Source organism: Apodemus sylvaticus, chromosome 10 (assembly GCF_947179515.1).
Source record: "Apodemus sylvaticus chromosome 10, mApoSyl1.1, whole genome shotgun sequence".
Lineage (NCBI taxonomy): Eukaryota > Metazoa > Chordata > Mammalia > Rodentia > Muridae > Apodemus > Apodemus sylvaticus.
The window spans coordinates 54,038,164-54,107,777 of NC_067481.1; the positions used below are offsets into that span (position 1 = coordinate 54,038,164).

The 69,614-nt window shown below is 46.9% G+C and overlaps 3 protein-coding genes and 1 pseudogene across 4 annotated transcripts in view; 1 reads left to right on the forward strand and 3 right to left on the reverse strand.

Moving 5' to 3' along the window:
- Med11 (mediator complex subunit 11) overlaps window positions 1-592 on the reverse strand; it is a 1,812-nt gene extending 1,220 nt beyond the window's left edge. The window contains exons 1-2 of the mRNA XM_052195819.1: window positions 437-592; window positions 161-291 (exon numbers count right to left, since the gene is read on the reverse strand). Of these exons, the coding sequence (XP_052051779.1) occupies window positions 161-291; window positions 437-521 (216 nt within the window). The 5' untranslated portion in view covers window positions 522-592. The remainder of the gene's footprint in view (window positions 1-160; window positions 292-436) is intronic.
- A 15,424-nt stretch (window positions 593-16,016) lies between these two features.
- Window positions 16,017-24,541, reverse strand: Arrb2 (arrestin beta 2). 2 transcript variants are annotated; one of them, XM_052195752.1, is made up of 15 exons: window positions 24,390-24,541; window positions 21,158-21,188; window positions 20,500-20,560; window positions 20,351-20,395; window positions 19,965-20,161; window positions 19,795-19,854; window positions 19,341-19,408; window positions 19,016-19,154; window positions 18,707-18,791; window positions 18,351-18,423; window positions 17,946-18,083; window positions 17,153-17,236; window positions 16,969-17,048; window positions 16,805-16,892; window positions 16,017-16,526 (listed from the first exon to the last, which is right to left on the reverse strand). In XM_052195752.1, the coding sequence occupies exons 1-15, from the start codon at window positions 24,410-24,412 to the stop codon at window positions 16,433-16,435; spliced, it is 1,266 nt and encodes a 421-aa protein (XP_052051712.1). In that variant the 5' UTR covers window positions 24,413-24,541; the 3' UTR covers window positions 16,017-16,432. The 2 variants fall into 2 exon arrangements, with proteins under 2 accessions (XP_052051712.1, XP_052051713.1); XM_052195753.1 differs by having other exon boundaries at window positions 16,805-16,859; window positions 24,390-24,539.
- Window positions 24,542-29,500: 4,959 nt separating this feature from the next.
- LOC127694402 (39S ribosomal protein L42, mitochondrial-like) lies at window positions 29,501-31,611 on the reverse strand (annotated as a pseudogene).
- Window positions 31,612-45,374: 13,763 nt separating this feature from the next.
- On the forward strand, window positions 45,375-60,689 carry Pelp1 (proline, glutamate and leucine rich protein 1). Its single transcript, XM_052196020.1, has 17 exons — window positions 45,375-45,748; window positions 47,749-47,813; window positions 48,196-48,301; window positions 52,145-52,294; window positions 52,490-52,561; window positions 55,282-55,341; window positions 55,603-55,753; window positions 56,049-56,178; window positions 56,284-56,371; window positions 56,717-56,805; window positions 56,885-57,001; window positions 57,112-57,259; window positions 57,370-57,529; window positions 58,285-58,340; window positions 58,488-58,694; window positions 58,802-60,256; window positions 60,550-60,689. The coding sequence occupies exons 1-17, from the start codon at window positions 45,500-45,502 to the stop codon at window positions 60,640-60,642; spliced, it is 3,396 nt and encodes a 1,131-aa protein (XP_052051980.1). The 5' UTR covers window positions 45,375-45,499; the 3' UTR covers window positions 60,643-60,689.
- Window positions 60,690-69,614: the final 8,925 nt, after the last annotated feature.

A 69,614-nucleotide genomic window follows, 5' to 3' on the forward strand; every position in this document is an offset into this window, starting at 1 on the left:
TCCTTCGCTTTTAGAAGATTAAACCAGCCCTGAAATGAACGTGCCTACTGCTACTGCATAAGAGGCAGAGTCTTACCCAGCTAACATTCACGGAGTCCCTAAGGCTAGGGCGGTGGGGCAGAGCTAGGGTCCCCACCCAGCACCTCCTAAACACACCCACCTGGGTGAGGTAACGGATCTGAGCCGAAAGCTCCGCCTCCACGTGCTGCACAGAAGCGGTGAAGGCTGCCGCCTGCCGGTCTAGGAGCCGCTCGTTAGTTTTTTCCTTGGACAGTTCCAGGATCGCCGTTCCTGCCGGGGCGGGGAGAGGGCGGTGTTAGACCCAGGCTGCAGACTTAGCCCCGCCCTAAGCCTAGCCTTCAGGGTCCCGCCCCAACTGCGAGCAGAGTCGGGGGCTGGTGTTCTCCCCATGCCGTCCGCTCCTCGCTTCCCGAACCTGCGTTCTGGAGGATGGCGCCGATTTCGCGCTCGATGTCCTCCAGGGCGCGCAGCCGCTCGTTCGCCAGGCTGTAGGTAGCCATCGTTCCAGTGGAAAGCCCCGCAAGCCGTCTTTTGAGAGGTGCGGCGCCAAGGCCCGGAAATGCCTGTTAATGTGCGCCTGCGCAGAGGACACTACAGCTGCTAACACTACAATCCCCAGGATGCTCAGCGCGGCCTCGCCCTTCCGAGTCTACCTGGTCTAGTTGGCCAGGACTCTAATGCCGGGCCAGAATGATGGGGTGTATTGGGGGGTGTGTGTGTGTGTGTGTAAAGAGGCAGTTATTGACTTTTATTTTCTCACAGGATCTCAGTATAGACCAAAGTGGCCTGGAATTTATAGAGATCCTCTGGTGTAATAGTCTGTCAAAACTGAAGATAGTCTAAAGAGACACTTGTATCTTTTTAGTCTTGACTATCAGACTGTTTAAACACTGGCCGCCAAAGAAATTAGAAGTTCCCTAGGAATCTCATGCTGAGAGAAGGAAAGGGTATCCGCCAGAGGGGAAACTTGTCTTCCAGAAAGAGATTTTTACACAGTTCTAATAACTGTGGTTCACACCACTTTACAGGATGAGACTGAAGATAATGCCCACACACCTTGACGGTGGTTGTGGTGGGGCACTACTTAGATATACACAACCTTGCTCTATTTAAACTTTGATGTTACGTCAGCACCCTGAAGACTGACTTGAGGGGGCTTGCCGGATCTCTCTGTTGCTCTTGACAATGTGGCCACATTAAATAGGTCTCCTTTGTTGACTTTACACTTTTAATTGGCTTATTGAAGAAGGGTGGCCAGAAATGACTTGGACACTGGTCTTCCCCCGTCCCCTTCCCCCACAAGTCTAGTATCAACGCCTCTGCCTCCCTAAATGCTGGGATTAAAGGTATGAGTTACCACTGAAACAGCCCTGTGGTCCAGAGCCACTTGGACCTGTTGATTTACAGTCTGGTGAACTTACTGAATGTATAAGAATTTATTATTAAGCATTGGCCCTGGGCCAGGTGATGACGGTGGGAGTTCAAGTGGGCTCCTCCATACTGGGTAGTCATGGGCTCTTTGATGGCCAACCTCTCCCAAGGAAAAGTTGACTTGGCGTGTTAACCATTCTTCCTCAGGCTTCTTCCTGATCCTGAGTCCAGCCAATTCTCACATCCTGGCTCCTTCCTTCGGCCTTTCTGTCTCTGATTATCAATTAGGCATTCTAGGCTCTATGGCTAGAAAGATAAGTGAAATGTCCTCTAGCTCAATGGTGTTTGTTAGCTTTTTTATTTTTTTTTAAAGATTTACTTGTTTACTTTATGTATATGAGTACACTGTAGTTGTCTTCAGACACACCAGAAGAGGGAATTGGATCCTATTACCTCTGGAAGAGCAGCTAGTGCTCTTAACAACTGAGCCATTTCTACAGCCCCTTATTTTATTGTATTAATTTATTTATTTTTATTTTTATTTTTTGGTTTTTTCGAGACAGGGTTTCTTTGTATAGTCCTGGCTGTCCTGGAACTCACTCTGTAGACCAGGCTGGCCTTGAACTCAGAAATCCACCTGCCTTTGCCTCCCAAGTGCTGGGATTAAAGGCGTACACCACCACCACCACCACCACCACCACTGCTCCGCCCTTATTTTATTTTTTAAAAATTGATTTATACTTTTGATTTTTTGAGACAGGGTTTCTCTTTGAACAGGGTCCTCTGAGAGAGCAGTCACTGTTCTTAACCACTGAACTTTCCCTTCAGCCCCAAGAAAGGGATTCTTGAAGGAAGTGGTTCTTGAACTGAATTCTAAAGGGCTATTGCGATGGATGAGAGGTTGTAGTGGAAAAGGGAAATGGTATCCTCTAAGAGATGGGGCTGTGAAGGGGCCTGGTGCAGTTGAGGTCCAGTAAGGAGTTCTGTTTATGTGGAGTGAGTGGAATGTTGTTTATCAGTGCTTAGGGTGACAGGAAGATGGAATAGGGAGTCAGGAAGACTCATAGGCTAAGTGATTGAATTCAGTCTGGGATGCTAGAAAAGTGGCTTGAACTCCTAAGAGCACTGCCTGCACTTGCAGAAGACCTGAATTCAGTTCCCAGCACACATTGGGTGGCTCACAATTGCTTCTATCTCCAGCTCAAGGACACCAAATGTCCTCTTTTGGCTTACATGCAGATACCTGCACACATGTGACATAGACACATACACATACAAGTAAAAGAGTAGAGGGTGGATTAAGGAGAAGTAGGTGTGAATATGTTCAAAAAACATTGTACGACATTCTCAAAGAATTAATTAAGCTGGGCGGTGGTGGCGCACGCCTGTGATCCCAGCACTCTGGGAGGCAGAGGCAGGCAGATTTCTGAGTTCGAGGCCAGCCTGATCTACAGTGAGTTCCAGGACAGCCAGGGCTATACAGGGAAACCCTGTCTCACAAAAAACAAAACAAAACAACAACAAAAAAAAACCCACCCAAATCTAACCCCCCCCAAAAAGAAATAATTAAAAAATAGGGGGAGGGGGTAGAGGGAGACTGGAGAGATGGCTCAATGCTTAGTTAAGCGCACTGTCTGCTCTTCCAGAGGTCCTGAGTCCAATTCCCAGCAACCACATGGTGGCTCACAACCATCTGTAATGGGATCTGATGCCCTTTTCTGGTGTGTCTAAAGACAGCTACAGTGTACTCATGTATGCATAAAATAAATTTAAAAAAATTGGGGGGCAGGGAGCAGGGTTTCTCTGTGTAGCCCTATCTGCCCTGGAATTTTCTCTGCAGACTAGGCTAGTCTGGAACTCACAGAGACCCATCCACCTGCCTCTCAAGTGCTAGGATCAAAAGGTGTGCACCACCACTTCCTGGCTCAAATAATTAAAGTATTTTTTTTATTTTTTTATTTTTTTGTTTTGTTTTTGTTTTTTTGGATTTGTTTTTTTTTTTTTTTTTTTTTTTTTTTTTTTTTTTTTGAGACAGGGTTTCTCTGTATAGCCCTGGCTGTCCTGGAACTCACTCTGTAGACCAGGCTGGCCTCAGAAATCCACCTGCCTCTGCCTCCCAGAGTGCTGGGATTACAGGCGTGCACCACCAACGCCCGGCCAAAGTATTTTTTTTAAATGAAAGAAATTCTGAAGGGATTTTGAGACCTTTGAAGAAAGTGTGTCATGACCAGATTTACCTTTTCTTTCTTTTTTTTTTTCGAGTACTCTTGAGATTTACATCAAGAATAAAACTATTGCTGGTTGTGGTGGTGCACATCTTTGATCCTAGTGCTTTGGAGGCAGCAGCAGGTTGATCTCTGTGAATTTGAGGTCAGCCAGTTCTACATGTAAAGTTCTGGGACAGACAGGGCTACCTGGTGAGTCAGACTTCACAGCAAGCTCAAAACCAGCCTGAGTTGAGACCTTGTCTTAAAGGAAACAGTAAGACTGAGGAGTCAGTTGGTAAAGCGCTTGCTAGGCAAGCCAGTGGGGGATCTGAGTTTGGATCGCCAGCACCCAGGGAGACGCCAGATCCAATGGCTTTCATCTGCAATCCCAGTGCTTCGGGGCAGACATCAGTTTCATAGCCTGGCTGGCCAGTCAGTCTAGCCAAAATGGTAGTCTCCATATTCAGTAAGAGACTTGGACTTCTGGTCCTCTTGCCTCTGCCCAGGTGCTAGGGGCACAGTCATGGCCAGCTCAGAGATCATCCGTTTGACTCTACATCCAAAGTGCCGGGATTAAAGGTATGTACCACCATGCCTGGCCCTCTTGGTGATTTTTGCTCCCTCAACTGTACCCAGGTGCCCACCAAGGTAAAATCCCTGTTTCCCATTTCCCACAAAGAAGCCTTTAAGACCTTGGAAGAGACATTGGGGAACTCTTCTTGCAAGTAAAGTAAATGAACAGAGTAGTGATAGTCCATGCCTTTAATTCCAGCACTCAGGAGTTCAAAGCCAGCTTGGTCTACATAGTCAGTTCCAAGGCCAGCCAGGACTGTACAATGAAACAGTCTCAAGAAACAAAAATAACAGACTGACGAAGAGGAATGGGAACAGGACATATTGGCATAGGCCTATGACCCTAGAACTTGGCAGGTAGGGGCAGGAGGATCAGAAGTTCAAGGTCATTCTCAAGGTGAACAGCGAGTCCAAGGCTGCTTTGTGCTTCATGAGACCCTGTTTCTTAAAAAAAAAAAAAAAAAAAAGGAGCTGGGCGTGGTGGCGCACGCCTTTAATCCCAGCACTCGGGAGGCAGAGGCAGGCTGATTTCGGAGTTCGAGGCCAGCCTGGGCTACAGAGTGAGTTCAGGACTACACAGAGAAACCCTGTCTCAAAAAAAAAAAAAAGAAAAGAAAAAAAGAAAAACACAGCAGGGGTGAGGGGGTGGGGAGGGGGGGATGGCTCACACCTGTAATCCCAGCACTCTAGGAGGCAGAGGCAGGTGGATTTCTGAGTTCAAGGCCAGCCTGGTCTACAAAGTGAGTTCCAGGGCAGCCTGGGCTACACAGAGAAACCCTGTCTAGAAAAAAACAAAAAAATCCAAAAAAAATTTAAAAAGTAAAATTAAAAAAAAAGAAAAACACAAACAATTACACCAAAAAAGGTGAAGAAACAGGTAATGATGCATCCCTGTAACCTTAACACTAGGGGCCACATAGCAAATTCAAGACAAACCTAGAATACCAGTTCTCAAAATTCTAAATGCTGACACTGTAGCTTGGCTTTGTGTGAGACTTCTAGTTTTATCCTCAACACTGAAAGTAAAAAATGGGCAAAGAGAAAGGGGCAAGAATGACTATGGAAACATTAGATACAGGCTGGAGGACAGAGGCTGGTAACTGGTTTAGCAACTGAATGGTAACTAATGGTAACTAAAACAATGGTAAGCTTTGGGGAGCAGACTGCCCTGGAATTAGCAGTAGTGATATGACCTTGGATAAAGTTGGTACTATAGTTTAGAGGGTTGTTTGAAGGAATTAGACTGCCAGATCTCTTGACTTCATACATCTTAGCAAGTACCCCAGGAGAATACTGAAGTGGTTTTGTTTGTTCTGTCTTGTTTTTTGGGGTTTTTTTTTGTTTTTTTGTTTTTTGGATTTGGTTTTTTCGAGACAGGGTTTCTCTGTATAGCCCTGGCTGTCCTGGAACTCACTCTGTAGATCAGGCTGGCCTCGAACTCAGAAATCTGCCTGCCTTTGCCTCCCAGAGTGTTGTGATTACAGGCGTGCATGCGCCACCACCCAGCTGTCTTGTGTTTTTAAGATTAGCATCTTTTGGGGCTGGAGAGATGGCTCAGCAGTTAAGAGCATTGGCTGTTCTTCTAAAGGATCCAGGTTCAATTCCCAACACCTACGCTGTGACTCACAACCACCTGCAGCTCTAGTTTCAGGGGATCCATTCAATGCCCTCTTTTGGCCTCTGTGGACTCTCTCTCTCTCTCTCTCTCTCTCTCTCTCTCTCTCTCTCTCTCTCTCTCAGCAAATTTTAAAGAGAGAGATTAGGCTCTTGCTGTGTAGCTGGCTGGCCTGGAACCCACAATGCAGATCAGGCTGGCTTCAGGTTGTTTCTGTCCCATTCCTGCTTCCCAACTACCAGAAGTACAGGCATGTGCCTCAGCACCTGGCCTCAGACAGTTCTTTTTGGGGACAGAAAGCAGGGTTTTGGCTTGGGCATCTGGATACAGCTGACAAGAGCATGACATGACACTTATTAAACAAATTAAGTAACTGGGTTGTGATGTCTACAACTGACAGCCAGGTTCATAGTCTCCAGGTTCAAGACTCCAGGACATTCTTTGGGGTACTTGGTTACCCAGAGAGACCATCTAATTACCATCATGGTTCTAACAAAGTGCTTAGCTAGACCAGAGCATGCTGAAATTCATTGGTGGTAAGTCCCAGCTGTGTCAGTCACGTCTTTTCACTTCAGACTTCCCTGGAGTCAGACATCTTCCTGCCTCAGCCTCTTGCTTGAGTCCTGGGATTACACGACCACACCTAGCTACCACTTCACTTTTGGATTTGACCAGACAGAAAAGGATTTCTGGATACTTGAAGGACTTTCTAGCATAAAAGCAATAAACACAGAGGAAAAACCAATTCCATAGGTCTCAGAGAATTTTTTTGTTAATTAGTTGAGACTGTGGCATATTCCTGTGGTCACAGGTAACTTGAAAGACTGGGCAGGGTAGGAGGATCACTTGAGCCCAGGAGTTTGTGGGCAGCCTTGACAACATAGCAAGAATGTTCCAGTTTATTCTATTTTATTCATTTTCTGAGACAGGGTGTTGGTTGTCTATGCTCCTTGTCTCTTCTTACAAACAAACAGGACCGAATCCAGAAAAAAATGCTTTTGGAAAACCAAACCATGAGGGTAGATATGAAAAGTCCATTATGCGATGAGAGAAAAATGAGAAAGTCTTCCTGCAGCTAAAAGGGAAAAAGATGGTGTGTAGCCGTGGGCGTGCTGGGCGAATGCCGCTAATTCCAACACTTGCGAATTTGAGCACTAGCCTATTGCAGGCCAGCCAGAGCTTCATAGTGAGACCCTGTCTCAAAAAGAAACAAAACAAAAAGCAACACACACACAGTCACACACTCAGAGAGGGAGACACAGAGAAAAAGAGAGACAGAGAGACACAGGGCCATACACACACACTCCGAGAGAGAGAGAGAGAGAGAGAGAGAGAGAGAGAGAGAGACAGAGACAGAGACAGAGAGAGACAGAGACAGAGAGACAGAGAGAGACAGAGACAGAGAGAGACAGAGAGAGAGAAAGAGAGACAGAGAGACAGACACAGAGAGACAGACACACAGAGAGAGAGAGAGACAGAGAGAGAGAGAGAATGAATAAATGTAGCCAAGAAAAGGCCATTGAGAAGCAGCCCAGGAGGCTTAAATTCGAGATGAGACCACAGGAAATGAGAAGGAACTTTACCTCTGGGATGAAAGAGCCCATTAAAGGCCCCATAGAGCTGAGTAGGAAACGAGACCCAGGAATTAGAGAGCCAGGCTCAACCAAAAGGCACTTAGGGAAGCTTCCAGAAATAGGAAACTAGGTAGAGCCTGGGCAATTAGAATGGTGCAGAGCCTCTTAAAAGGCAAGAAAGAAAGGGGGGGGGGGAGGGAGAGAGGGAGGGAGGGAGAAAAGAAACAAGCAGAAATAACAAAACAAAAACTTAAGGAAAACAACCACCACCACCACCACTTCTTTCCCTACAGTAAGAATAAGCCTTTCACATTTGAAGAAGAATTGGTTGGAAATCCAGAATTCCATACCAGAGCTGCAGTGGGGTGAAGATTAAAATGCAAAAGTTCTGTTTTTCTCAGTGAACGTTTACATTTATTTTCTCACGGAACGGTTAGGTGCAGACCGTTGGTTCCGTGTACTCCACGGGTCACATGAGGGCCAAGGCTTGAGGTGTGGTTGCCCTTAAAGGTCTTGCCTGGGTAAGCCTGCGCAGTCCTGGAGGTCAGTCTTCCGTAGACTCACTAGAGACACAGTCTCAGCACTGACCCCACAGCAACTGAATCACAGGCTGTGCGTCTAGATCCCCAGGTGACTTGTAGGCATAATAAAGTGTGAGAAACCCTGCTCGGGGCACTGTGTGTGCACCCTGAGACCTGAGTTTCCCCTGCTCTGGCCTAGGACTGCAGGGAAAGAGGAAGAGGAAATGTAGAGGGCGGGGAACTCTGTGAGGGGTCTGGCTGGGAAGTGACTCATAGTTCATGGAAGGAAATTTAGCCATATGTTCTTCCCTTCCTCTGGAAAACTCGGGCCTTTCCTCAGTGGCCAGCTACCATGACACCTCAGAATAGACCTTAGGGGGTATCTAGGGATTCACAAAGCTAGGGATTCTCAATTAGGAAGACAGAATAAAGACACTTTGGTCTGTATAGACTGTCAGATTTCCCCAGTGAAGGGTCACAGTTACAGGTCATTCACGAGAGGTGACTGGGAGCCCCAGTGCAGTAGGAAGATTCTGAAATATATCTTCAAGGACATGAAAGGGATGGAGGCCGTTTGTTTAGAAGGAACTGAAATGTAGACTCACGGAAGAGAGGAGAGGGTAAGTTTGTGATAAATTGGAGAATAAGCATATTTTGAATGACCACTAAGCAGGGAGAACAAAGTTGTATAAAAAGGAATGATCGCGAAGAGCCGCAGATCTACTATAAACCTCAGCAGAGGCATAATTCAATACCCGACATTGATCTGACCCCAACCGATACAATCCTCAGGGGAATGGGCTGGGGGCAGGGCGAACAGCATCGAGTGAGGACCAGGAAGGAGGGAGTGGCTCAACCTTCACCCGCTGGCAGGCTCGACCAATCTGCAGCGTCCATCTTCAAATGTGGCCTACGAAGCCATAAGCTTGCTTAAACTATTATGAAATTTTAGAATAGTCTTGCCCTTCCATTCATCTTCCTCTCTTTTTTCCCCCCGACAATTTTTATTTTGCAACTCGATTTTGCAGTTGCAGTGCGGTCTGAGCATGAGCTTTGTAGGTGACGGCATGGTGTCATGGTGTCGGAGCCGGGCATCTGCTGGGTGACGCTGAAGGCAGAAGTCAGGAAGGACTCCCGAGAGAGGGAGGGTGAGAGGGGTGGTAAAGGCCTTTGGAAACAGCTGAAGGAGGTGGACAGAGTCCCCACTGAGGAGAAAGACACCAGGGGTCTGCCTTATTGTATTTACTTATTTTTGGTTGTTTTTGTTTAAGATGCTTACAGCTGCCAGGCATGCTGGTGTTACACCCTTAATCCCAGCCCTCAGAGGAAGCAGAAGCAGGTAGATTTATGTTGACTTTGAGGCTGGCTTAGTCAAAGTAGTGAGTTCCAGGACAGCCAGGGTTGTGTAATGAGACACTATCTCAAAATACCAAATAAAGCAAAACAAACAAAAAGCCACTAAGCAAGCAAATAAAAACCCAACAACAAAACCAAACCAAATCCAAATTTATGTCAGCACCAGACACAGAAAAGAATATTACAACATTGCACAACTCTTGTATGTCTGTGGATCTTATGTGTGTTAGGCAAACACTGTCCCTAAATTAGATCTCCAGTCCTTATCTACCACCTTAAAAGATCTGTATTTTTTGTTTATTTAAAAAAGATTTATTTATTTTATATATTCGAGTACACTGTAGCTGTCTTCAGACACACCACAACACTGTCCCTAAATTAGATCTCCAGTCCTTATCTACCACCTTAAAAGATCTGTATTTTTTGTTTACTTAAAAAAGATTTATTTATTTTATATATGCAAGTACACTGCAGCTGTATTCAGACCACAAGAGGGCATCCTATTACAGATGGTTCTGAGCCACCATGTGGTTACTGGGAATTGAACTCGGGACCTACTGCAGAGCAGTCAGTGCTCCTAACCGCTGAGCCATCTCTCCAGCCCAAGATCTGTATTTATTACTTTGAATAAAACGTAAAATGTAGGGGCTTCTGCTCTCCCAGAAGTTCTGAGTTCAATTCCCAGCAACCACATGGTGGCTTACAACCATCTGTAAGGGGATCTGATGCCTTCTTCTGTCTGAAGACAGTGACAGTGTACTCCCAAACAAAAAATAAATAAGCAAAACTTTTTTTTTTTTTTTTTGGTTTTTTCGAGACAGAGTTTCTTTGTGTAGTCCCGGCAGTCCTGGAACTCACTCTGTAGACCAGGCTGGCCTTGAACTCAAAAATCTGCCTGCCTCTGCCTCCCAAGCGCTGGGATTAAAGGTGTGTGCTACCACCGCCCGACAATAAGCAAATCTTAAAAAAAAAAAAAAAAAAGTAAGAAGAAAACTTTAAAAAATAGCAAAATCTTAAAAACAACTAAGCATTTGGAGGGCAGTGGATGGGGAGTTGGAGACCAGCCTCATCTACTTGTCTCAGAAAAACAAACCAAGGGGCTGGGATGGCTCAGCAGTTAAGAATAACAGGCTTGTCTTCCAGAAGACCCAGCCTTGATTCCCAGCATCCACACAGTGGCCCATAAGCAATGGTATCGCCTATCCTAGGGAATCCAGCACCTTCTTCTGGTCTCCATAGCACTGAGTGCATGTGGTACACAGACATACATGCAAACTACCCACCCCATACACAGAAAATAAAAATAAAGGTCACAAACAAAACAACAAAGAGTCAAGCCAAACTAAAGACAGAAAAGCAAGAGAGGAGATCAAGATATGCTTTCCTGGGAAAGAGACTTCATAGTGGAGGGGAGGTTTTGTTTTCCCCTTTGTTTTCTTTCCTCAGTCCTCTCTCTCCTTTCTTCTCTTCCCATTACCTTCAGTGGAAGGGACTACACACACACACACACACACACACACACACACACACACACACACACACGCGCGCGAGCGCGCGAGGAAGAGCCGGTAGAGACAGACAAGAGGCCTTGCCCTAGGGATGCACCTTAGCCTTCCTGTCTAGATCACCGTGTGGGAGCAGGAGGCAGGATGCTGAACTCACTCATCCCTTTTTGCTGAATCTTGGGAAAGGGGAAGATGTCATTCACCATGGTGCTGGTGTAAAAATGGTAATATGGGAGTAGGAGACAGGGTAACAGGAAGTTGCTAGGTGGGGAAGGCCCAGCCTAGGTTAGGGACCAGTACATTCTTAGTGGTCTTAGATCTCTACTCAGGGCTCAGCCCCAGGCCAGAACCCTCAATGTGTTCAAATATATTTGTTGAATGAGCAAAGAAGCAAGGTCATGTGATCTCTTCTTTGGTAGTGCACGGCGGCCAGCTGCTCTGCCTGGCCTTAGAGCAGAGGTGGGGTGGGTGATGTCCAGGGCTGAGGAGAAACAGTGCATTGATCAGACAGTGGTAATAAGTATATGTGTGTCGTGGAAGGAAAATGAAGTGACTGGTCACGGGCCAACAGAAGGCTGAAAGGCTTAGTGACAGAGCAAACTCCGACACTAGTTAGAAAAGGGTTGTAAAAGTCTACCTTTCAAGGAAAGTGTAGCATTATTAATAATCAGTAACAAAAAGTTTAGAACTAGATAAAGGTGAAAGCTGTCCAACAATGAGAAGATATCAAATAAGACCATACTGTGTGCTTTAAATAAAAAGGGAATGAGAGGGGCTGGAGAGATGGCTCAGCGGCTAGGAGCGCTGACTGCTCTTCCAGAGGTCCTGAGTTCAATTCCCAGGAACCACATGGTGGCTCATGACCATCTGTAATGGGATGGGATACCCTCTTCTGGTGTGTGAAGACAGAGCACCCATGTACACAAATGCGGATGTAACCAACTGGGAAAAATATCTTGCCAAGTAAATGCCAAGCAAAGGGTTAACTTCCTCCTCCTCTCCCTACCCCTCCTTCCTTTCCTGTGCTTTGGGCACCCTAGGTGAGCACTCTACCGGTGAGGTAACAAAGCCAGCCTTGAGCCCTGGCTGGGGCTGGGGACAGAACCCAGCATGCGCATGCACAGCCTGGGTGAGCCTTCCTCACTGAGCTATGCTCCACCCAGCCCTTGTTAATGTACTCATTTCAGTTTTTGTTTGTGTGTACTTTACTTATTTGAGACAGGATCTCCCATACAGCCCTAGCTGGCCTTGAACTCACAGAGATTTGCCTGCCTCTGTAGAGATCAAAGGCATGTACCGCCCATCATTTGTTTTGGGGATGGGGTCTCACTATGTATTTCTGGCTGGCCTGGAACTTTCAACAAAGACCCATCTAGCCTTAAACTTGAGGCAATTCTCCTGCCTTTGACTTCCAAGCACGGGGATTACAGGAGTGTATCTTTCTGCCCAGATTATCAGTGTATGTTTATTATATATACAATGGGTTTCATTATGCCATTCATGCACACATGATGCATTTTGACCATGCTCACTACCCATTACCCTCTCTGACCTCCTCTATCCCATGGGCCCCTCTTGCCTATCAGTCCTTTTTGCACACTGAGTTTCTTTTCTTTCCGACATTCTATATACATGAGAAAACATGCAGTGTTTTTTGAGGCTCGATTAATTTACATAACATGATGTTATGTTGTAGTATTCCTTAAAAATATGTAGTGTGTGTGTGTGTGTGTACATGAAATGGCTCAGCAGTTAAGAGCACTGACTGCTCTTCCTGAGGTCCTGAGTTCAAATCCCAGCAACCACATGGTGGTTCACAACCATCTGTAATGGGATCCTCTGATGTATCTGAAGACAGTGACAGTGTACTCACATAAAATAAATCTTTAAAAAAAAAGAGCAATATGTTCATTCTCTCTGACCTAGTAACCCTTTAAAAATGTTTAATTTTTAATTTTGTGTGTGTGTGTGTCTATGTGAAGGTTATGTGCACATGAATGTAAGTGCTCTGATCCTGGAAGAGAGCATCAGATCCTGGGAGTTGTAGTCCACTGTGAGCTGCCTGCCATGAGCGCTGAGAGCCAAGCTCGGATCTTCTGCCAGTGCAGTGCATGCTCTTAACTCCAGGCTGCAAGCCTCCTTACAGGAGTCTGTCCTACAGTAAACACCACACATTCAAAAGGATGGATCTTCAGTCGGGCGTGGTGGTGCACGCCTGTAATCCCAGCACTCTGGGAGGCAGAGGCAAGTGGATTTCTGAGTTCGAGGCCAGCCTGGTCTACAGAGTGAGCTCCAGTACAGCCAGGGCTACACAGAGGAAACCCTGTCTCAAAACAAAACAAAACAAAAAAGCGGAAATTCAGAATGTCCATTAGGGACCCAGTGAGCGGGAATGTTATCTAGTTAACTAGCAGCTGTTCCTTAAAAGCACAGGGTGGATGGGATGGGAGCAGGGCTTCAGGAAGGCTCTTCCAGGTAACACTGAGTCCCAAGAGGCACATGGTTTGTTGCTCTATACTTCAGATAAGACCGTGAGAACATAAGGCCTGCGTACCTGAGACTCAATATGAAGAACAGTCTTTGAATAAACAAGGCACTGGGTGGTGACGGTGGTGGCAGGGGTGGGGAAGAAGACAGAGAGAACTGGCTTCTCACTGTTATCTCACACCATTCAGGTTTGGTGTGTGTGTGTGTGTGTGTGTGTTTGTTTGGTTTTTTTCAAGACAGGGTTTGTCTGTGTAGCTCTGGTCGTCCTGGAACTCACTCTGTAGACCAGGCTGGCCTTGAACTCAGAAATCTGCCTGCCTCTGCCTCCCAAGTATTGGGATTAAAGGTGTGCACCACCACTGCCCAGCACCATTCAGGTTTTTTTTTAACCCACATGCCTGGATTACCTCCCTAAACAGCACAGAAAACATAAACTTTTTTTTTATTTTATTTTAAAGGCATTCTTCAACCCATAGTCATGGGTTTTTCCTCTAGTTCTTCTGATTCAGAACAAGAGACTGAAGGGCCTAACCCTGAATCTTATTTCTGAGTCTCCTGGTGAAGTTAGATCCATAGCCTTAGAGGTCAAGGAGCAGGGTCACAGGAGTCAAAGACTTAAAAGGGGTTAGTCCTTTGTGTGACAAGTCCAGGTAGGGGAGATGGCCTGTGACAGGCGGAGCACGGTTACTGACATTTGGGTTACACTGAAAGCCTGTGGATACATGATTTAATTACCATTTCATGAGCTTCAACAAAGGCCATGGCCCATGCAAGCTGCTCCCATCTGCTCCACAGAAACCTCCCTTCTCGTTGGCTATTCCAGTCCCTGGTCTGAGTCTATCCACGATACCTTCCAGCCGTCACACTGTAGCTTTGCCATGGTCCCGAAGGTTTATCCTTGTACATCCCCTATTTCATTTTCAGTTCTCTGCTTAAAGGTCACTCCTCTAGAGAAACCATCCCCAACCCCAACCTAGATCTCCACGTCATGCATTCTCAGTTCCCATTCTCCCTGGGACATGAAGTACAGCCAGGGAATGACGTGGTGAGGATGTAGGTTAAGACTGTTAACGGAGGAATGGATATGGAAAATGTGGTATATTTACACAATGGAATACTACTCAGCTATTAAAAACAATGAATTCATAAAATTCTTAGGCAAATGGGTAGAACTGGAAGATATCATCCTAAGTGAGGTAACCCAATAACAAGAGAATGTTTTACATGGTATACACTCACTGATAAGTGGATCTTAGCTTAGAAGCTTGGAATACCTAAGACACGATTCACATATCAAATGATGCCCAAGAAGAAGGAAGAACAAAGTATGGATACTCTGGTCCTTCTTAGAAGGGGGAACAAAATACCCACAGGAGATATAGAGACAAAGTGTGGAGCGGAGGCTGAGGGAAAGACCATCCAGAGACTACCTCACCTAGTGATCCATCCCATATACAGTTACAAAACCCAGACACTATTATTGATGCCCACAAGTACTTGCTGACCAGAGCTGGATATAGCTGTCACCTGGGAGGCTCTGCTAGTGCATGGCAAATAGAGGGGGACACTCTCCGCCAGCCATTGAACTGAGCACAGGGTCCCCAATGGGGGAGCTAGAGAAAGGACCCAAGGAGTTGAAGGGGTTTGCAGCACTATAGGACAAACAACAATATGAGCTACCCAGTAATCCCAGAGACAAAAACATCAACCAGATGGTACACATGGTGTTACCCATGGCTCTGGACGAATAGGCAGCAGAGGATGGCCTTATTGGACATCAAAGGGAGGAGAGGCACCTGGTCCTGGAAAGGCTTGATACAGCAGTGTAAGGAAATACCAGAACAGGGAAGCGGGAGGGGCTGATTGGGGAACAGGGGGAGGGGAGATGGTTTATGGGACTTTTGGGGTGGGGGTAGGGGGACCAGGAAGGGAAATAATTTGAAATGTAAATAAAGAATATATGCCATTAAAAAAAAAAACAAAAACCTGTTCATAGAACGGAGCCTTTAGAAAGGTGTGCTGGCTAGTTTTACGTCAACTTGACACAAGCTAGAGGAGGGGAGCCTTAATTGAGAAAATGCCTCCAGAAGACCAGACTAAATAGGCAGGCCTGTGGGGATTTTTCTTAAGTGACCGATGAGAGAGGGACCAGCCCATCGTGGATGGAGTCCCTCCTGAGCAGGTAGTCCTGGGCTCTATAAGAAAGCAGGTCATGGAGAACAAGACAGTAGCAACATGGTTCCCTGGCCTCTCCATCAGCTCCTGCCTCCAGGTTTCCACTGTTTGAGTTCCGGTCCTGACCTCCTTCAATGAGCTATGATGTTGAAGTGTAAGCCAAATAAACCCTGCCCTCCCCGAGTTGCTTTATCAGCAATAGCAACCCTAATGAAGACAGAAAGGTTACCTCCAGGAGTTGCACTGGATGATGGGAAATGTCTGTTGAGTGTTGCTAACAACTCCTTCCCCCCAGTCTGGCTCTGGCCCACAGAGTTACGTTGAGAAGCCTGCCTTGCCCAGCCCAGGAGCATCTAGTCTTCAGGGAAGTTAGTTATTATTTTCCCTGTAAAAGACTAAGTTTACTTTGTGGCTTTACCAGCCTCGATCGTGACTGTGCACAGACCAAGCCAAGTTTCAATATTTACCTTGGAACACAGGCATAGCACAGTCATCCAATAAACATTTATTGATAACCTGTGGAAGGCACCCTGCAGATGTAGGAAAAAAGCATCATGGATGGGTACACTGCACACCCTTTAAACTCCGCTGAGAAAACACATACACGGTCATGCCTAGTAAAAGGTTTATTTCCTCCCTATGCGCAGAAACAAAGAAATGGCCTTGCTGGCCCCTCCCCAGAGTCTCATCTTCAAGGATTGGGAGGCAGAAGTGGTGACTGGGGGCAGGTTGGTATGAGGCCAAACGTGGAAGTTCTTTCTATTCCTTTTCCCTACATTCACTCCTTGCTTTCACTATTCCCTTCCCAAAACGTTAGGCGTGTACACAGCTTGCCACCCTAGGGAGCAGGGCTGGAGCGGCAAAGCTGAAGTCATAAAGATCACTTTCAACAAGTGATGGGTCCAGTGTGTATCTTGGGTGGACGGACGGACGGGGAAGGAGGAGAGACCGGGACCCTCCCACCCGCAAAGGCCACGGGACCTGAGTCCTGCCCGCCCCTACCTCTCCTCTCTCCCAGCCCCTCTTCCTAGCAGAACTGGTCATCACAGTCGTCATCCTTCATTCCCTTCAGCCGCAGTCGGGCGAAGTCCTCAAACACGATGTCATCGTCCGTGGCATAGCTTGGGGACAGTGAGGAGGTGATGAGGTAAAAGCTTCTGACCGTTTCTCGGGCCTCCCACTCCCGCTTCCCGGCCACCCCATCCTAGGGTCAAGCACTTGAGCAGTAATAGAACCCAGGGCAGCAGCCGCAGCCTCGACAAGCTGGGTCATCCCATCGGATAGTCCCACCACTCCCTCCCCGCGAGTAGGAGACAGCCCACAAGGCAGGAAGGTGGATCTGAATGACACGGGAATCTACCCTGGAGAGTCAACTAAGAAGGCAAGGGCTGTTTCTTACTTGGTATCGAATTCGATGAGGTTGGTATCCACAGGGACATCTGTTTCCCGGGGGGCTGAAGGACAGAGAGGAGATGAGGGGGTGCACACTAGAAGGACCATCACTTCTCCACTGACCCTGCTTCAGCTCCTCTCTGCGGGGCTCAGGGTGTGGGCCATACTCACCTGACTGGGGTCTGGGAAGGGTGATGTGGTCATGAGGCTTGGGGTGCATTAAGACAAAAGGTAGCTCCACAGAGACATCCCTGAGGAGGAAGAGGGGCTGTGTGAAGAGGACAACTACCACGATCCACAGATCCACAGAGAACCTGGTGGCCCGGCCCAGCCCGGCCCCCCCTACCATACTCACCCGCCTCGAGACACCACCAGCTTCACCTTGACCCTGTAGGATACCAGGATTCCCAGCACCTCCTTGTTGGCTCCTTCCTTCACACTGCATTTGGGTGGAGGGGGCCAAGGTCAGGGGTGCAAGGCTCCTGCGGCACCAGCCATGCAGCCATGGCTATAGAGACTCATGGCACTCCTCTGTGCAGAACCACCTGGGGCCTCATCTCTGCCACTCACAGAGGTGAGTGCTTTGATTGGCGGCACAGCACGTGCAGCTACCTTTACCTATTTCTCTTTGTCTCTTCTCACCACGTGGGCCCGTGTGGTGTGGTGGTGTCGTGTGTGTACCGGGTGCAGAGGGCAACACTGGGTGAGGCTCTGGCCTTCCTAGGGCTACATGTGCCCGGGGCCATAGTGACGCATCACAATTCCTCAAGCACACTGAAGACTTAAGCTTGCAGGTCTCTCCGCCTGGAGCCATCCACAATGCCTCCTTCCTCTGGGTCCTTGGTGTTCACCCTCCCTGGCCAGTCTACTTAGAATCAACACACCCCACCCCTCTCTATCCTTCATCCGCTACACTTGATCTTTCCCTACTTTATATCACTCTGCTTAACGCTCGTTCCTAACACGCTATCTAATTCACCACTTATCTGATTGTCTGTCTTCCCTCCCTTAGAATGTGAGAAGTTTTTGTCATTTCTGTTCACTGATACCTCCCTGGCACCCAGGACAGAGCCTGGCATGTGGCCTGCTTTCATCGGAAGCCTGTCCCTTGTCCCCCCTTCCTCCCCATCCCCCTTCCCCGCCCTCACATGGTGCTGGAAGCCAGGTTGGTGTCTTCATGTTTGAGCTGTCCATCCAGGGCAAGGCCACGTTTCTCTCGGTTGTCACTCAGCAGCGGGGTTATGGTATACACCTTGCAGAACGTGGAACTGGGAGACACCTGGTCACTGGGGGTTGGGAATAAGATTGCTGGAGAGACTGGGCTAGGGGAGGCTCATCTTACCACCCTCAGGCAGTCTCTCTCCTCCCCCACGGTCCATTTGGGCACAGATTATGAGGGGGTAGGTTCTGGTTCAACCTGTTCAAGATAGCTAACAGCTTGGAGCCCCCTGGCTATAGAGACACCCTTAGAAGTGAGACGGGTTCTGAAGAATTCCGCCTTCTCATATTCTCCCGGGAGCTTGGGCCCCACTCTGCCCCCCGCCCTTACTCACTCTTGTTCCAGCTGTGCCACAGGACACTTGTACTGCGCGGTGCTGAAGAGGCAAATGTCGGCATACTGTCTCACTGTGGGGCAGGGGACCAAGTGGCTTTGGGTGAAGTATAGACAACTACTGCACCACAACTCCTGACTACATGGTGGAAACCCTGCTGGGGGCAGCACCCCTCCCCCCCCACCTTCCACCCCTGGCCCACAGACTTCCCATATTAAACACTAGGGCTGTGTATTTATTCTGGAACAGACTAAATTCTTTACGGCCTGGTAAATACAGCCTGGGCTGATATGGCAGCAGAAGCCCTTCTACGTAGGGACTTCTGTCCCATCCCCATGCCCACCCCCACCTCCTACCAGACACTCTGATCTTCTTGACGGTCTTGGCAGAGTTGTTGGTGACGTGGACGTTGACACTGAGGGGCTCCCCGTGGTAGTACAGCTTTTGAAAGGAAGGGATTGCATTGCTTGTACCTGTTTTTCACTGACCCCGCTGGCCCGCTCTACCCCTAACTCCAGCCCACAGTACCGCTACCCAAGTCAGGCAATACTAGCCTTAAAAAAAAAAACCCAACCTCCCAAACCACCATCTTTGCCTGTGGCTTCACCTCCCCCCCAAAGAGTCGGCCTGCTTTGTGGCATCTTTGTCACCCTCTCACATCTCACCTCTTTGTCCAGGGAAGCCTCTAGGTGCAGGGACCTCCGGTCAGACATGAGGAAGTGGCGTGTGGTTTCGGCTGAGGGCTGGGGGCCAGGTATCTCAGGAGCAAACTGTACCTTTCTGATGATAAGTCGCACAGAGTTCCTGAGTCGGAGGGAGGAGGATTGGAGGAGGGGAAAGACTTAGTTTACTACAAGCCAAGCACCGGGGTCTGGGGGCTCTGTGAGGCTGGGTGGGAGCCGCTAAACCAGAGAAAGAGAGAGACAGAGAGAGAGAGAGAGAGAGAGAGAGAGAGAGAGAGAGAGAGAGAGAAAGAAATGTTCCTCTTACCTTTTGTGGCTTTTTTCTTCTATTGATTTGGCACAGAAGGCTCGAATCTCAAAATCTACTCCACAGGCCTTGGGAGACGAGGAAAGGCCACCTCTTACCCAAGGCTCCTGGTACCACATCCAACACCCCCCCCCTTCCTCCTTGCTTCATTCCTGTAGGTGTGGCTTTTTGCCTCATCATGGAAACAGAGGGACGCTCTTGCCCCACTATCTCTCTCTCTAGCTTGGCACCTGGCAGAGGCTGGCTCACGGCAGTGCACAGAGGAGCCCCCATACCCAGCCAGGTACACACAAGTCAGAGAACAGATTCAGTGACCACAGCATGCACACACATCCATGGGGACACCTCCCTGTCCTCAGGGACCCCCTATACTTCACCCTCCGGCTCTGCTGTGTTTCTTTCATCTACTGAGCCTGGTTCTGTTCACATATTGTGAGAGTCGTCCCTTCCGTACCTTCCCTGTGTCCTCTGGTCCTGGCTGCAGTGTGACGGAGCAAGGCAAATTCTGGGGTATCTGTGGCAGAGGAAAAAAAGGGGTTTCAACTGGTAATAGGTGCCTCATCCCATGTCAGTCCCAAACAGCCCCAGATCCCATGCCCTGCAGGAAACAGAGAACATCCTCACTGTGAAGAAAAAAGGGTGGGCATGCTGGCCCAACTTCTTCAGCAGTCGGTCCTGGAGGCGGGTGGGGGGCCGAGGTGGGTTGGGGATGGGGGGGAAGGCCTGGTAGGTGGCGATGAACAGATCTTTGCGGAAAGACAGACCCAGTACGTCCAAGTCTTCTCGGCCATAGCGGAAGGCACAGGTGAGGGTCACAAACACTGAAAGGTAAGGGTAAGTCGGGGTGATTAGCAGTAACCCCTTTCCTCATGGCACCCACATTCTTCCTCAGCATAACAGACTTCCCAGGATCCTACTCCTGGCTTCTAATTCTGCCTTCCTTTTCTCTGTTATCCGTGTCAGCCCATCTAACGTCTTCTTTTCCCCTCCAGTAGGGATGGGTACAGTACCTTTCCGGTCCTTCAGGTAGTCAGGATCCACAAGCACCACACCATCTAGAAAAGGGAGCCAGATTCATTTTCTGAAGGAGGCCAATCCCAGACCCAAGAACAACCTTCCCTCTTGGGGGAATATGCTGGCCCCTTCTGGGCAAACTTACCCACAGGGTCCACTTTGTCCAGGTGATCTACAAAGTCACGCTTGCCCAAGTACACGGTGAGCTGAGAATGTCAAGGGTCACAGGGAAAATTGGGGAGGATGGCGGCAGGCCACCAGAGTTCTCAAAGGTGGCTGCCCTGTCCTGGACTCCCCCTGGCTGGGTTATCAGGAAGGAGTGTCTCCCAGTATGACTGGACGGTGAGATTGGTAGGGTTTTCCCGACTACTCAGTAAAACTTTCGTTTAAGCTTTTCCCAGCCCCTTTGGTCACTTTCAAGGGTAGGTGTATATGTGCGTGTATATGTGTGTTCCCATGTCTTCAGGGACCACTCAGCCAGACCAGGCAGGTAGCAGCTGTCCTCACAAAGGGCTCTGAGATAAACAGGCCACTGCCTGGGAAGCTATTAACTTTTCCTAGCCCAGGCACCCTGGGTTGGTTCCTAAGAGAGAGTCACAAGCTTGCTTAGGGACCTAGCCCAGTCCCCACCCGGCCCTGTGGCTTCTTCAGACTGCGGCAAGGGGCTTACAGAGGGAGGGAAGGAAGTCTGCTTTTAGCTGTCACAGGAAGTGGGGAGCTAAGGGTTGGGGATCATTTAGGGGTAGGCTGGGCTTTGATAGGGCCTTGGGAGGATCAAAGGGTAAGCACTGAGGGGGACTCACCTTGCAGTTAGGGCTTGACTTCTTGAAGACCCTAACAAAACAGAAAGGAAGACCCCATTGCCTCTCTTATGCTGAGCAGGGACTACCACACCATCTCCCTCCCCAGCCTGAGAAGTGGAATTCACCCTGGATCCCTGCTCTACCCTTCCCATTGCTCTTTACCAAGTCCCAGTATTTCCCATATGGCAGCCCCTTGAAGGCAACTGTCAGGGCAAGCCTTTGCTCCTTTGCTGTTTGATATTACCTTAAGTCATTCCTCCTCTTACAGTAATGGCCACTGATTGCTCCAGGAACTATTCAGGCTCTCCCCCTCAGGGAACCCTCTCCAAAACTGAGAGTGAATTGGATAGCTATACAATGTCTGGGTCACACCTAACACCCCTGCCCTCCTTTTTGACCTTGGCCTTACTATATAACTCTGACTAGCCTGGAACTTGAAATGTAGACCAGGCTGGCCCCAACTCAGATCCACTTGCCTCTGCCTCCTTGGTGCTAAGATGAAAGGCACAAGCCAGCACACTCAGATGAACTTTTCAATTGACCTCTAGCTTCAAGAACCCATACAGTGACTTCTGGAGCAGAGTCTTGTCTTTGCCCCTCAGATGTTTTTCCCCCTGAGTCTGACTATTTCATGAACCTCCAACAGCCCTGTTTCCGACCTCAGCAGCTTAAAAAAAAAAAAATCCACTGCGGTCCCAACACAGTAGCATCCTGTGACAAAGATGGTGATGCTGGCTAACATTTATTGGGGGACTGCTCTGTTCCTAGCACTGTCCTAACTGCATTTCCTGTTCTGACAGCCATGACTGAGGATGAAAGACCCGTGTTTTACAGCGAACAAGAATTCTGTCAAAGACCACAGAGAGCATACAGGGTGAGACTCGGATATAAACTTAAGGAAGGCACCCTGGCTTTTTTGTTTTTTTGTTTGTTTGTTTTTTGTTTTGTTTTTTTGAGTCAGGGTTTCTCTGTGTAGTCCTGGCTGTCCTGGAACTCACTCTGTAGACCAGGCTGGCCTCGAACTCAGAAATCCGCCTGCCTCTGCCTCCCAAGTGCTGGGATTACAGGCGTGCGCCACCACGCCCGGCAGCACCCTGGTTTTAAGACCCTGTTCCCACCCACTAAATCATGAAGCTTGCCTGTCATACAGTTTGCCAAGTCAAAGTAGATTTTCTTTCTTTTTTCTTTTCCACAGAGACAGGGTTTCTCTGTGTACACCGACTGTCCTAGAACTCACTCGGTAGACCAGGCTGGCCTTGAACTCAGAGATCCTCCTGCCTCAGCCTCCCAAGGACTGGGATTAAAGGTGTGGATCACCACCACTGCCTCCGGGGATCAAAGAGGATTTAGACTCCAGCACTGTAACAATCTAAGCCTAGATGCCACCCATTGCTGGGAGCATAGGAACCGGTCTAGTGACCCCAGGGCTCTGGCTATTCCTAGGCTAGGACTTCCAAGCATCATTCAGCCTCCAGTGAGGCATGTAGCCTCAGGAGCAATTCCTGGAAAGGGTCCTCAGATAACCCACTGAATAATGCCTGTGTTCCCTCCTCCCTTCAGTGTCCTATATAAATTTCTGCTAGGAAAACCACTTATCTCTTCCTTCCCCCAAAGCCAAACTGTCCACATATCATAGGGTCACATGGCATATACATAGGGTACCCCAAGTAATAAAGGCACGTTGGGCAGTTAGAATAATCACCCTAATTTCTGTCCCATTTAGAGCTGACAGCTCAGACATCACCTAGGTTGGCTCTTTCTACTACTTCTGGTTTCTTCCTGTCCTGTATTTTCCCTCACTGGGAGCCCTGGCAGAGTCTGTGACAGCCACACTCAGTGCATCTTGGGCAGTTGCTCTGGGGTAACTACAGAGCGTCTGCCCTCTCTACATCTACCCCAGCTACCTCTTGCCTGGTTAGGTAGGGGCCGTGTGCACATACTGAAGTTGGCCAAGGAGGCAGAGTAAGGGAATTACCAGGGAGGTACCCGGCTTGGAGGAGGGCAGCTAAAGCAGATGCCTCTTTGTACTTCCTGCCTTTCTCTCCATTTCCTGTGGCCCAGAATTTGATGAGATGGTAGGGAATTATGCCAAGTCAGCAGTCTTTCTTTGGTCCATCTACTCCCTCCCTGAAGTACACAACGGAAATTTGGGGGCCTCCCCGAAGTAAGTGACTTCCCCTTTCTCTGGGGTGTTTAACCTCAAATCCAGGAGGTAAATCTTCCCGGCGGGCATCTCTCTCAGATATTGGTCTTCTCAACGCTGAGATACCTACGTTCTCCTACTCTAAGGGCAGTGGGAGTGGTGGGGTTGACCCTACATTTTGCAGAAGTCACTGTTCATTATCAGGCCCTTATTCTTGGTCCTCTCTGGCTTGAGGCACACAGCCCCAATCGATTCTTTAGCTCCTGCTCCCTTGGAACTAAAGCATTCACCCCATATCCTCTTGGGGGTGTTGGGTCACAACAGGAAGCGGATTTTGCTATAGACCAAAAAAGAGAACTCTGGTATCAGTGGAAGGAAGGAGTCTTGATTGCACAGAGAACATCCGGGGAGAGGATGTGTGTCCAGGGCAGATACTACCTCTCTCTCTCTCTCTCTCTCTCTCTCTCTCTCTACCTCTCTCTCTCTCTCTCTCTCTCTCTCTCTCTCTCTCTCTCTCTCTCTCTCTCTCTCATACAGTCCAATTTCAGCGAGGGTCCCTACACACTCTACTCTCTCAAGAAGAAGCTGTTGCTCCTAGCAACCTAGGAGAAGGCAGAAGTTTGGTAGCAGAGCTATCCGGCCCTTGGGACAGGTGGGAGCAATCAGACTGTGGGGTATTGGGCAGGAGGCTTTCCATTGGCTGGGCACGAGTCTAGGGGAATCCCTTCCCAGCATCCAGTCTCCCAGCACACAACCCCTCGAGGCCGGCCACCTGCTCCTTCTTCCTCCGCCCCTGCATCACAGCCTGCACAGAGAACCCAGTAGTCCGACTCCTACATCTCTGTGAGAACCCAGGCGTAGGTTTCCCGATCCCTATCAGGTCTTGCTTTTTGCAGGAGCCCCAGTACGCACCCCTATTCCAATATCCTCAAGGACCTAGGCTTGCGGCCCCGGACCGCTACCCTCTAGGGACCCAGGCGTCCGGCCCCGGGGTTTCTTCCCCGGGGTCGGTGTCCTTGCCGGTGGATCAATCTGGCACACCCCGCGAGCAGCCGCCCATGCCCTGCGGCATGGCCCCACCTCCCTTACCTGGTCCCGGGTTTCTCTCCCATGGTGCGCGCGCGCTCGCCGCCCTCCGCCCGCCGGGTTCGCGGCTCGCTCGCAGCCTTCTCGCCCGCTGCCAGGTCCCCGCTCCTCCCCGCGCCACTGCGCACGCGCGTCCTCACTCTTCCCCCTCCCCTCGCGGTCTGGGTCTCGGGGAACCGCGGCCGGCTGCGTCAGCCGGATCCCGCGCCGCGGCGCAGCCCGCCCTCCTCGAACTGGCTCCGCCCCACGCCTCCGCCCTCCCTCTCCCTCGGGGAAGCCTCCCCGTGCAGTCCCTTCTCCAGATTTCCCCGCCCCTCCTCAAGCCTTTGGAACTAGATTGGGCCCCTTTAAAAGCAGACGGCCGCCTTCGAGGAGATTAGAAGCAGCTGATTGGCCGTTGGTATCCATAGCCCTGCAGAGATCCCTCCCCTTTGTTTGCTTTCAGCGTAGCGGAGGAGGGACCGCATCGAGGGGGCGGTGGGAATGAGCTCAAACACTGTCTGGGTCTGAGGGCCAATGACTGCCCACGTGGGTGAGCCGTATCAGTTGCGTGATGATGCTTCCTTCGGTACTTGCTGCTCATCCCTGAGCTTGCAGCCTTGTTTGGCCTGCCTTTCCCGCGTTCTTGTGGTCTTCAGCTCCCCCTGGTGTATTGTCTTTGACTTTTGTTTTTTGCAGGGACACTTTAAAACATTTTTCAGACTTTGTCATCTCTAGTGTTTATCCTAGCTATCATCACCCACTCCATCCATCTCTCTCTCTTTCTTCATCCTTCCCTCCCTCTCTATTTTGTGTTAGTCACTGTGCCAAGCCATTGGGACAACACATGAGTTATCATGGCCTAACTTTCCTGGGATCCTTGAAACATGAAATAGGTATTATGCTCCCAGGAATGCTATAATAGAGGTATGACTCAGAACATCAAGCAACTCAAAGCCTAAGAGAGCTTTGCCAGCGTGGTGGGAGGAGGTAGTGCAGGCACTCACTCCATAGGGTAGGAAATCCGAGGACAGCCATTCTGAAGGACACCCTAAAGATGAGTAAAGCAAGGCACGCCGTATTCTAAAGTGCTTGTGGGTTAGATGGCAGAGAGCTGCGGAGGAATAGAAGAGGCCGTGGAAGGCTTTGTATAGCAGGTGAAAGAAAGAGCCCAAGAAACTGTAGTGTGTATTTAATGTAATGTAATGTAATTTTCTGCTAGGGCCTCACACATTCTTGGCAAGGACTCACCACTAAGCTATATTTTTTAATCCCAGCCCAGTAGTGGTTTGATTGGATTTTGTTTATCACCAGAGGAACGTGGAGATGGGATTTCTCTTTTGGGGTAACAGTGCATCACAAGACTGCTAGAAGATAAGCTAGCCAAGGGAAAATGAAGAATGGGGAGTGGAGAGAAACAGAGGGACCATATTGGAGGTTCATTTCCGGGGCAACATTGACCGGGTTTGGCAGAAGGTTAAAAGAGTCACCTACATTTCTAGACTCAGAGAGACAGGCTTTTCTCCTCTTGGGTCTCTTCCTTCTATTCCCCATTTCCTGGCAGTGGAATGCCTTCATGCCTCTGCACTTTTCCATTTGAAAAACAGTGTACACGAGACAAAAACATCTCAGATCATCTTTAATTTTCAAACATAGGCCTTGAACTCAGAAATTCGCCTGCCTCTGCCTCCCAAGTGCTGGGATTAAAGGCGTGCGCCACCTCTGCCCGGCAAGTTTGCTCTTTCATTATTAGAATTTATCATACTTTATGTGTCTAAGTGCTGGCTTGCATGTGTGCATGGGCATCATCATTTGTGTGCATAGTGCCTTTGGAGGGCAGAGGAAGGTCTCAGGTCCCCAGGAAGTAGAATTACAGGCAGTTCTAAACCCTCCATGTGGGTGCTAGGAATTGAACCCAGATCCTCTGTAAGAACAAAAAGTGCTCTTAACCACCGAGCCATCTCTCCAGTTCCAATTTGATTCTTTGAGACAAGGTCATACTGTATAGCCCTGGCTGGCCTGGAACTCACAGAGGTCCCCCTGCCTCTGCCTCCTGAAGCAACACACTCAGCTTAAATGTACTCTTTTTTGACTCATGAATGGCTTTTATCCAGATCTGACCCTTGCTGAAGGTCATGATCAAAGGTAAGACAGTCTATATCTAAAGTGGAATTTGGGGACAAGGGACATAGTTTTGTTGGCAGGGTGTCTGCCTAGCATACATAAAAACCTTGTGGGGAGCTAGAGAGATGGCTCAGTGATTAAGAGCACTAAATACTCTTCCAGAGAACCCAGATTCAATTCCTAGTACCCACATGGCAGCTCACAACTGTTTGTAACTCCAACATCTGACACCCTCACCCAGACACACATGCAGGGGAAACATCAGTGCACATAAAAATAACAATAAAAACAAAAGCCGTGTATTGGATCTCTAGCATTTTGCAAAACTGGGTGTGGAGTGAGTGGAAGGATCAAAATTTCAAGGTCATACTCAGCCACATATCTAGTTTGAATTAGTTTGGGCTAATTGAGACATTGTCTCAAACACACACAACCGAACAAAATATAATAATTAATAACAATATCAACAAAATAATAATGAGTTATTGGTTATAGCAAAGAGAAAGGCAATGGTCAGTATGGTGTGAAATCTGTATATCTTAGTAAGTGCACTTAATGTCAACCCTGATGACCTGCCTGCACTCAGTTCCCAGGGCTTACATGGTAGAAGGAGCAAACCAACCCCTATTGCTCCACACGAATTGGTCTCTGACAGCCACACAAATGCCATGGCTTGAATGCCCCTGTTACACAAACACAATGAATACAAGTGCTACTTAAAAAATAAAGTTCAGGATCCTAGCCCAGGGAATGATGTCACCCACAGAGGAAGAAACTTCCCACCACAATCAACCTAATAAAACTGTTCTTCCATAGGCACACTATAGTAGGTAGATCACTTTTCAGATGAGTAGATCTTATCAAGTTGATAAATGAGATTAACCACCATTATTTTTGCTGTTTTTTTTTTTGTTTTTGTTTTTATTTTTTGGTTTTGGTTTTGGTTTTTGAGACAGGGTTTCTCTGTATATCCCTGGCTGTCCTGGAACTCACTCTGTAGACCAGACTGGCCTTGAACTCAGAAATCCACCTGCCACTGCCTCCCAAGTGCTGGGATTAAAGGTGTGTGCCACCACTGCCTGGCTTATTTTTGCCTATTCTTCTTCTTGTTGACTGTCCTGGAACTCACTCTGTAGACTAGGCTCACTTTGAACTCAAGAAATCTACCTGTTTCTGTCTTCAGAGAGCTGGGATCAAAGGTGTGCACCACCACTACCTATATTCTTTCTTTCCTTCTTTCTTTCTTTTTTGCTTTTGTTTTTCATATTCTTTCATTTTAAAGGTATGAGAGAAAATGATGTTTTTCCAGAGAAGGTGAAGATGCCTTTGGTCCTCGTGGGAATCCTGTGGCTGCAAAGGGTCATGAGGTGCTGCGGGCAGCAAGGAAAGTCTCCCACATAACCAAGGACATGCTGCCAGGGCCATGTCCTAGGACCCCAGAACCAGGCCAAGACCCCAAGAAGTACAATATGCATATGAAGACTAGGGCAAGCTGTACTGGAATGATGGCGAGGTATGGTGGCTTTCTGAAGCGCCCAGATCATGAACAACATGAAAGGGATCCATGGCATGAACGGGGCCTCTCGGACCTGAGGTTGAACTGTGACAGACCCACTGAGACCTAGTCTATCAGGAATCATGTAGACATGTCCCCTATACCTGTTTCTTGCAATATCATGAGTAAGCAGCTCTTGAATTTTGTGGCATTCATGATTTTCTTGTTCTGGGTGGGAGAGACTTTCCTCACCCTTCCTCACCTCCCAGCCTGTGGAGCCGAAGCAGTGCTCTTAGATCTGTACCTGGAACAGTGCTCTCTTTTTTGTTTGTTTTTTTGTTTGTTTGTTTTTTGAGACAGGGTTTCTCTGTGTAGCCCTGGCTGTCCTGGAACTCACTCTGTAGACCAGGCTGGCCTCGAACTCAGAAATCCGCCTGCCTCTGCCTCCCAAGTGCTGGGATTAAAGGTGTGTGCCACCACTGCCTGGCACGAACAGTGATCTTTCCAAAGAACCTGAGCCGGTGGTTCACCAGGAGATCAGAGGAGGCGTCATGGGCTTTTGTGCCCTCTAAGTAGAACACCCTCACTCCTAGAGATTTAACCTTAATGAATAATTAACCTTATATTAAATGAATAATTTAACCTTAATGAATAATCCTTAATAAGATTCAGAAGGAAGAACCGTTTCGTTCTGGCACTCTCGCTGTTCAGCACTCTTCCTTGTCCTTGTCCCCCAGGTCCCCTTCTCCTCCCCGTACTCTGCCTTCTGATTTCACAGTTTATATATTTATATTGTGAAGTCTAGATACTGCATATGGGAGAAAATCTGCACTATTTGTCTTTCTTTCTTCCTGTCACCCTCTGTCCTCCACTCTCCTCTCCCTTTACATGTTCTCAACATACAGTTCTCCTTTTACTTTCACATCATTACATACATACCCATACATTAACACACACATACATATACTCACACATACATACATAGATATATTCGTATGCACATATATATATATATGTATATATATACACACATACATAATACATACGCTGACTGTAAGAGAAAATATATTTGTCTTCCTGTATCTGGCTTATTTCACTCATTATCAGTGATTCTCAACCTGTGGGCTGCAACCTCTCCGGGGTCAAACAACCCTTTCACGGCTGTCGTATATCAGACATCCTGCATATCAGCTATTTACATTATGATTAATAACAGTGGCAAAATTATAGTAATGAAGTAGCAATGAAAATTTTATGGGGCTGCCGAGATGGGCTCAGTGCTTAAGAGCACTGGTTGCTCTTCCAGGGGGTCTGAGTTCAGTTCCCAGCGACCACATGGTGGCTCACAACCATCTGTAATGGAATCTGATGCCCTCTTCTGGTGTGCATGAAAAACAGAACATTCATGTGTGTGTGTGTGTGTGTGTGTGTGTGTGTGTGAGAGAGAGAGAGAGAGAGAGAGAGAAAGACAGACAGACAGACACAGAGAGAGGGGGGAATTTTATGGTTGGGGTCACTACAACATGGGGAACTGCATTGCTGTATCAAAGGGTTGCAGCATTAGGAAGGTTGAGAACCCTTGCTCAATATGTTCATAAGTAGTTTGATATATTTTCCTGCAAATTACATACTTTCATTGTTCTTTACAACTGTATAAAGCACAATAGGTTGGTTCCACATGTTGGCTACTATGAATTCTATATCCGCTGTGAATACTGCTACAGTAAATGTGGATGTGCCAATATCTCTGTTGGATGTGACCTTAGCCCAGAAGTGCTATGCCCACATCATACAACAGTTGTAGTTTTAGTTTTTTGAGGAATCTAAGTGGATTTCCACGGGGCCTATACAATGTACACCCCGCTGCCGCCACCACCACCACCATGTAAACATTTCTTTTCTCCTGCAGTCTACTAGTTGACTGCCATTTAATTTCTTGATGACAGTTCTTTTGAGTTGGATAAGATGGAATCTCAATATTCCAACACATAATAGTGTGTGTGTGTGTGTGTGTGTGTGTGTGTAAGCCAGAAGTCAACCTCAGATGTCATTGCCTAGAAGCCATGTTTTTTGAGACAAGGTCTCTAAAACTTGGGGCCCCTGATTGGGCTCAGCTGCTGGCCAGCCAGCCTTGGGGATTCACCTGTCTCTGCCTTCCAAGGCTTTCAAGCATCTGCCACTGTCCCTGACTTTTATGCAAAGATTGAACTCAAGTCCTCAGGAAGCATGACCAGCATTTCAGTGACTAGTTCTTTAGTTCCTCAACATGGTTTTAATTTGCACTTACCTGAAGGCTAAGGATGCTAAAGTTTTTCCCATTTATTGATTGATCCATATATTTATTTTCCCATATATTTATTTATATGTATTTCTTCTTTTGAGAACTGCACACTCATTTTATTTGCCTATTACTGACTAGATGCTTTGTTTTATTTTATATTTAATATTTGAAATTTTTTATATATGAAGTGGTATTTTTATTTTTTCCATGCATAACAACTTAATGAAATACCATTTGCATTTTCTCAGCTGGCAAATAAGACTCAAGGCAAAAGTCCCTTGATGCTCAGAGAATCACAAGCACTCACCTGCCTTTGGAGGAGTCAGTTTCTTAGGATGTCTGTGGTACTGGCCATTTGGGTACCAGTGATGCTTTATAGTGAAGAATACCTTTTGGGGTTGTCTATCACGGCTCCTTGCTCAAGTTGTTTTTGTAATTTGGTTTTCAGCACTTGTTCTGTGTGTTTCTTCATTATTATGCAAACGATCTGGTTGAGGGATAGGCTTGGTGTGTTCATGCAAGATGTCCACAGAAGGGTGACAGCACAGTATTGTCCTGTTGTCAGAAGGTGAGGGGAGCTCTGCTTTGTAACTGTAGCCATCTGAAGGAGAAGACTACATAGATTTATGAAAAACACTAGACAGACCTCCATTTTGGGTTGGAAATAAACACTTCCAGTCCTGTTTGTTGTATATTGCCCATTATACTGCAGCCCCCACGATCCTTACTAAGTGATTTGAAAAAAGATATTGTGAAGAGGAACTGCCTCTAAAATCTGTTTCTAGGCACATGGATTTTCATTCTCTGGGTGGCCATCTTACTGCCAATATTTTTGTTTTTCTTCAAGATAAGGTTTCTCTGTGTAGCCCTGACTGTCCTGGAACTCTGTAGACCAAGCCTCCAACTCAGAGATCTGCCTGCCTCTGCCTCCCAAGTTCTGGGGTTAAAGGCGTGTCCACCACATCTGATTCTGAATTATTCTTGATTTCTAGGTATTGATCCCTCATCTGTGTGTGTATGTAGTTTGTAATTTTTTTGTTGTTTGTTTTTTTGGATTTGTTTTTTTCGGGACAGGGTTTCTCTGTATAGCCCTGGCTGTACTGGAACTGACTCTGTAGACCAGGCTGGCCTCGAACTCAGAAATCTGCCTGCCTCTGCCTCCCAGAGTGCTGGGATTACAGGTGTGCACCACCACTGCCCAGCAGTTTGTAAAGATTTTACTCTCATTCTGTCGGATAACTCCTTATTCCCAGGTAGTTTCCTTTGCTGTGCCGAAGCTTTTTAACTCTATGTAATCTCATTTGTTAATTCTTGTTACTATCCCTGCCTGTTGAAGTCTTCTCCATAACGTCTTTCCCAGGCCTGCAGTTTTATGCTCATTTAGTAGTTTCGAGACTCCATGTTCCACTTTGCATTGAACTTTAGACTCAGTGATAGACAGTGATCACTTGTTACCTCTCCTGGGGAGATATGAGCGCATATCTATTTACTCCAGAGAGCTCACCACCGACAGACCAAAGTAACAACCCCCCCCCCCAACCCCCCAGACCCTGCTTGGTGAACTGGTGACTTTTTGGGGGTTACTTACAAGAGCAGGGTTGACCCAAAGGCAGCTGCATTATAAACAAGCTTTCCAGTTATTATTATTTATACAGTCTTAGCCGTGTGAATTTTATGTTTCAGGAACTTTCTGAGTCTTGTAAGCTTTATTTCCAGAGTTTTTTGTTTTGTTTTTTTTTTTTTTTACTTTATATCTTGCTCACTGCCCCCACTCCCCATCACTCCCTCCCACAATCCTCTCCTCTCCCCTTCTTCTCTAAGAGAGAGCCATCCCATATCCCATCACCCTGGCACATCAAGTCTCTGCGGGGCTAGGCACATCCTCTCCCACAGAGGCCAGACAAGGCAGCCCAGCTAGAAGAACCTATCCCACAGACAGACAAAGCTGTATAGCTCTGGCTGGTTTGGAAATCACTATGTAGACCAGGTTGGTGTTGAATTCACAGAGATCCTCCTGCCTCTCTACCTCTGCCTCTGGAGGGCTGGGATGCTTGGCCATTTCCAGAGTCTTAGTAAGCTTCCTCCAGAGTTGGAGTGTTTCAATACGAAGGTGATTGTGATCCAGCATGTACCCCTTCTTCCAGCTCTTACGTTCTTTCTGCCACCTCTTCTTCGATGTTACTGAGTCCCAGAGGGTGAGAGACAGGCTTGTTGTGTGACTTTTCCTTGGGAGACACGAAAAAGCATCCATTTACAATGGATGGAGTGCCAATAACAGGTCAAAGTAATGATTCTGCCTGTCACAGATGTTGGAATATTTTCCACTGTCTATGCAGAGTGTTGGTCCACCATGTTCTTGCAATAGACAGCTTCGGGAGCTTGGCTGCTCAATGAGTCCATTTAGTACACCCCCACATTGCAAAGAAGTGTCCTCAGAAGTGGGCAGAGCTATCTTAAGGAAAGGTGGGAATCGTAGGACACATGTGATATAAAAGGAGGGTACTGGAAATGGAAGATTTAAGTGGGGATCAGAGAGAGGAGAATGTGGAAGCACAAGGTTAACCAAAGCTAAGAATGTATCAGTAATCACATGGGAACCTACTATGCTATAAGCTAATAAAAATGTAGAGCTAAAAAGAGTTTGAGAGGAGGAACCCTGAATAGTGGATAATGCTTATCCCAGAAGTCATAAGTTACTAAATGAAAATCCTAATACTAGGTATGGAGACCTCTCTGTGAGTGTTTGCCTAGGAAATGCCCAGAGTCCCACTCCCTAAACAGCACGGGTCATTACTGTTGCTCTTGGTTTTCTATCAGAACTAGATTGTAAGACTCGATTGCTGCAGATACCACAGGCTTTGGATGCCTCACGTGGAGGCATCTGGGAGCTCCTCTCTGCTGGCTGGCTTTTGTAGTGGTGCAAGTTGCCGGGAAGGTGCATAAGAGCTGAATTTCACAAAAAGTGGGTTTTCTGTTTGTTTGGTTTGGGTTTTAGACTCAGTGTCCTAGAGTCAATGTTCACAAACTCCGTTCGCAGCCAAGGATTATCTTGAACTTCTGATCCCTTTGCCTCTTCATCCTAACTCATGGCTGTTCCAAATATTTGTCATGTATAGTTTTGGCTATTTTCTGAAGCAGTTGCAACGAGATAATGCAAGGAATCAGGAAACCTTTCACTTGCTATCTTTTTGCTTTTTCTTTTAAAAAATATTTACTCATTTTACTTTATGTGTGTGTGTTTGCATGTATGTAAGTTCACCAAGTGCATACAGTACCCGGGGAGCCAGAAGAGGCGCTGGCCCCCAGGAGATGTAGTCACGGGCAGTGATGAGCTGCCACGTGCCTGCCGGAACTGACCCAGGTCCTCTACAAGAGTAGCAGACAGCAGACACTCTTATGCACTGGGACCTCTCTCCAGCCCTAATAAGTATAACTATTTGATAAAACTAAACTTATTTAACAGACAAATAGGTTTTTTGTCTGACTATAAAATTGGACTTATTTTTAATATACAGTCATAGAGTGTTTATTTTGTAATTGTACTCTGTCTGAACCACTTAAATAATGTTAAATCATATTTATTCTTCAGAATATAATAGCCCAGACAATTGCTACTATTTAAAAACTCAAAAACAACATAATTGGCCTTTCCCCCACAAAAATAGGAAATTTTTTAGTAAGGTAGAATTTTAAGTTTTTTTTTTTCAGGCCAGTTCTTGTGGCTTATAGTTCTTTAAATTATGATGCTAACAAAAACAAGTAACCACAACTGATAGCACTGCAAGGTAACTAACCAAGTTACAATAATGTGGTAAGAGGAAAGGACAAAAACCCTTCAGAAAACACTATTTAAAACTATTTTGAACAGGGAATCCAATATAGTACAGTTGGCCCCTAACAGCAGGGAGTCCATTAATAGAGAATTTCCAACTCTACAAAAATATAACAAATGACACAATATTGATTGCAACAACAACAAATGAAGGACTATCACAATGTATGCAACTTAGATTCACCTCTGCTTGATAGAGTGGCTTCTTAGTCAAAGACACTCTGTTCTTCAGTAGAAATATGAAGTCTTCTCATGAAAGGCACATTCTCATTGTCTTAGTTATAGTTTCATTTCTGGTAAGAGACATCATGACCAAGGTAACTCTTGTACAGGAAAAAAATTTAATTGGGGCTGATTTACAGTTTTAGAGGTTCAGTTCTTTATCATCTAGGTGGGAGGCAGGGCACTGTCCAGGCAGACATGGTGCTGGAGGAGCCAAGAGTTCTATATCTCAATTCAAAGGCATCCAGGAGACTGTCTTCTGCAGGGAGCCAGGAGGAGGGTCTTTTCTACCTTGAGTGGAACTTAAGCATGGGCCTTCAAAGCCCACTCCCACAGTGACTTCCGCAAACAAGGCCACACCTATTCCAACAAGGCCACATCTCCTAATAGTACCCGTAGGAGAAGCATATTCAAACCACCACACTCATCTAGGAAGATTGACATCAAGGTGCTGTCATTATCTTCATCATCTTGTTCTAAAGGTGCCAATTCCAAATTTTCTATGTTAGCGTCCAAAATTCTGTATCCCCTAGTGTCTTAGTTAGGGTTTTACTGCTGTGAACAGACACCATGACCAAGGCAAGTCTTATAAAAGACAACATTTATTTGAGGCTGGATCACAGGTTCAGAGGTTCAGTCTATAATCATCAAGGCGGGAACATAGCAGCATCAAGGCAGGCCCAGTTGAGGAAGAGCTGAGAATTCTACATCTTTTTTTTTTTTCTAAAGATTTATTTATTATTATATCTAAGTACACTGTTGCTATCTTCAGACACACCAGAAGAGGGGGCATCAGATCTCATCACGGATGGTTGTGAGCCCCCATGTAGTTGCTGGGATTTGAACTCAGGACCTTTGGAAGAGCAGTCAATGCTCTTAACCGCTGAGCCATCTCTCCAGCCCAAAGCATCGATAGGATGCTGGAGAGGTAACAGCATTTTTTTTTGTCTTTTTTTTTCCCCCCAGAGCTGAGGACCGAACCCAGGGCTTTGCGCTTGCTAGGGTTACCAAGGAGTACAGGGTTACCAAGGAGTACAGGAGGAGTTATAAAGGAAGAGTTTCCATGGCTGCCTGATAATAACTGTTAGGAAAGATGCTGCCCAGATCCGTTTTTATTGGCCAGTTTGAGCCTGATTCAACTGACTTGCTAAGGTCTACTTCTTGACTTTCATTCAGATAGGAACAGTTTTAGGGATGAAAGATACCATGGAACAATCCAGAAAAAGAGCCTGCAAAATTACTTCTACCAAGTAACTACACAGAGACATCAGCTCTGTAGGACCCTCCCTATAGGTATAAACTATACGAGGTTATTTTCATGGATTCCAAATATGTTGTCTTTCCCAGTGGTCCATACCCACAGAGCCATTTACAAGGAAAGAGAGGTGTTTAAATCTCTTAAACCCATGATTTATCCAATTATATGCTTTCTGGCCTTGACAATTTTTTTCATTCTTATAGTTTATAATGTGATTTGCTTTGTATCCTAGGCTGGCCTCAAACTTGCCACCCTCCCACCTCAACCCTCTGAAAGCTGTGCTTACACGTGTCCACTATCACATCTGACTTTTAACACTAGTATCTATTTTTAATGTTAAGCACCCAATCTGAGGACACCTAGTCATCCGGCCTGAAGTAAGAATCAGTATCTAGAATGAATAAGTGACCCCCCCAGGAGGTCTCCAGAACCTAACCAATTGTAGAATCAGTCAGACCCCCTAGAGATTGAACTAACTAATCAAGGTAGAGGGGCACAACCCCCTCCCTGGAATTCCCCTAACTGACAATAAAAGCTGGGCCCGTGAGCCCACTAGGTGTCTCCATTCACAAGTGGGGAGACCCCTGCATGTAGGAAATTCAGCTGAATAAACACTCTTTGCTTTTGCATACTGTTTGAGTCTGGAGTATCATTCTCTGGTTATCTTGAACCCTAAAATGTATGTATGTATGTATGTATGTATGTATGTATTATGTCTATATGATAACCAGAGGAAAATAGGAAAAAATGTCATTCTTCCATCAGGCACCTTACAGCTCCTCAGATTGAGCTTGAAGATGTTATAGAGCACACAACCGTCACTCTTCAGTGCCTCTGGAGAGTGAAGAGTAAAAGAAGAGGAACAATTTGTAACTGCTATATAGCCTGAGTGAACCTGGCCTGCCTGCATTATTATTTAATCTCCTAAATCTTCTTAGTTCCAAGGACAGGATGAAGATGGACTAGAAGGCCCTCGTGACTAAACTGGCTAAAACTGGTTAGATCCCAGATGGCTATCTGAATTGTAATAAACCTTAAATGTTTAGAATTGAGGAATGAACAAGATGTAGAAAGAAATTGTTAGTGATGGAAAACAAAAACAAAAACAAACAAACAAACAACAACAACAACAAACCAGTCCAAGTCCCTGTGGTTAAACTCCATAATCCGTAGGAGGTAAAGCATTCCTTATTCACAGAACCTTTCTCCAAAATGGCTGAGTTCAGAGGCTGGAGTGATGCTTCAGGTAATGCACATGCACTCCTCTAGCAGGGGACCAGAGCCTGGGCTCTAGCACCTATGGACAGCTTGCAACTGCTTGTAACTCCAGCTCCAGGAGATTCCACATCTCTTCTAAACTCCAGCAGCACCATCATTCACACGTACATGTACCTCCCTGCCCCATGCACACATACTGAATTTTACACAGAGGGGAATAGTTTTGAGAATAAAAATTAAAAATAAACATTAAAATAAATGTTGAAACACCTGAAAATATTAAAAATAAATGATCTTTTAAACTACTTTAATAAAATAAAAACCACTTGGCAGAGCACCCTTATAACATGTAACAGAGTCCCATATTGTTACCAAGGAAAAAACCTAAATAAACCCAATGACTTCATTGCCTCTCAGTTGATTTAAAAATCACGAATTTTATAGGTCACAAAGACGGACCAAAACATCTTTAGTCTCCTACTAACATTGCTTTTGATCACACCTCTGATGTGTGGATCGAGATGATAACAGTTGCCTAGGTTACCTTTCAATAACTCAAGGCTGTTTGTGCTGAAAATACCAAATGTTCATTTGGACCTGCAAGCAAAAGCAGCTAAATGGGATGAAACACTCAGCCGTCATAGTGTGTTCTGTCTCGTCTGCTGGCCTAACCAGTGGGTGAGAGTCTACTTAGCTTTTTATGTAAACATGTTGATCATTTGAGAAATGTTTTGTCCCAAACTCTAAATCAGGGTTAACCTGACCTAAGCTTCCTTAGTCTCTCTCTCTCTCTCTCTCTCTCTCTCTCTCTCTCTCTCTCTCTCTCTCTCTCTCTCCCCTTCAAAGGTTAAAGACATCACAAATGAAAACATCAGACTCTAAAACATCAAAAGAGATAGCACTGAGTTCCTGGAAGGCCTCCCCATCCATTTCTAGACAAGATAGGAATATTTCACATCTTTCTTGGCATGTCTCTTTCCTTCAGTATCTGTATCCGGTGCCTGTGACCTGTCAAATCCCCAGAGAAGGAGGAGAAGGAGGAGGAAGAGGAGGGGGGCAATGGGAAGATTGTATTTCTGAGAAAGGGTCTTACTGTGTAGGTCTGGCTCTCCTGGAACTCACTCTGTAGACCAGGCTAGCTTTCAATTCCAGAGAGCCACCTGCCCCTGCTTCCCAGTGCTGGGATTAAAAGTGTGTGCCACCACGCCCTGCTATGATTGACTTGTGAGCAAAGCTCATGTTCCTCTCTTCTTCAGCCACTGCCCTAACATTCATGTCTTAGATACTGTTTTTTTCCCCCTGTGGGAAGAGTTTCCTGATGAAGGGTGTCCTGGCTAGTTTTATGTTAACTTGACATACGCTTTAATCATCTGAAGGGAGGGAACCTCAGTTGAGACAACGTTTTCTTAAGATCCAGCTGTAGGGCACTTTCTTAATTAGTGATTGATGGGACAGCCCAGCCCATTGTGGGTGTTGCCCTCTCTGGGATGGTGGTCCTGGGTTCAGAAAGCAGGCTGAGCAAGCCATGGGGAGCAAGCCAGTAAGTAGCAGTCAGTTCCTGCCCTGTCTTGAGTCTCTGTTCTGACTTCCTTCAATAATGGACTATGATGAAGAAGTGTAAGCCAGACAAACCTTTTCCTCCTCGAGTTTTTGTTTTTTCAGGTCATGATGCTTAATCACAGCAACAATAACTCTAAGTAGGACAATGCCAACATGTCTTAACAATAGCCAATATACAAATTTGGTGATTAAGAAAAACTTTCTCTCTCTCTCTCTCTCCTCCCCCTCCTTCTTCTTCTCCCTCTCCCTCTCTCTCCAGTAAAATGAGACCATAGAGTGGCTCCTGAGGTACATTGGATCAGACTGTGGCTGACAAGGCAAATCCACAGGGTTAGTAAAATCATGTACAAAGAGTTCCTGCAAATTAGTCAATAGAGACAAACAACCAAACAGGTGAAGGACACAAGATTAACACATAAGAAGCTAGGCATGGCAGCAAATGTACCTGTAATCGCAGAGCTCAGGAGACTGAGGCCAGAGAATTATGAGTTTGAACCAAGGCCAATGTAGTGGTTTGAATGAAAATGCCCCGCCCCGCCCCCTAGGCTCATACCCCCAGCAGTCAGAACTGTTTGAGAAGGATTAGGAGGTGGGGCCTTTTGGGAGGAGGTGTGTCACTGGGGTGGGACCTGAGGGCTTTACAAGTGTGCTTTCTGACATCTGGCAGTGGTGGTGCACGCCTTTAGTCCCTGCACTTAGCCGGGTGTTGGTGGCACACGCCTGTAATCCCAGCACTCTGGGAGGCAGAGGCAGGCAGATTTCTGAGTTCGAGGCCAGCCTGGTCTACAGAGTGAGTTCCAGGACAGCGAGGGCTATACAGAGAAACCCTGTCTCGAAAAAAACCAAATCCAAAAAACAAAACAAAACAAAACAACCCCAAACAAACAAACAAACAAACAAACAAAACCCCAGCACTTGTAAGGCAGAGGCAGGCGGATTTTTTAGTTCAAGTTCAAGGCCAGCCTGGTCTACAGAGTGAGTTCCAGGATAGCCAGGGCTACACAGAGAAACCCTGTCTAGAAAAAAACCAGCCAACCAACCAAGTAAACAAGTGTGCTCTCTGGCTCCTGTTTGTGGGTTTCAGCGGTGAGCTCTCAGCTGGTCTTGCTCCTTGGTGACGGACTCTCACCCTCCGAAACCATAAGTCCAGTTAAATGTTTTCTTTTATAAGTTGCAGAAGGTGTTTTTTATCACAGCAATAGAAAAGTAACTTAGACAATGGGACCACCTAGTGGTCCCCGAGATGAAAGAAATATAAATGCTGTCTACTATACACATGAGAACTTATTCCATTTCAGTAATCATGGGGGGGTCGCATTGAAAAATGATCACTGTCATCATTCAGATTGATACGATTTAAGTTAAATATAAAACCTGGCAGTGGTGCACACCTTTGATCCTAGCACTTGGGAGGTAGAGGCACATGGATTTCTTTTTTCTTTTTAGTTTTTTTCGAGACAGGGTTTCTCTGTGTAGCCCTGGATGTCCTGAAACTCACTCTGTAGACCAGGCTGGCCTTGAACTCAGAAATCTGCCTGCCTCTGCCTCCCAGAGTGCTGGGATTACAGGCGTGCGCCACCACCGCCCAGCTAAATTTCAATACTTCTGCACAGCCCGATATAGTGGCACACACTTTAGTCCCAGCAGTTAAGAGGCAGGGACAGGTGTATCTCTGTGGCTTTGAGGACAGCCTGGTCTACGTAGCAAGTTCCAGGCCAAGCAAGGCTATAAAATAAGGGGTTTCAAAAAAAAAAAGAAAGAAAGAAAGAAAGGAAAGCTTCTTCACAGAAAGGAAAACAACAGAGTATGGTGCTCACCTGATACTCATTTGACAGGAGCTAACTCTCAGGAATATTCATATAAGAACTCCAAGCAGAGGGCTGGAGAGATTACTCACTGATTAAGAGCACTGACTAATTCTCAACCTGAATCACAGGTGTATTTCCCGTTCCCAGCGATCTACTGCCCTCTTCTGGTCTCTGTGTGCACTGCATGCATGCAGTGCACAGACAAAAATTTTTCCAAGCCAACATTAGGGGTAGAGATAGGCCAAATTGAAGAGTGCCATCAGGTCCCTCCCCTTGAGGCATGGGAGAGTCCATGGCAGAGGGGAAGGAAGAACTGTAGGATCCAGAGGGGTCAAGGACACCAGGAGAACACGGCTCACAGAATCAACTAAGCAGGTTCATAGGGACTCACAGAGACGGAAGTGACATTCGAGCAGCCTACATGGGGCTGCATCAGGCCCTCTGCATGTACATTATGTTTGTTAGCTTGGTATTCTTATGGGACTCCTAACTGGGAGTGGGATTGTCTCTGACTCTTTAGCTTGCCTTTGGGATCCTTTTCCTCCTACTGGGTTTCTTTGCCAGCCTTGATATGAGGTTTGTGTCCAATCTTATGTATTTTGTTATGCTGTGTTCAGCAGACATCCACGGGAGGCCTGTTCTCTTCTGAAGGGAAATTTTGAAGGAGGAGTGGATCTGGGGTGAGAGGGGAGGTGAGGAGGCCTGGGAGAAATGGAGGGAGGGGAGGCTGCAGCAGGGATGTACTGTATGAGAGAAGAGGAGAAGGAGGGAGAGGAGGAAGAGGATGAGAAGTAGGAGGAGGAGAAGGAGAAGGAGGAGAAAGGAGAAGAAGAGGAAGGAGAGAAAGGAGAGGAGGAGGAGAAGGAAGAAGAAGGAGAAGGAAGAAGAAGGAGAAGAAGAAGAAAGAACCTTAAGCTGAACAGACAGTTTTCAACATCAGATAAATACCAGAGCAGATGTTCAAGCTCTGCAGCCATAGGGCAGCACAAACTGGAAGACGGGAGAGGGGTCCTGAATGCCTGTAATGTCATCAGGGAGGTGGCAGAGGCAAAGGGATCAAGGTCATCCTCAGCTGTGGGAAGTTCAAGGGTAGCTTGAACTATGTGAGCCTCTCTCTTTCATACACACTCACACACACACACACACCACCACCACCACCACCACCACCACCAGTACCCAAAGTATCAAAACCTTACAAGAGTGAAACAACTGTGATGTATTTCAGCCCAGTCCAAATAGTTATTATCAAGAAAACAACACACAGGCAGGTGTGGTGGCACACACCTGTAATCCCAGCATTTGGGAGGCAGAGGCAGGCAGATTTCTGAGTTCGAGGCCAGCCTGGTTACATAGCCAGTTCCAGGACAGCCAGGGCTACACAGAGAAACACTGTCTCGAAAAACCAAAAACCAAAACAAAACAAACACAAAAACAAAAACAACACAAGCCAGCATGCCGGTGAGGAAGAAGAGGAAGGAAGGGTGTGAGCGAACCCTTAGACACCACCGAGAAGGAATGTAAGTTAGTCCAGCCGTTACTGAAATCCACACAGCGGTGTTTCAGAAAGCAATAACACAACTATTAAGTGACTCAGCTGAGCGCACACAGCTGAGAGCGGCGGCGGAAGAGCTGTGGGGACCGGTGTGCACTGTGGCACTACTCACAGTAGCTATGTCACGGCATCTAGGTGCTCATCAAGGAAGTATATTCAGCCATGACAAAGAACAAAAGCATGTCACGTGCAGGAGTCGGAGCCAGAGATCACCATGAAATAAGGCAGATCAGGAACACGAGGGTCACGTGTTCTCTCTTTCTCTCCTTTTTTTTTTAAAAGATTTATTTATTTTACATATATGAGAACACTGTAGTTGTACAAATGGTTGTAAGCCACCATGTGGTTACCAGGATTTGAACTCAGGACCTTCGAAAGAGCAGTCAGTGAGTGTTCTTAACCGCTGAGCCATCTCTCCAGCCCCAAGTGTTCTTTTTTTTTCTGTCCCTCCCCCCCCCCCCCCCCAGACAGGGTTTCTCTGTGTAGCTCTGACTGTCCTGGAACTTACTCTGTAGACCAGGCTAGCCTTGAACGTCACCACCGCCCGGCCCAAGTGTTCTTAAATATGTAGAATTTAGGTGGTTTTTTTTTTTTTTCAAGTCATGAAAGTCATCGTAGTAATTGGGAAGAGCAAGGGGACCCATGTGAAGGAAGCGCAAAAGTGGGACTACAACTGAAGTACATTATTTAGAGACGCGGGACTGTGATCATGTGGCAGGTGTGGCAGTACATGCTCATGGGCCCAGAACTTGGAAAGCGGAGGAAAGAGGATTCTATTGAGTCTAGAGTAGGATTTACAGTGAGCTTCTTTCTGTCTGAGGCATTGGGGGCGGGCGGGGAGCTGGGGTGGGGTGATGAATCTTTTAATACCACTACTCAAGAAGCAGAGGCAGGAGGATTGTGTTAATCGTAGTAAATGAGAGTGAAGACCGATACCCAGATTCTTCCAGTTGAGTTAAGCAAGTTCATATCAGCCCCACAAACTGCACGGATAGGAGCTTTTCAAGGGGTTTTGGCTATGTAGGAACTTGCCAGAACATTTCAAAATTATTAGGCAGAACGTCTTATCAGGGTGGAGATTAGGGTATAGGGTGTGGAACATGTCAAATTTCAGAAAATAGGTCAAGACACGGTCAAACCCAAGTCTTATAGAAAATGGGAGTGAACTTATTTTGACCTTGTAATAAGATGGCTTTTAATCTTAAAATGGAGTCAGGCTGGTTCATCACTTGCTGCAAGTTTGAGGTCAGCCTGGCCTACATAGAGAGACTTTGTCTCAAAGTACCTCCAAAATAAAGTCCTTCCTCCATGCATACTCCCTCCCATAATAATAATTGAAATTAAAGAAAGAGTTAAAAATAAGGACCAGGATTTAGCTCACTTGGTCAAATGCCTACTTAGCATATATGAGGCCCTGGGTTCCAACCTCAGCACAGAGAGAACTGGGTGTGGTGGTACAGGCTGGGATCCCAGCACTTGAGAGGGAGAGAGAGGTAGGAGACTCTGGAGTTTAATGCCATCTTTAACTTCATAGGGACCTCACCATAGGAGGCTACCTTGATTTTAAAAGTGTGTGTGTGTGTGTGTGTGTGTGTGTGAGAGAGAGAGAGAGAGAGAGAGAGAGAGGGAGATTAGCACTGGGCTCCTTAAAAGGAAGACTTTTCCTATGGCAACAAGCCAGTCAGCCGAAGTGAAGTCTGTGCAAAGGCTTTGAATTGGGAAGAGGTGTTGCGGGAGGGTGGGAAGAAGGCTAGTTTAGCCCAAGACTAGAAGAAGAAACAAACAAACAAACAAACAAACAACCTCAAACATCTTTCCACACCCAAAACAACAACAAAAGACCTGAGGAAGAAAGGAGAAGTGGTTCTTGTATAGGTTGAGGTCAGTCAGGTCGTGTAGATTCTAGTCCGCGTAGGAGAATTTTCTTATCTTTAGAAGCCCCAGAAGGACTCTAAGCTGGGATTGAAGAGCTGCCGAGACTCGAACTTGTAAAGCCAGCATTTGAACTTGTGAGCCTGAGGCAGGAAGATTGCCACAAGTCTGAGGCCAGTTTGTCAAAAAGCAAAAACAACAAAACAAAGAACTGATTTATATGGGAAAAGCCTAATTTCGGCTTTTGTGAGGAGCGCAGACTACAGAGGGAAGAGATAAGGCGAAGCAGTGGCCTTCAAAGGTGAGGGGTTATGTCTTTGCTAGTGAAATAAACCAGATTATAAACCAGATTATATGAAAGGCAGGTTTATCAGGACGCTGTTCTCACTAGCCCCAAGGATTGAAGCAGGGGAGTAGCCCCAAGGAGAGTGCCTGGGGAAGAAAAAGAGAAAGAGAGAGTTCCGAGAGAGAAGGGAAGAAGGAGAAGAGAAGAGAGCCCAAAATGTCCAAGAAAGAGCTGGAAAGTTCAGGGTTGCGAACAGGGTATGCCAAGTAGGGACTGAGGGATGCTGGGAAACCAGAGGCCAGGTCTGTCCCGATTTGTAAAATATGCATTTCAGTTCCTTGTCCCTGGAGTTCAAGAAAAAGAGGGTGATGATATAGACACAAGTGGGATTCGAAATAGAAATGGAGCTGGGTGGTGGTGGCGCACGCCTGTAATCCCAGCACTCTGGGAGGCAGAGGCAGGCAGATTTATAAGTTCGAGGCCAGCCTGGTCTACAGAGTGAGCTCCAGGACAGCCAGGGCTATACAGAGAAACCCTGTCTCGAAAAAACCAAATCCAAAAAACAAAACAAAACAAAACAAAACAAAACAAAACAAAAACGAAATAGAAATGGAAAACATTTAACCCTGTTTGGGGCGTGTGAGTTGTATGTGCTTTTTCTTGTTTTCTTGTGCTCAGGATTGAACACAGGGAGTCCCTCATGTTAAGTAAACACTCTACCACTGAGGCCCCAAGCCAAGCTAATGGATTTTGGAAGCAGAATCTTAGGACTGAGAATTGAATAGAAAACCGAGAACATATAAGACTATTGAATCTAAATCTAACAATCGTTTAGTGCATTAGGAAAACCTAAGGTAGCAAAAGTCAAGGATGCAATGATTAGTTCTTGGCGCAGCCAGTAAAATTGCCTGTTCCACACTATGCAAGTAAAACAAATCCAACAGCAGCCGGGCAATGGTGGCACACACCTTTAATCCCAGCACCTGGGAGGCAGAGGCAGGCGGATTTCTGGTCTACAGAGTGAGTTCCAGGACAGCCAGGGCGACAGAGAAACCCAGTCTCGAAAAACGAACCCCCCCCCTCCCGAAAAACAAAATTCAACAGCAAAGCTTACTTGCAAAAACAACATTTATGTTTGTGTGTAGACTAATGTAAATACACAAATCGCTGTGGGGGTGTCTTAGGGGCAGATATGCTACTTTGTGGCATATGCACTGGTTGAGCTTGTTTTTCCATTGTTGGAAAAGCAGTTTAGAACGTCCCAAATTTCGGACTTGGGGTTGGCTCCTTAAATAGGATTTCTGAGCCCGGGAAGAAGGCGACTGGAAGCCACGCTGGACTGAAATCTTTCAGACTCGCGCGCCTTTCCTGCAGACCACGTGTCGGGCCAGCACAGCAACGCCTCCGCCCCGCCCTCCAGCGCTTGCCCGAGGGTTAGCAGTTTCCAAGCCACCAAACAGCTGGTGCCCGCCCACATTGCGCATGCTCTCTCCTGCCACAAGGGAGTCAGCCCTCATTCATCCAGCCCGACCGGCCGCAGCCCCCTCCTCAAGACCCCTCCCCGAGCCGCGTGCGTCGCGCTTATGTTTGCGTCATCACGCTACGCCACTGCTCGAGCCTGTGAAGATGGCGGCAGCCGTTCTTAGTGGGCCCTCTGCGGGCTCCCCGGCTGGGGCTCCTGGCGGGCCTGGGGGTCTCTCCATGGTGGGATCCGGCCCGCGCCTGCGTCTGCTGTTGTTGGAGAGCGTTTCTGGGTTGTTACAGCCGCAAACGGGATCCCCCGTTACCCCTGTGCATCCCCCAAACCAGTGGGCCCCACATTTGCCTGGGCTCATGTGCTTACTGAGGCTGCATGGGACAGCGGGTGGGGCTCAGGTAAGTCCGTGGTTCCCCTGGTCATCGTGGGAAGCTGGCACTGAGGTCCCTCCTTCCTGAAGCAGACGCTGTAGCTGTGAGCTTGAGGAGAGCCGAGAGTAGAGAATAGAGCCACTTAACCATTCCGGACGAGATTCACATACTTCATTACATGTGCTTTCCCCAGAGAAAGATTAGGCCCCGTATCTGTTAGGTCATCGATAAGCACAAAGCAATGAAAGGACTCAGTTCCATTCCAGGTCACTTGAGTAGTTGAATCGTCCTCAGCGAAACTTCTTTTGGCGGTCTTTTCTCTGGGGTAATTGGATACAAATATTTACTAGCTCTGAGCCAAGGGCCTACTCCCCACCTTGGCGCTCCAATTCCAGCCATAATGGCCATGAGCAAATGCTGTAACACAAAACTGCATCTGCTATGAATTTCCTAAACCAGTGTAGAGAGAGTACTTAGAGATTTCTTAAAACGACCTGGAGTTTAAGATGAACTGGAGTTAGATAGTGAAGGAAAATACAAGGGTAGTTAAAACGTTAGAGGAACACTCGTGTAGGAAGGGTAGAAAAATAGGGCATTATTAGGTTAGAATCTAGGTGATTGAAGAGAGTGGATCGAGTTGAGGCTGGTGAGGTAGGCAGTTAGGAGCCTCTGCACAAAAAATTCACATGCGTTCAGTCCTACAAGCTGGAAACCCAAGCATCATCCTCAGTACGTGGTTTCTTACACATTTCCACAAGCAGTCTGTGAAGTTCTGCCTTTTTTGTTTGTTTTTTGTTTTTTGTTTTTTTTTATTATGGAGACAAAGTCTCACTCTGTGGCTCTGGCTGGTCTGGAACTTAGACCAGCTTTACGTAGACCAGGCTGGCCTAAGATCCAGCTGCCTGTGCCTGGCCATCTGCCATCTTGTTCAGTTGTATGTGTGTTCATGTTGGTGGTTATGGGGAAGGGTGGCCACGTTAAAGTCATAGGAACTTTTAGGCCCTAAAGTTCCAATATCAAGACAAGGTCTCTGGGCTGTGGTGGACTAGCTAGCCCAAGAGTTTATGTTGGTGCTTTTTTGTTTTACCTCGTGTTTCTCAGTAGGGGATGCTGGGATTCTAGGTGCTTATGCTACTATGGCTGGCTTTTCTGTGGGCTCTGGAAGACAGGATTGTGCGGCAAGTGCTTATATCCATTGTACTATCATTTCAGACTCTTGGGAATACTCCAGTTGCCTGTCCTGCTAATGTTTTTTTGTTTGTGTGTGTTAGAAATCTGATTTTTCCAGTGCCCCGAGTTTTTGTTCTGATTGATGTACATTGACTAGTCCTTTGATAAGCCCTGCACACGTTTCCCAATTGTCAGTTGGCACATTTCTATAATGTCTTGTCCTCATTATGGCTGTGGAATCTTGTTTTATTCAGTTGTACCTTCCTTTATCTGACCATTGCTAATGTGGAATTAGAAAGAATGGGTGATTCCTGGTTTTGGGGAGATGTAGATACCCTGAGAGGAGGCTGGCGCTTGCGTTACTTGTGAAGGGGCTGATGAAGGAACGTGCTTCTGTGAGGGAGGGCTTGGAAGAAGGATAGCTTGAGTCTGTATTGGTGTGTTCTTGCCTCTAAGGAAGACAGAATCAGGAGGAAGAGAGTTGTTTCTTCCAAGTGACTAAAGGGTCATGACGGATCTGTTCATTCAGCGGGTATTTCTGGAAGTCTTTATGCTAAGGGAGGTCTGCTGAGGTGAGCAAGCTTTATTGTTGAAATCTAGTAGGTGAGTTGGGGTGTCTTTGTTAGCTCTGAGGTCTGTGACCCCTTCCCCCCTGCACCTGTGGGACATGAGGGAGGAGGTCAACAAGACAGAATTTGAGAAAACAGACTGACAGACAGCCGATGGCTTTTTTGTACTCCGAGTGCACCTTGAGAAAGCCTTCTTGGGAGCGGGGGCAATGAGAGATTGGTAATTTTTTTGTGCATCTTTAGTGACCATTGCCTCATTCACTCTTTTTTTTTTTTCTCCGTTTCTAGAATCTTTCAGCTCTTGGGGCATTGGTGAACCTCAGTAATGCACATCTTAGCTCTATCAAAACTCGGTAAGTCTTTTAATCCCCTTCAGGACAATGTGCCTTTAGAAAGTGGGTTGAGTGTATATTTGCCTATCCTTTGTACCCACCCTATGGATTCAAGGGATTTTTTTCCATTCCAGGAGCTGCAGGGAGTTTTCTTTCTGTGAGCTCACCATTTCCATCTTCTAGGTTTCCTGTTCCCACCTGAGATTGGCCCTGCTTCCTTCTTTGCTTGAAACTCCTACCTTTCTCTGAGTCTTCCATGTCTTGTGAGGTAGAAACCATAGGAAAAATGGGGATGGAGTCTTATGAACAACAATAAAGATACAAGGAAAGTAAAAGGACAGACAGTAGCTTCTGAAGTCAAGCCCATGTCCTCGTCACCCGTCACCCTCTTCTTGCTTGTCAGGTTTGAAGGCCTGTGTCTGCTGTCCTTGTTGGTAGGGGAGAGCCCCACAGAGCTGTTCCAGCAACACTGTGTCTCTTGGCTTCGGAGCATCCAGCAGGTGCTGCAGGTAAGGACTCGCTGTCCTCTGGCCTGCCTGGTGTGGGTCAGCTATGGACACTGAGCTCTGGGGGAGGGGGAGGGAAAACAGTTTTCTGCTCTGTGGACAGAGGAGTTTAAGCTCCGAATAGAGAGCTTTCTAAACTTGCTGATAGTTCTATCTGCTAGCGGACTTTATGTCATTTATCCTTTCACATGCCGTAACTCCCAGCTTCACCTGGTCTCCTTGCTTAAGGACTGACAGCTCTGCAGTTCTCTCTGTGAGGGTTCGCGAGCGCGGGAGTATTGTTGTGTTACTTTAGTCTCTCTCCCTGACATCCGCTGTGCTTCCTGCACTTAGTTATTCCATAAGCATTTCTGAGTACATTGGTGCTTGGACTCCACTTGGATGGCTCTTAAGTCTAATACAGGGACTGGGATATTTTCTTATGAACTAGGAATTTGTAGATATCAATTTAGAATCATAAGCCATATGGTTTCCATTAAATGGTGTTTTGTATTCCTTTAAAAATGTGGAAAATGTTGGGCAGTGGTGGCGCATGCCTGTAATCCCAGCACTTGGGAGGCAGAGGCAGGCAGATTTCTGAGTTCAAGGCCAGCCTGGTCTACAGAGTGAGTTCCAGGACAGCCAGGGCTACACAGAGAAACCCTGTCTCGAAAAGACTAAAAAAAAAAATTAAATTAAATTAAAAAAAGGGGGGGGGGCATTCTTAGCTTATGGGCAAAACCAGATATTCACATGTTACAGTTGGCAGATTCAGTTCTGATGGAAGTCACTTGAACTGAGAGTGATATAACTAATTGTGAAGTGACACCTGTTTCAGTAAATAAAGACTAGGAATCTGACTATCCTGGTAGTGTGCCTTAGTGATTAGGGCCATCTGTTTACAAAATGCATTTCTATTTTGATCAGTATTTGCTTGCATTTGGCTACAAAGTATTCTAAGAATGTAAAAGCCCCAAAGAGGAGGAAGTTGGTCATTTGAAGAGCTGTAAACATGGCAGATTGGTGAAGTTGAGGTGGGGTTGGGGAGCTGGCTGTACAAGAGCCAAGCTATGGGGTTTTTTTTGTTTGTTTGTATTTTGTTTTTTGAGACAGGGTTTCTCTGTGTAGTCTGGCTTGTCCTAGAACTCACTCTGTAGACCAGGCTGGCCTCGAGCTCAGAAATCCACCTGTCTCTGCCTCCCAAGTGCTGGGATTAAAGGCGTGTGCCACCACCACCTGGCTGGGTTTTTTTTTTTAAATAAGAATTTGGCTTTTATTCTTTGAGTAGGAGTTCATTAGCGGTTCTAAGTAGTTTTTTTTTGTTTGTTTGTTTGTTTGTTTTTTGTTTTTTTTGTTTTTTTTTTTTGCTTTGATAGCGCAATGCCACAGATTGAGCAATGCATAAAGAACAGAGTTGTCTAAATCATGGCTCTGGAAGCTGGGACTGCAAGTTAGAGGGGAAACGTGTCTTGAGGATCTGCTTGCTCCATTATAATGTGGACCAGATAGATGGCTTTAAAGTAAGCAGAGGAGAGCACTGGCAGTGGCCTGGAGGAGGGACTGCTAGGCCTGGTGGGAAGGAGCCAAGTGAGCAGTCTCAGGATTGATTGGCTTTTGGGAGAAGACATGACCAACATGATTTGTGGCCTTTAGAACACTGAAGGCAGTCAAGGTTTGGGGAATAAAGGAAAACACCGAGTGTGACCTGGAGTGTTGAGCAGCGGCCCTTTAAATGCCATCCTCTTGAGTGACCATGCCCTGAAGAGGGCTTCTGTTGGTGTTTTCCTGGGGGGTTACTAGTGCTTAGTCAGCTGTGAGGGAAGATGGGAGTGAGCTTTAGTGTGTGTTCTGGCCAGAACTGAGCTTGACGTCATACTGTGCTGAAGGGTCACTCAGTGTGGGAGGAGGAGTTTACAGCAGAGTCTGGGTCTGACAGAGCAAGGCAAGAAGAAAACCAGGATTGAGAGTTGGCTGGAATCTGAAGGAAGAGGGAGGGGTGGGTGAGATTGTGGTGTTGGATAGACTCCAGGGGGAGTATAGGAGGAATGAGGGAGGGGTGGCTTCTGTTTATACTCCGTGGAGCAGAATAAGACTGACCTGGAGCCATTTTATGTAAAAGAAAACTTAGACTGGTGAAAGTAGTATTTGAAGAGCTGGGAACTAAGCTAGACTGGATTGGGATGAGAAGCAACTGGGAGAAGAGGGATAGAAAAGGAGCCAGAATTGGCCAGTTCTTGGGATTTGGGGCTAGAGTTTTGTATCAGCTCAAGGAAAGACTTTCTAAGATGGGAGCAAAGTAAGCTTGTGCCCATGTCGGTGGGAAGAGAAGAAGGGTCAGTATGAAGCCCAGTCAGGGGACCAGTTGTGGACAGGAGGAGGGGTTTGCAAGCCAGGAGAAAGGAGACTAATGAAGAAGAAGGAGGGTACCTCAAAAGCTCAGGGTTTTATTTTGTTTTTTAACCTACATTTTCAGGTATGGGGTTAGAACCTAAAGTAGCCCCTGTCTTTGGCTTCCATTTTCTCTGCCACAATAAAGGCAAGACCATGCAAAATGACACTGGTGCGGGAAGTTGGGATTTGCAAGTTCACTGTGGAAAGCTAGCTGGAAAGATATGTAGGATGGCTGGACAGACAGTGTTGAAGGCCTGTGTGTAGTCCATGGCCCCAACTGGTCTTTCATTTTAAAGTTAACGGATTGGTTAAGATGGCTCCGGGGGTACAGCCACTTGCTGCTAAGCCTGACAACCTGAGTTCAGTCCTGGACATGATGGAAGGGAAAACTGGCTCCTGAAAGTTGTCCTCTGACTTCTATGCTCTTGCCTTCACAAACAAACAAACAAACAAACAAACAAACGGGGAGGAGAAGAAGAAAAGAAAGTAAATGATTTCTGAAATAAGATATATAGCCCAGGTTGTCCTCACGGTTGGTCCTGTGCTCAGGCCTTAGCTCCTTTGACAGCTAGGGCTGTAGGTTGACAGTGCTCAGCGGTTCACATTTTCTCAGTAGTGTTCCTGTATGTGTTGGCACATGGCTTCCTCTGGTTTAGAAGGAGGTTATTTTTTTCCATGAGGTTCTTGTGAATTTTTCAGAAAGTCTTAAAACCAGATAGCTTTCCCCCATGAGTTCCAGGGAGGGTGTATATCAAACTTGGAGAGATGAGACAGAGAAATTCAGTATGGGAAAATAAAGACCATTGTAATCTCCTAAGTACTCAGATCTTTTAAAGTGTGACTTTGTTACCTTTTTTTTCTTTCTTTACCTTCTTTTACCTTTGTTTCTTCAAACAAATTCCTGGGACCCAGATAACATTCTTATTTTATAATTCTTATTCTTTGAGGTTCTGGGGATAGCATTCTTATTTTATAATTCTTATTCTTTGAGGTTCTGGGGATAGCACCCAGGGCTCATGTATGCTAGGCAAGTGCACATCCCGTTTTCTAGGCACAGGATACTAAAATGTAAATATGTCCTTTCTGTAGACACCTAGGCTCCTTTTGTAGCCTCCTTATCCTCTTTCCTGTCTGTAGTAAATGTGATCGTAATAGTGACATTAACTGTGGTGTTTCCATTTATGCCTGTCTCTCCATCTGTCCGTCTATCCATCTGTTTAATGTGCATTGGTGTTTTGCCTATATGCATGTCTGTGTGAGGCTGTCGGATCTCCTGGAACTGGAGTTATAGACAGTTATGAGCTGCCACGTGAGTGCAGAGAATTGAACCCTCTGAAAGAGCAGCCAGTGCTCTTAACCACTGACCATTTCTCTTCCAAGCTGTGGTATTTCCTAAAAACCCTATGCTGTTACCTCCTGTCTCGCTTCTGGTGACAGTGAAGGTAAGGTCTGCAGCATGGATGCTATTGTTTTTAGTCTCAGGACTCACCATCCACCATGGAACTGGCTGTGGCTATCCTGAGGGATCTGCTCCGATATGCATCCCAGCTTCCTACCCTGTTTCGGGACATCTCCACCAACCACCTTCCTGGGCTTCTTACTTCCTTGCTGGGCCTCAGACCAGAGGTGAGACTTTGCAGTTCTGGGTTCTTGCTTATACTGTTTGGATTAAAGAATGTTATGGGGACTGCTTAGGGAGTAGGTGTAAGGATGAGAGAACAGTGACTGACTGGAGAAGGGGCCTTAGGGGCTGGGGATGGATGGAAGTATATGGGCTATTGGTGCTTGGCCTCTCCCTTCTGAATTCTACTTTTCCCGCAGTGTGAACAATCGGCTTTGGAGGGAATGAAGGCTTGTGTGACCTATTTTCCTCGGGCCTGTGGCTCTCTAAAAGTAAGTACTTTCGAAACTTTTAAAGCTCTCCACCTTAGAGTCCATCCCTGGCATTTCTAAGTTCTTATCACAACAAGCATGGTATAATGATTGAGTTCTCACTGTGAAGGAACTGACTTAAATTACCTGCCCAAGAAGACAAAGCTTGGGGCTTTGTCTGTCTGATGCTAGGCCCTTTGTCTAACCTGTCAACTCCTTTCCTCGGCTCTTCCTCCCTCCTGGCCTCTTTTATTTAGGTTTTTGTTTTGTTTTTTAAAGTTATATGTATAAGTGTTTTGCCTGCATGTGTCTCTGTGAGCCTCATGTGTCTCTGGTGCCTTTAGAGGTCAAAAGGTGTTGGATTCTCCAGACTGAAGCTAACAGATGGTTGGCTAGTGAGCTGCCATGGTTGGTTAGTGAGCTGGGAATCAAACTTGAGTCCTTTGCAAGAGCAGCCAATGTGCTGCTGGCGGAACCGTCTGTCCGGCCCTATCACCCTTGCCCCCCTTCTAATGACTTCCCTACCACCGAGGTACACTGCAGCCCCAGTCCTCGACCCCTTTCCCTTTGTACCTCTCCTACTTTGGCTCTCTAGTCTGCCCTGCTTGTTTTCCCTACTGTCCTGACTGTTCCTGAAGCGCTAATGGTTTCTTTCGGGAAGAAGGTGCTACAGAGACTTATTACTTCCCCACCCCAGTTTCTGGTTTTGCTTTTCGTGGTTTTAGTTGCCTTTGTTCAGGCAGCAAAAATAGCATGGATTTGTCATGGGTAAGAGACTTGCCACCAAGCCTGACTTGTCTTTCCCTGCCAATTCCACTGATAGAAGATTTGTTCTTACAATTGCTATTCCTGAACTTTTTTCCTTTCCTCATTAAGTCAAAATCTTTTCAGCATTTTTACTTAAAGGGAGTACTTTGTAGCTTCTCTTTAGCCTGCCTGAATTGACGTCACCTGAGGTCCCCATAAAATAAATTTAAGATTGTTTGACCATAAGCCCTGGGCTGCTGTAGTTGTCTGGTAATTGGGGGGGGGGGGGCAGCTAAGCTGCAGAGAGAGAGAGAGGGAGAGAGAGAGAGAACGAGAACGAACTGTGTGTCACTCGCACAGTTAGTCTATTATAATTGTTCTGGCTTGCTATTAAGTTGTTAAGCTCTTTCTGTACCCAGATTGTGAGTTAAACTTTATGATAAACTTTATAATAGGTCAATGTGTATAGGAAAAGTATAGGCTGGGGAGGTGGTACCCTCTCGTGGCTGAAGCAGGAGTTTGGAGTTAGTCTAAGCTGTATAGTAAGATTAGAAAAAAACAAGCATAAAACCTATTATGATTTGCGACTATTTATGGTTTCAACCATTTGCTGGAGATGTTGAGACATAGTCCTTGTGGATAAGGTGTCACTGTTAACTTCCAGTATGTGAAGCCTCAAAGCAGGTATTGTCAGTGAGCTTATCTGTACTGAGCCTTCATTTTCATATGGCTGCTCTCATCCACAACTAATGGAAGTTGTAAGTAGTTAGGACAGGATTTCTGGTTTTTTCTTTTGTACTGTGTAGTGAACTCAGTCCAATCACTGAGTTTCATCCTTAGCACCCTCAGAGTTACAATTTAATTTCATAAAACAAAGACAAAAATACGTGGAATCACAAACATTCTGCTTGTATTTAATTCTGTTTCAATTTAAGTGTTTCAAAACCATTTAGAAAGCATTGACAGGGCTGACAAGATGGCTTAGTGGATAAGGCACTTGCCACCAAGCCTGATGACTTGAGTTTGATTCCCTAGGACTTCCACACAGTGGAAGTTGTAGATGATTGATCACTGCAGCAGAGCTGCGCCATCTGCTCATGTGAGGTCAGCAGGGTCGTGGGTCAAGCAAGCTAGATCTAGGAGCTGGTCTCTAGTAAGAAGTTATGGAAAGCAAGTAGCAGGATTGCCCACATCAAGGAACTAGGAGGAAAGGAGAACTGCATACTCAGGGTGGCTGAGCCCTGCTTCTGGTATGAACAAGTCTAACATATTTACAGTGGGACCATTACAGCATAGAGTCAGAATTCACTGTGGAGCTAGGTGGTGGCATTCTTTGATTTAAATTTGTGGTGCATGTAGCTGGTAGGGTAAAGTGTCGTGCCCACCCCCCAGTCCCCACCCCATCCGTGAACGGAGCAATGGAGCTCATCACTGACAGCCACAGGTCCTGCTCAGAAGCATATTTGTTGCATTTAAAGCATATTTGTTTGCATTATTAAGAGATAAACTGCATTTTACTTACAAGTCACTAAAACTAATGGTGGGCTTTTCCCCATTATTATTCATGGCTTCACCGGCTCTTTTTATTCTACCCCAAATAAATTGTGGACCTTAGGTTGAACACCTACTCCAGGCCTTCTTGTATCAGGCAGGGGTTTGCTGGTAGACAGTGGAAGTGTTGCCTTCATTTTGCTGTCTAACCTTTCCTTGTGACCCAGTCCTACACCCATCCCTCTGGGTAGTGCAATCATTCTAGCTGGGCTTCATTTGTGTCTCAGTGTGCAGACTTGGTCTGTGGGTAGCTCTGTTTCTCAAAACTGTCATTTTGGCTTCAGAAAGAAAGGTGACTGTCATACTGTTAGTAGCTACCATCACCTCATGCGTGCATCATGCTTCCTTTAGTGAAGTGAAATCTCAGGTAGAGAGACTGCTATGGTTGGTCACTCTTACTCTTGGCATTGCTCCATGACCTCTTCCTTTCTTCCCTCCTTCAGGGAAAGCTGGCTTCCTTTTTCCTGTCTCGGTTGGATTCCTTGAACCCTCAGCTCCAACAGGTAAAGGGAAGGAAGAGGCTCAGTACGGGGCTCTGGTCTGAGGCATCCTTTACAGATTATTCTTAGCTGTTAATTGTGCAGCATTTGGACCCTCTTTTCAATTTCTTCCTCTTAACATACACGATCACTGGCTTTCGTCCTCCTAGGGACTTCTGCCCCGCTCTTCCTTAAACCTGTTGAGCTGCTTTCTTGGGCATCAGTGGGCTGGGAGACCCATGCTGAGCTACTTTCCTTTCTGACCAGCTGTCTGCTCCTTTGCAGCTGGCCTGCGAGTGTTACTCCAGGTTGCCCTCTTTAGGTGCTGGCTTTTCTCAGGGCCTGAAGCACACAGAGAACTGGCAACAGGAGCTGCACAGCCTGCTGACCTCACTGCACAGCTTACTGGGGTCCCTGTTTGAGGAAACAGAGACTGGTAGGGAACGGGCTGTAGTCAGGAGATGGGTTGGAGAGCGTGGCAGGAGGAAAGAGGAAGGGGTCCACGGAGACCGGGCAGTGGGTTTCTGGGTGACATAGATGAGAACATAGTTGGTAATCTAGCACAAATGAAGAGGGGTGGGGGATGGAGAGGGGGTTCAATGGTGAAGGACACTGGCTGTTCTTCCAGAAGACTGGGAATTGATTCTCAGCACCCACATGGCAGCTCATACAGAGGAAAAAGGAGGGATGGGAGAAAGGCAGAGTGTATAGGTGGTTGTATTACTGCCCAGCTCCTGTGCAGAATGAAGGCCCTGGAATAGAGGCGCTGCTCTCCCCCTCAGAAGAGGACAACACGCATGTCCTCCTCCAGCTTCGGCAGAGGTTTTCAGGACTGGCCCGCTGCCTGGGCCTCATGCTCAGGTGTGTGCATATAGAAGGGAGTGCGCTTGGCTGGAGGAGCTGCGGTGGGCGTGTGGAGTCAAGCTGGGGTGACTGCTCTGAGGTTCTCTCTGCTCTGCTTCTTAGCTCTGAGTTTGGGGCTCCTGTGTCGGTTCCTGTGCAGGAAATCCTGGACCTCATCTGCCGGATCCTTGGTATCAGTAGCAAGAATATTGTGAGTGGGCTTTGCCTTTTGCATTGTAGTCTTGCTTAAGGCCCTGGGAACCTGGACAATACCCAGCTGTCATCTCTGAAACTGTCCCTGAGGCATGTGTGACTGTCAGGGACTCATTTACACAGAGCAGAGCCACCTGTGGCCAGTGCAGACAGTGAATTTGGGGATGAATCAAGGTGTTGTTAAAGGGCTCAGTCATGACCAAGCTCTCCTCTGCAGGAGAGGAAGGAGATGGGCTTGGATTGAGTTGGGTCAGGGTGTTGGCTCATGTTGTATAATCTGATAGACCTGCTCTGTTTCTGTCTGGTTCGTTTTCCATCTTACTGTTGCTGAACTTTTATCCAGAACTTGCTTGGAGATGGTCCCCTCAGGTTGCTGCTGCTGCCCTCTCTTCACCTTGAAGCCTTGGACTTGCTCTCGGCACTGATCCTTGCGTAAGTGAACTTGTCATGGTGTGGAGAAGGGAAGGAACATACTGGAAATGAAGGCCACCGTTCCATCCTCTGCCCCTAGGTGTGGAAGCCGACTCTTGCGTTTTGGTACCCTGATCAGCCGGCTGCTTCCCCAGGTTCTCAACACCTGGAACACTGGGAGGGATACTCTAGCTCCAGGCCAGGAGAGGCCTTACAGGTGATCCACGGCAGCAGATAGAGTGGAGCGGGTGGATGAGAACATCAGGTCCCAGGGGCTCTGGCATGTCGGCTCTTGCTCATACCCTGCTTTCCTTGCTTCTTCTCCAGCACCATTCGGACCAAAGTGTATGCTATCTTAGAGCTATGGGTGCAGGTTTTCGGGGCCTCGGCAGGTATGCTTCAGGGAGGGGCCCCTGGAGAGGCCTTGCTCACCCACCTGCTCAGCGACATCTCCCCTCCAGCTGATGCTCTTAAGGTGAGTGAGATCTTGGCTCCTGTTTCCCTGGCTCCTGTGCCTATTTCCTGACTGACTGTCCTGACTTCCTCTTTGCCTGTACACGTGACTGTGTTTCCTTTCACCACAAGTTGTGCAGTACCAGGGGAAGCTCCGATGGAGGTTTGCAAAGTGGGAAACCAAGTGCTCCTAAGAAGCTAAAGCTCGATATGGGGGAAGCCTTGGCTCCACCCAGCCAAAGGAAAGGAGACAGGAATGCCAACAGCGATGTGTGTGCAGCTGCACTGAGAGGTGGGTTGCTGTGAACTGATCAGCCAGCTGGCAGAGCAGAGCACGAGGAGCAGAGATGGCCTTGAGCCTTCTGCCTGCTATTAGATTGGGCATCTGGTAGTTTCTCCTGGTCTTCCAAGATCTCAGTTTAATTTTGTCAAGCACATTACATATGCGCTGTGTGTGGCAGGGACAGTATGAGCACTTGTGGGAGGGGATCAACGGATCCTTGCCAGTGGGGTTCATGTGCAATACAGAGCAGGATGCTGCTGGGGATTCCCTGCAGCTAATGCGTCTGAGAATGTAGCCAGAAGTTAAGTGGATGCCTTGCTGTTAGATGACTCTCCTTTGGGTCTCATGTAGTCCTTTTTTTTTTTTTTTTTTTTTTTTTTTTTTGGCTTTTTGGATTTGGTTTTTTTCGAGACAGGGTTTCTCTGGAACTCACTCTGTAGACCAGACTGGCCTCGAATTCAGAAATCCGCCTGCCTTTGCCTCCCAAGTGCTGGGATTACAGGCGTGCGCCACCAACACCCGGCGGTCCCATGTATTCTTACTACCTGCTAGCTCACTGTCTAAGGTGAGGCCAGTTCTCAGTATACAGATGTAGAGATGTAGTGCATTACTTGCATTGTCTGTCATCCCCATTTTATACTGGTGGAAGAAACTGAGAGGGTAAATGCCTTACCCAGGGTAGGCAGCGGCAGAACTGGGTCCTCCCTGCTGGGCTGTGTGCCCTTGCCTTCCTGTCTGCCTTTGACATTGCATTCTCTTCTCAGGCCTCAGCCGGACCATCCTCATGTGCGGGCCTCTCATCAAGGAGGAGACCCACAGGGTTAGTAGGGACAGGTCCGGGCAGAGAGGAGGGGCCCCTGTTCTGTGCATTGGGAGTGTTTACCCCAAAGGTGGATCCACTGAAAGCTGGGAGTGAGGTTTTGGCTTTGGAGGTGATGTTCCTAGACTCATACTGTTTTCTTTTCAGAGACTTCATGATCTAGTCCTGCCCCTGGTCATGAGTGTCCAGCAGGGTGAGGTCCTGGGCAGCTCTCCTTACAACAGTTCCTGCTGTCGCCTCGGGCTCTACCGCCTGCTGCTGGCTTTACTGCTGGCACCTTCCCCTCGCTGCCCTCCTCCTCTTTCCTGTGCCCTGAAAGCTTTCTCTCTTGGCCAATGGGAAGATAGTCTTGAGGTAATTGCTGACTGGGTCAGATCTCTGATTCCTGGGTTCTCTAGTTCTGATGCTTGCTTCGTGAGACCCTGTGTTCCTGATGCTCCTGCCCTTTATTCCTTCTTCAGGTCTCCTCTTTCTGCTCAGAAGCTCTGGTGACCTGTGCTGCTCTGACACACCCCCGAGTACCTCCTCTACAGAGCTCAGGCTCTGCCTGCCCCACACCTGCCCCCGTTCCTCCTCCTCCTGAGGCCCCGTCTTCATTCAGGGCCCCAGCCTTCCATCCTCCAGGTCCCGTGCCCTCTATAGGTGCTATGCCATCTCCAGGCACAATACCTCCAGCAGGCCCCATTCCCACAGTAGGCTCCATGTCCTCAGCTGGCTCTATGCCGGCCACAGGCCCAGTGCCCTCTCGCCCTGGACCTCCAGCGACAGCCAACCACTTGGGTCTCTCCGTCCCAGGCCTGGTATCTGTTCCACCCAGGCTCCTTCCTGGCCCTGAAAACCACCGTGCAGGCTCCGGTGAGGATCCTGTTCTTGCTCCTAGTGGGACCCCTCCGCCTAGCATACCCCCAGATGAAACTTTTGGGGGGAGAGTACCTAGGCCAGCCTTTGTCCACTATGATAAGGAGGAGGCATCTGATGTGGAGATCTCCTTGGAAAGCGACTCTGATGACAGTGTGGTGATTGTACCTGAGGGGCTTCCGTCCCTGCCACCCCCACCACCCTCAGGCACTCCTCCCCCTGTGGCTCCTACTGGCCCACCCACATCCTCCCCTCCTGTGCCAGCTAAGGAGGATTCTGAAGAACTGCCGGCAACTCCAGGGCCTCTGCCTCCACCCCCACCCCCACCCCCACCTGTTTCTGGTCCTGTGACACTTCCTCCACCCCAGCTGGTCCCTGAAGGGACTCCTGGAGGGGGAGGACCCACAGCCATGGAAGAAGACTTGACAGTTATTAATATCAACAGCAGTGATGAAGAAGAGGAGGAAGAAGAAGAGGAGGAGGAGGAAGATGAAGATGAGGAGGAAGAAGACTTTGAGGAAGAGGAAGAAGATGAAGAAGAATATTTTGAGGAGGAAGAAGAGGAAGAAGAGTTTGAGGAGGAATTTGAGGAGGAAGAGGGTGAATTAGAAGAGGAGGAAGAAGAAGAGGAAGAAGAGTTAGAAGAGGTAGAAGATGTGGAGTTTGGTTCAGCAGGGGAGGTGGAAGAAGGTGGACCCCCACCCCCAACGCTCCCACCAGCTCTGCCACCTACAGATTCCCCCAAAGTACAGCCCGAGGCACAACCTGAACCTGGGCTCTTACTGGAAGTTGAGGAGCCAGGGGCAGAGGAGGTGCCTGGGCCCGAGACTGCTCCAACCCTGGCCCCTGAAGTGCTCCCCTCCCAGGAGGAGGTGGAGCAGGAAGTGGGAAGCCCTGCAGCAGGGCCACCGCAGGAGCTTGTTGAAGAAGAGTCCTCTGCTCCCCCTACCCTGCTGGAAGAGGGGAATGAGGGTGGAGGTGACAAGGTGCCACCCCCACCTGAGACACCTGCAGAGGAGATGGAGACAGAAGCAGAAACCTCAGCTCCTCAGGAGAAGGTGAGGATCCTGGGTGAGGTAGTGGAGCTGGCAGGCAGCTCTGTTGGGGACAGGTCCTACAGCCAGGCTAGAGAGAGCTCCAGTTGTTGGGGGCCCACATGGAGACTCAGCTGCATGTTTGCTACAGGGAGGGAGGCACGCTCAGGAGAATGTGATGGGGGGGGGGGACTCTGGGAGGGATAGCTTTTGGGATATAAATAAATGTAAAAGGTCACGGTGGGGGCTGGGGACTTGCTCTAGTCTGACATATACTTTGTGTGTGACTTTGAATTTTGTGCCTTTGTCCCTAAAAGGAGCAAGATGACACAGCTGCCATGCTGGCTGACTTCATCGATTGTCCCCCTGATGATGAGAAGCCACCACCTGCTACAGAGGCTGACTCTTAGCCCCTTCTGCACCCTGTCACTTTGTATCCAATAAAGTTATGTCTGTAGACCCTTGTGCTGCTTTGGCTCTTGCCACACTTCCAGCCTCTAGCCTGAGTGGGTGCTGGGTTTGTTGCATCCTCTCCAGATGTCCCCACTGCTGTCTTCAGTGACCTGAGGAAGAGCCACTGGCTGAGAAGAGAAGTACCCAGACAACTGCCTGCCACTAATTTAGTGTTGCACTTTTCAGTTCTTGTCCTCTGCTCTTTTCTGCAGGAGCTTGTTATATAGCTCAGGCTGGCCATAAATCCAGTCTGGTGTAAACTTTCCTTGTTCCAAGGGCTGAGGTCATAGATGTGCCCCTGCACATAAGCATGCCTGCTTTTCTAATCTTATGTCTGAGCTGAATTGCGTATAGGTAAGGCTATGGAGAGGTGTATTTTGCTTTTGTTTTTGTAGTGCAAGGCTAGCATTTTGAGGTTAACAGTTGAATTAATTTTTTGAGATGTGAATAGGTTTAAGGATAAAATTTTCTCCCCTAGTTATTTTGAAAATTTTCAAGTTTTCAGAGAAATTGTAAATATATAACCTTTCCCTCTTCACCATTTTTTTTAAAGATTTATTTATTTATTATATGTAAGTACACTGTAGCTATCCTCAGATGCTCCAGAAGAGGGTGTCAGATCTCGTTACAGATAGTTGTGAGCCATCATGTGGTTGCTGGGATTTGAACTCAGGAGACCTTCAGAAGAGCAGTCAGTGCTCTTAACCTTTGAGCTATCTCTCCAGCCCTCTTCACCATTTTCAATATTCATGTTAGCTTCCTTTCTTTCCGTGGATGCTATCTACAGATAGGCCTATATTCATAATCTTATGTGTTTGCATGTTGTGTCTTTGATTCAGAGAGTAACTTGTAGACATCATGGCCTTTCTTCCCTAGGTCTTCAATGTTATCTAAGATTGAAAACTTCGTACTGGGGGCTGGAGAGATGGCTCAGCAGTGAAAGCACTGGCTGCTCCTCCAAAGGATGCAGGGTTAGTTTTTAACAGCTGCATGGCAGCCCACAGCTGTCTGTAACTTTAGTTACATCTAATGCTTCTGGTCTCAGTGGGCACCAGGCATGCAAATGGTACACAAACATACATGCATGGAAAACACCCATACATATAAACCTAGAAACACACACACACTGGCACTAGCCCCTTCCCTGCCCCCAATAATCATACAAACACAACCATGGCTGGAAATATACTCAGTATTTACCTAGCAGATACGAAACACTGGGTTCAACCACAACACCACATGAGCGATGGTGAGGAACATTTGTAATCCCAGTACTCAGGTGGAGGATCAGAGTTCAAGTCTCACTTTAGACTCATTGTGAGTTTGGGGCTAGACTGAGATACAGGAGACCCTATCTCAACACCAGACAGAACAACAAAATCCAAACAATAATAGTATCATCAAACGTAAGAAAGCTCCACAACTCTCCAGTCAGATGGCCCCTGACTTCAGAGCTTGACTTTGTTAAAACAATAAGGATGACTAGCTTTTCACCTTTAGTTCAGTATTCACTAAACTACATAAGGTATTCAGCACTGTGTATCATGCTGGGTGCTTTTGCCCAACTGTCAAAGTGTGTGAATGTACTTCGGTGGGCCAGGCTACCGAGTGGGTGGGTTAGCTGTAGTTAGTACAGTTTTGAGGTGTATGCTAGGTTTATTGGGGTGTATTCCATTGGAAGGAGTTTGTGTGTCCAGGTGCTGGCAGGCTTCAATTATTTGTAAGATGTCATGCCTGTGCGGTTTTCACCCCTGGGAATCGAGAGAGTGTATTAGATGAAGATGACTGTGTAAGGATCACTGATGATAAGACTCCTAGTGACTTCTCTCTCAGAAAGACCTGGAAACTGCACTTAGGGTATCAACCATAAGAATAGACTAGAACAGGGATTTTCTTCTATTATCCTGAATATATAACATAATAATTGGTCATTTATTTACATTTCAAAGATCCAAAAAGGTTTATAGAGATATCTTCTGATTTCTGGTCTGACTATAAGGTTGTCTCCCAGGAACAGAGTTTGTGTGTTCAGTGTTAATGTATTCTAGAGATAATTGTATTTGTGAGAAGTTTTGTATAAATACGCCTTTTTTTAAAAAAAAATAGTATGACTAGGCTCCAAACTGTCCCCTCTTGACTGATTTTCTCTCTCTCTCTCTCTCTCTCTCTCTCTCTCTCTCTCTCTCTCCCCCCCCCCCCCCGCCCCCTTCCTTCCTTCCTTCCTTTTTTTTTTTTTTATTCGGGACACGGTTTCTCTGTATATCCTTGGCTGATCTGGAACTCACTCTGTAGACCAGGCTGGCCTCAAACTCAGAAATCCGCCTGCCTCTGCCTCTCAAGTGCTGGGATTAAAGGCGTGTGCCACCACTGCCCAGCCTCTTGATTGTGTCTTATTGGTAAATACTCAGTTACAAGTGTGCCATAGCCAGTTCTTATAGTTATGTATAACAGCATCTTCTACCAATAATATATGTATTTTTGGAAAAAACCAAAGATCTCCAGGAAGTCACCAAGATGGCACAGATGAGAAGAGGTGACAAGGTCACTCCACCCAGTTCTGGGTGGTTCTGCCTACTAGATTGTAACAGTGTCAAGACCGTTCATTTGATGATGTTGCAGTAATGAACTCTGCTTTGCAGGCTGGGCATAGACAGAAGTCCTTGCCCAGCCTTCCTTCTGTTCTTAGGCTACAGATGTTTGGATATGGTTGTTGACAGATAATAGGATATGTTAGTACAATGGGAAACTAAATCAAGGAAAGGTGCTATATAGTTTTGTATGGGAATGGTTTAATTTTCAACATTGGTGAAAAATTCAAACAAATTGAGTTATAGATAACGTGCCACATATTTCTCTGTGTGCGTGTGTGTGCGTGTGTGTGTGTGTGTGTGTGTGTGTGTGTGTGTGTGTGTGCGTGTGTTTGCGTGCAGGGAGAGTTTGGGGCAGGATAAAGGTTAATACAGATTTAACTTGCTATTCTGAGAAAATTTAATTTTCTAGGCAGGATATAAGTACAAATGTTCAGAAACAGAAGCATTTATGGGTTGTCAAAGAAGTTAGTTTAAAAAGGTGGAGCTGGGGCTTGGAGGGGGCTGGAGGGGCTGGAGCAGGCTGGAAGACTTGTGGTGGAAGCTATTGTAGGCAGATAGCTGACATCTTGTGATTTACGTTTTAACCTCCATTTAATGTACTTGAGGAATAGTTCAAATAGAACAAGGGTAGTGACAGAGATGCAAGTAATTCATGTAGGAGAGCCAAGCTTCCCACCAGATCAGGGTCTGGGAACTTTTTTAAGGGAGCATTGATAAAAAAATTGAAGTTCATTCCATTTTCCACACAGAACTACCTCACTGTCTTGACAGCTGTCTCAAATTCTTTTAAAAATTCAAGTCTGACCTATTGAGGCGGCTAATTTTGGTGCCACATGAGTGAGCAAACGAGCGTGCAGAAGCTGGCTCACACTGTTTTCACGAGTTTACCAGCTGAATTCCTGGAAATGGAGCTGCTGAGCGCTCTTGGAGCACTGCCAGCCTCTGCTTCCACTCAGGGTGAGTGTGCTCAGTGTGTCGTCTCTGCTGGCTTGTTCTGTGGCACATCATGTAGCTTTAAACATTTTTTCTGTAGATTGGGAAAATTGACATTTGGCATGCCTGGTTGTGTTTGCCATGTAAAAAAAAATTTATTAATTATTTTTATACACTCCATATTTTATTCCCTACCCTGCCAACTCCTGTCCACCCTCCGACTGTTCCACATCCCATGCTGCCTCCCCTCCCCCTGTTTCCATGTGGATGTCCCCACCCCTCACCCCACCTGACCTCTAAACTCCCCGGGGCCTCCAGTCTCTTGAGGTTTAAGTGCATCATCACTGAATGAACACAGACGGGGCAGTCGTCTATTGTATGTTTGCTAGGGGCCTCATATCAGCTTATATGTGCTGCCTGTTTGGTGGTCCAGTGTTTGAGAGATCCTGGGGTCCAGATTAATTGAGGCTACGGGTCCTCCTACAGGGTCACCCTCCTCAGCTTCTTTCAGCCTTCCCTGATTCAACAACAGAGTCAGCTGCTTCTGTCCATTGGTTGAATGCGAGTATCTGTATCTGACTCCGTTGCTTGTTGGGTCTTCTGGAGTGCTGTCATGCTAGGTCCCTTTTTGTAAGTGTTCTATAGCCTCAGTTCTAGTGTCAGGCCTTGGGACCTCCCCTTGAGCTGGATCCCACATCGAGCCTGTCCCTGGACCTTTTTTCCCTCGGGCTCCTCTCCATTTCCATCCCTGTAATTCTTTCAGACAGGAACACTTATGGGTCAGAGTTGTGACTGTGGGATGGTCCCTCTAGCTCATTAGATGCCCTGTTTTCCTGCTTGAGGTTGGCTCTATAAGTTCCCTCTCCCTACTGTTGGCATTTCATCTAAGGTCCCTCCCTTTTAGTCCTGTGAGTCTCTTACCTCCCAGGTCTCTGGTGCATTTTGGAGGGTCCCCCCCAACCTCCTACTTCCTGAGGTTGCCTGTTTCCCTTTTTTCTACTGGCTGGCCCTCAGGGCTTCAATCATTTTCCCTCCCCCAGTGTCAGATCAGGTTCCCCTCTCCCCACTCTCCCCCACCCTGTCTCCTTTTCCTCCCAGATCCCTCCCTCCATCCCTCTCTCCCTCCCCACTTGTGATTGCTTTCTTCTCCCTCCCAAGTGGGACTGAGATATCCTCTCTTGGGCACTTCAACTTGTTAAAACCTTTTTGAGTTCTGTGGACTGTATCTTGGGTATTCTGTCCTTTTTTTTTTTTTTTTTTTTTTTGGCTAATATCCACTTATTGAGTATAAACTATGCATGCCCTTTTGGGTCTGAGTTACCTCACTCAGGATGATATTTTCTAGTTCCATCCATTTGCCTGCAAAACTCAGGATGTCCTCGTTCTTAATAGCCAAGTAGTATTCCATTGTGTAAATGAACCACATTTTCTGTATCCATTCTTCTCTTGTGGGACATCTAGGTTGTTTCCAGCTTCTGTGTTGCTGAGGATTGAACCTTGGGTCTTGTGCATATTAAACCATAAGTTAGTTCTCTACCACGGAATTACAGTGGTAACATTTCTGCCTCTGAACATTTTAATTTTAATTTTTTTTATGTTTATCAGTCGTGTGTGTGTGTGTGTGTGTGTGTGTGTGTATTGAAACTAGGGCCTCACACGTTTCACATGATTTTTACAATTATATCCCTTACCAGTAGGTGTGTGCCCATGAGTGCAGGTGCCTGTAGAGGTCAGAAGTGTAGGATATGGTGCAGCTGGAGTTAACCAGGGAAGTGGAGTGAATGCTGACCCTCTGGGAGGGCAGGAAGTGTTCTTAAACACTGGGCTCTCTCCAGCCTGGCAGGATTTAAAAATCCTTGGGTCAGATTTTTGGATGGGCTTCATTTGTTTACCCAAAGACTTCTTTAATACCATGTTTGTGTGTGTGTGTGTTTTTTTTTTAATTTTAATTGATTTATGTATGTGAGTACATGGTAGCTGTCTTCAGACACACCAGAAGAGGGCATCAGATCCCATTACAGATGCTTGTGAGCACCATGTGGTTGCTGGGAATTGAACTCAGGACCTCTGGAAGAGCAGTCAGTGCTCTTAACCATCCAGCCATCTCTCCAGCCCGGGGTTTACCATATCTTGTTTGTCCAGCTTTCATTTGTTAGCTTAGAGCTTAAGTCACACGTTTGGGTCTCAAGTATAAAGACTCTAAATCCGCTTTCATTTTGATAGGCTGAGCTCATCAACTAGGCTGGAGGGGGACTTTTCTCTTTCATTCTGCTGTCTGTTTACCTGTCAGCCCCTTGAGCCTTTCATTCCTTCTCAGGTTCCCTTGACAGAAGCAGGCCTTCCTGCAGGCTCCATATGCTGTGTGCAGAAAGAGCTAACGAGGATGAAGACAGTCACCGACTCCAAGCACCTGTAGGTCTTGGGAAGGAGAAAGGTAAGTGTAACCTCAGTGACCTAAAATGCTTATGTGAGGCCAGGCATGGTGGTGCACACCTTTCTTCTAGGCACTTGGGAGGCCCAAGGCAAGTGGATCCCTGAGAGTTCAAGGCCAGCTTGGTCTACATAGGGAGACCAAGCCAGCCAGAGTTGTTATGTTATATGGTAAATCAATCTCTCCCCCTACCTCGCTCTCCCTCTCTCTCAAAAAAATAAAATAAAAAATAAAATAAATAAATTAAAAAAAAAAATCCTGGGCTGGAGAGATGGCTCAGCAGTTAAGAGTGCTGGCTGCTCTTCCAGTGGTCCTGTGTTCAATTCCCAGCAACCATATGGTAGCTCACAACCATCTCTAATGGGATCTGATGGTATCTTCAGGTGTGTCTGAAGACAGCTACATAAAATAAATAAATCTTTAAAAAAGATTTTGTGATTGTGATTCATAAAAGATTGTGAATTGGGAATCACAAAAGAGCCTGTAGCTGGGCATCAAGGAGCTGGGCACAGTGGGAAGACTGAAGGATCCAGAGGATCCCAGATTGAAGGGATCCAGTGGTTCCCAGGGTCTGTCTGGCAGAGAGGAGAGTGCTCCACGCGTTTTAAATGGCTGGGCACAGAACAGTATATATTTTCCTACTTATTTTGCTTAAAACAACAACAGCAACAAAGAAACATTTTTGAAATTATGTTTACACACTTTTAAACCCAGCACTCAGCAGGCAGAGGCAGGTGGATCTCTGAGTTGATGGACCACATGGACAAACCCTGTTTTGAAAAAACAGAAACAAAACCCAATTTCTTTGAGAATTTCATGCATGAGTACATTATTTGCATAATTTCCTCCCCCTGCTCTTGCTCCTCCCCTGCTTCTCCCTTCCCTCCCAAGTTCATGACCTCCTCTGTAATTGTTATTGTTACATTTTGACATTTACACTATTGCAGAATATGTCAAGTGAAATTACCATAAACTGAGATTAAATACTAATCCATTATAGGCATATACATCCTTTGTGGTAGTTGAGATGTTATGATACTTAGTCCCTTTATACTCCTCATGACTTTCCCTTTTCTTTTGAGACAGGCTCTCAGGTGTAGACCAGGCTGGTCTTGAACTCGGACATCTGCTTGGCTCTTCCTCCCCAGGAATAAGGGCACATGCTCACTGCTACATTTATTTGAATAATTTTTTGTTCTGTTTTTGAGCAGGGTAATTCCTTGGGAAAATAAAGCAAGAGGATTATAAGGTAAAGTCCAACCTGGATAGCTTAAGAGACTCCTAAAACCATAATTAAACAACCAAAGAATTGTCACAATTGAAATCTTTCCAACTATCCCACTAGTGTCCTTTTTAAAAAAGTTATTATTTTGTTACTGTTTTTGTTTCTTGGAAACAAGATTTCTCTGTATAGTCCTGGTTGGCCTGGAACTGACTCTGTAGACCAGACTGTCCTTGAATTTATAGATCTGCCTGCCTCTGCCTCCTGAGTGCTGGGATTAAAGGCGTGCACCACTATGCCTAGCTGCACGGGTGTCTTTTAATGCTGTTTGTGGACTTAAACTTTCTCTGTCGCCTCATGGCGTGCACTGAGTCCCATCCATGGCATAGACTTCATATTTCTGAGCATCAGCTCTTTTTGGACTCTGGAGTCCCTACACTGATCTCCGCAAGGGCACCTCTGGTGACTCCTGCTGAGCTGCTAAAGCTTATCATTGGAGTCTAGACTAACAATTGTATTTTCTTTTCACTAGTTATAAACAAAATTGGAGCTGGGCAGTGTGGCGCACTCCTCTAATCCCAGTACTTGGGAGGCAGAGGCAGGCAGATTTCTGAGTTCGAGGCCAGCCTGGTCTACAGAGTGAGTTTCAGGACAGCCAGGACTTACAGAGAAACTCTGTCTCGACAAAACCAAACAAAACAAAACAACCCTAAAAAACAAAATTGGAGGCAGGAGAGATGGTTCAGTGGTTAAGAACCCTGACTGCTCTTCCATGAGACCTGGGTTCAATTCCCAGCAACTGCACATCAGCTCACAAGCATTTGTAACTAACTCCAGCCCCAGGGATCCAACACCTGGTCTGTGGGCACAGCATGCATGTATGCAGACATATATGCACGAAAAAACACCCATACATATAACATGAATAAACATTTAAAAAAATAGAACTGGGGAGATGGCTCAGTAAAGTGCTTGTCATGCAATCTCTGGAGCTGGAGTTTAAACCCCAGAATCTGGGTAAAAAAGCCGGTTGCAGGGGCTGGGGGGTGACTCTGGTTAAGAGCGATGCAACCACTTTCGGAGGATCCAGCACTCACGATAGGGTGGCCCACACCCACCATAACTTTGGCTCCAGGAGCATCTGATGCTTTGAGCCTCCATGGCAATCCTTCCTGTACACATTCACATACAGCCCTATACACGTACCCATAATTAAAGAATAAAATAAAAGCTGGTTGCACTTGTAACCCCAGCACCGAGGAAACACAGAATCCTGGTCTCCCTGGCTGCCTAGCCTCCTATGTATAGTAAGCCAGTGAGACATTGTCTCACAAAACCTGGTGGAGCAGGCATGGTGGCATGCTTTTAATCCCAGCATCCAGGAGGCAGAGGCAGGTGGATCACTGTAAGTTTAAGGCCAACCTGGTTGCCATAGTTAGTTCATAGATGAATACTCTAAATCTTTGTTAAAAATGAAAACTAGTATCTCATCTTTGGAGGCAAGAGATGCTTGAGGCAGACTCACTGTAGCTTAGTCCTGCTCTCAAAGTCGAACTCCTGCTGCCTTGGCCGCCCCAGTTCCTGGGGGAGAGGAGGGGGAGGAGAGCGTGTTTAGCACACAATTCAGACTTCTACCTTCCAACTGGAAAGGGGCCTGCCAAACAAGACACACGTGTCTGATAAAGATTAAGCTCAGTTGTGGTAGCATAGGCAGACTGGGGCAGGAGAGATGGCTCAGCGGTTAAGAGCACC

Excerpts from the sequence above, each read along its gene's own strand:
- Pelp1 (XM_052196020.1), top strand. The coding sequence starts at position 45,500 with ATGGCGGCAGCCGTTCTTAGTGGGCCCTCTGCGGGCTCCCCGGCTGGG. Across the intron at positions 56,179-56,283 it reads TGCCTGGGCCTCATGCTCAG|CTCTGAGTTTGGGGCTCCTG; the intron begins GTGTGTGCATAT and ends TCTGCTTCTTAG. Across the intron at positions 60,257-60,549 it reads CCTCAGCTCCTCAGGAGAAG|GAGCAAGATGACACAGCTGC; the intron begins GTGAGGATCCTG and ends TGTCCCTAAAAG.
- Arrb2 (XM_052195752.1), bottom strand. The coding sequence starts at position 24,412 with ATGGGAGAGAAACCCGGGACCAG. Across the intron at positions 20,561-21,157 it reads AGTCAAGCCCTAACTGCAAG|CTCACCGTGTACTTGGGCAA; the intron begins GTGAGTCCCCCT and ends TGACATTCTCAG. Across the intron at positions 18,084-18,350 it reads GTGGCACAGCTGGAACAAGA|TGACCAGGTGTCTCCCAGTT; the intron begins GTGAGTAAGGGC and ends CCCAACCCCCAG.